Source organism: Aedes albopictus, chromosome 1, assembly GCF_035046485.1.
Source record: "Aedes albopictus strain Foshan chromosome 1, AalbF5, whole genome shotgun sequence".
Lineage (NCBI taxonomy): Eukaryota > Metazoa > Arthropoda > Insecta > Diptera > Culicidae > Aedes > Aedes albopictus.
The window spans coordinates 171,149,964-171,222,052 of NC_085136.1; the positions used below are offsets into that span (position 1 = coordinate 171,149,964).

The 72,089-nt window shown below is 40.0% G+C and overlaps 3 protein-coding genes and 1 long non-coding RNA gene across 4 annotated transcripts; 2 read left to right on the top strand and 2 right to left on the bottom strand.

Moving 5' to 3' along the window:
- Window positions 1-4,437: 4,437 nt before the first annotated feature.
- Window positions 4,438-14,533, bottom strand: LOC109405306 (flavin reductase (NADPH)). Its single transcript, XM_019678341.3, has 3 exons — window positions 14,244-14,533; window positions 13,801-14,187; window positions 4,438-4,717 (listed from the first exon to the last, which is right to left on the bottom strand). The coding sequence occupies exons 1-3, from the start codon at window positions 14,314-14,316 to the stop codon at window positions 4,560-4,562; spliced, it is 618 nt and encodes a 205-aa protein (XP_019533886.1). The 5' UTR covers window positions 14,317-14,533; the 3' UTR covers window positions 4,438-4,559.
- An 11,066-nt stretch (window positions 14,534-25,599) lies between these two features.
- LOC134285291 (uncharacterized) lies at window positions 25,600-30,594 on the top strand. The gene is made up of 3 exons (XM_062845838.1): window positions 25,600-28,604; window positions 28,670-29,034; window positions 29,661-30,594. The coding sequence occupies exons 1-3, from the start codon at window positions 28,443-28,445 to the stop codon at window positions 30,475-30,477; spliced, it is 1,344 nt and encodes a 447-aa protein (XP_062701822.1). The 5' UTR covers window positions 25,600-28,442; the 3' UTR covers window positions 30,478-30,594.
- Window positions 30,595-35,559: 4,965 nt separating this feature from the next.
- LOC134285292 (uncharacterized) lies at window positions 35,560-39,064 on the top strand. Its single transcript, XR_009996273.1, has 2 exons — window positions 35,560-37,263; window positions 37,338-39,064. It is a non-coding gene; the product is annotated as an uncharacterized LOC134285292 (long non-coding RNA).
- On the bottom strand, window positions 38,922-39,586 carry LOC109406360 (small ribosomal subunit protein uS14). Its single transcript, XM_019679460.3, has 3 exons — window positions 39,409-39,586; window positions 39,139-39,238; window positions 38,922-39,075 (listed from the first exon to the last, which is right to left on the bottom strand). The coding sequence occupies exons 1-3, from the start codon at window positions 39,468-39,470 to the stop codon at window positions 39,067-39,069; spliced, it is 171 nt and encodes a 56-aa protein (XP_019535005.1). The 5' UTR covers window positions 39,471-39,586; the 3' UTR covers window positions 38,922-39,066.
- Between the last annotated feature and the right edge of the window lie 32,503 nt (window positions 39,587-72,089).

Sequence of the window (72,089 nt, forward strand, 5' to 3'; positions counted from 1 at the left end):
CGACACCCTTGTGCCGAAGAATGACGTCACCAGTGCACAGTACTTTTCTTGGACCTCATATTTCGATGCGAGCAGATACACCGTCGTGAAGTGGCTATAATCGTCCATGAACGACACATAATAGCGCTTTTCGTTCCACGTGGTTGGAGTGAACGGCCCACACACATCGGAGTGAATAAGCTCCAACGGTCGGGAAGAACGGCGCTCCACAGCACTGTCGAACGGTTGTCTTGTTTGCTTACCTGCCAAGCACACCTCGCACAAACATCGATCTGGCCAGTCCCGAATCTTCGCTGCCGTCTCAATCATCCCATGCTTCCAGAGGTTCTTCAGGTTCGTGCCGCCAAGATGACCATACCTTCGATGCCACAGCTCAAAACTGTCATTGTTCGTTGTCATGGCACTCGCGCTCGCTGAATCCTCATCACCACGACGGTAGATGTCGTGGGCGTATAGTTGACCTGTCCGTTGGCCAACGCACACAGTGTGCCCGTCCTTCTGGATGGCCACTTTTCCTCCAGCAATCTTCACCGTCATTCCGATGTCTTCGAGCCTACGCACAGAGAACAAATTGCACTGCAACTCGGGCACGTACAAAACGTTTTTCACCACCGACGGATGCCTTCTGCCATCGATTACCATATCGACACGGATTGTGTCGGCAGATTCCGCCACGATGACTTGTCCTGACTTGGCCACCGAAATGGACACCTTTCGCTTGAGTGGATGCATCTCTTCAAACAGCAGCTTATCGCGGACCATGTGGTCCGTCGCACCCGAATCCAAAAACCACTCGATGCGCTCGATCGACATCGCAGTAGGCGCCGAAAGTGCGCCGTCGCCCGTGGTTGCAACGAACGAAATTTCATTTTCACGCGTGGTGTGTGCGCCGCTGCTTTTGAATTTTCGGTTCGTTTTCGCTGTCGGTTTGGTGCTTTTCTCGTGTCCCTTGCCACTTGCCGGACGGAAATCGGGGCATTCCGCACGTTTGTGCCCAAAGCGGCCACATTCAAAGCATTTTAACCCGCTTTTCTTCCCCGCAAAGGCCGACTCACCTGTGTGATCATCCGCGTGGCACGTTTGGTTCGCACGTTTTGCCGACTCATCCATCAGCCGTTTCTTGACGTACTCCAGAGTCAACTGGTCCAGTTGGATGGTTTCCAGCACCGTGATTAGCGCATCGTACGATTTCGGCAACGAAAGCAAAAGCTGGCATACGACGTCCTCCTCTTCGATTTTCACTCCGGCGGCCTTCATTTCTCGGAGCACTTTCTCGAACTGCAGCAGGTATGCCTTCACATTTTCGCCTTCTTTTAGCCGCAACTCCTGGAACTGCTTCTTCAGGAACAGCTTCCCGGCGATCCCGACGCGCTCGAATGCGTTCTTCAAGGCGTCCCACGCATCTTTCGCCGTCCGTTTGTCCTTGACATAATCCAGTTGGTCCTCTGCTATTCGGTGGATGAGCAAATTTTTGCACTTCCGGTCTCTGGCCATGCGCTCGTCGAGTTTCTTCTTCTTCTCCGCTCTGACAGCAGCTGTGTCCTCCGGGAGATCCTCCGCGTACTCCTCGTCCTCGATGGCGTTCTCCAGACAGTCGAGCAAATTTTTGTCCTCCATCAGAACCTCAATTCGGAATTTCCAGTTTCCGAAATTGGTTCCGTCGAACAGCCACAACTTTTCTTCACCCATTTCCGCGACCGCGTGCACTACTTTTCGGAACGAACTAGATTTTACTCCCGCGCTGGGCTCATAACCTAATAAAATAGGCAGAGCTACACGTGAACACGTCTTTACTGTGTGAGAACGTCGACAAAAGAGAAAGAATTTTTATTTGAAATTTCTTAGCCTACTTCGATTGATCTAATATATTCACAACTTATATCTAGTTAGGTTGCTAAGGGCAACGCGTGGTCGGTTGCACACTCAACATTAATCATGGGTAACTTTGTTTTAATTCGTGCTGGCAACTCTACGCGATTTTTAGTATCAACGTGACATACTTTTGATAATTAGTCATTGAAAACGAATTCCTACACAAAAACGATGTATGGACGAAATGTTCGTTACACAAAGGAGGAATAGCTAATTAATTTAGTCACGTAAAATAATGTAAAATTACATGACGTTTATATGTAAAATCGTAAAAATATCGTGTTTTTTCGTGATTTTTGAACGAAAATTTTTGAATAGCTTCGAAATAAGCAATTTAAACACCATAGTATCTTCGGCAAAGTTGTAGAGTGTTGTACTAACTATATCCTAACGGTATTTTCGGCACCCTTTCGGAGCAATTTTCTGGATTCATGAGTAAATTTCTGTGAAAATGGTAAAAAACACAAAATCGATTTGATACACCTTTAAATCTTTATCAATTTGGCTCAATTTTGGACTGAAGACTTGTTTTTGCATGTGGATTGATAATTTGATGTGTCACGGAGAATCGGAGAAAAAAAGTTTCAAAGTGAACAGGTCTAATATATATATAAGAAAAAATATTTAACTGACCGGGGTTGATCACCGTGAACGATTATTATGTGGTTTTATTGGCAATTATCGGTGAAACATATTTTTCACCGATAATTGCCAATAAAACCACATAATAAAATTATTTAACTCAAAAAGTATACAGGAACGAGATTTTTTTCACATACGATGGGGGTGGGGAATTGGGTGTAGCATTGATTATACGTCGTTTTCAAAATTTGTTACTGATTTGTAACGTTTTTTTTTTTTTTTGTATGAACACCCACTTTCTTATGGATCGTAACGCTATACTTGACAACCATGCATATAATATATATTATATATTTTTTTCTTTGTCCTTTTTCAGAATTGTGTCCGTAACAATCCTACAGCCACGACGAGCTATTTCTTTGTGCTGCCTATCCATGATAAGAATAAGTACTACAAGCAATGCAATCGACAACTGAATTGTGAGTGGGGACGTAAAAGAAAACGTGAGCTTAAAAAGCTGGAAGCCGTTAAGCCACTGCCATCCTACTTAATATTAGAGAGTGCCTACTCAGACAGAGTTCAAGTGATTGCATACTGTTCGCTATCGAAGATTCCATCGTGTGCTAAAAGATGTTTATTAGAAGTAATCGTTAGAGATGATCATTGTTACTATCTGAATATGGAAACTATCTTTGTTGTAACCAGAGATATACAAGTATTAGGTTTGAAGTTTTTGTATAGTTTCTACAAATCTGGTATAGAAATCAAGGAAAAGGAAATAAATTTAGAAGAATACGAGTACTACTACTATTATCAAAGGATGAAACCTCAAGAGATGGTGAAAAAATTTATAATTACCAGACATCCCCAAGATTGGATTGCAAAGGAACAGGATAAATTAAACGATGAATTATTGTTCCAGAGGCAAAGCTATTATTATTATTATTTTTACAATCAGGATGAAGATGATGACACGTACTATCAGCAACGGAGGGAACAACCTCGTCAAACGTATGATGTAAGTTGCTTTGCCATATATAACAAAATACGCTTCACTCATACACCCTAATTCTTGTTTTCGATCGAATCCACTATCGAACGTAAATGGTTCGCATTCCCGTTTACGCCAGCAAAATCAAATACGATACGGATTCGAACGAATCAAATTCGTTCGAAAGCCGATACGTCCGTAAACAAGAATGAGGGTGATAGTGTTGACGTTTACTTAGCTATGATAAGTCCGGCGTAAAGGCTATCAATATTTCAGCGAGCATTCAAAGTACATTTTTTTTTTGTTTTTAAGGGTCCACCGCCTCCGACTTCCAATGAACCATATGTCGTTGCTCCAATCCATCACCATCCGGGACTGAAAGAACAATGCGTTCGTTTAATCAATTCAGAATGGCCGAGATCTCGAATGGCTCGCTTCTGGAGTTTTGAATCATCTACGGATACTCTTCCTATTACGCTGGTTTTATTTCAGCTAATCAACGGAGAAAACGTTGTCCTAGGGCATGCAAAACTATCACCAGTGCCAGCCGATTTAGATGCTGCCTATTTAGAGTCAGTTGTCATAGACTATCGTTATCGTGGCCGAGGTATTGGTACACACCTAGTAACGGAAGCTGAGCTCTACTGCAGGAAAATACTCAACATAAATAACGTTTATTTGGCAACGGACGGCCAAGAAGTCTTTTACGCTAAGCTTGGATACATTTTCTGCAAGGCAATTAATCTTTTCGGAACTAACACTACTAGAAACACTTCGAGCAAAAAACATTGGATGAAAAAAGTTCTGTCAGATTGGGACGTAGATGGATCAGACGAGATTCAACACAACCATTCCTTGGCAGAAATAGCAGAACATTCAGGCAAACTGGACGATACAGTTGATAGTGGAGCAAGAGTGAATCGTCCCACATTGGATATTAATCAGATGATCAAAAAAATTAGAAATATTGTATACAATTGTAAGAAAGAAGATACGATTTGCGATTTATTGTTATCTATGCATTCTATTTAGTGTTCAATAAACGGCGGTACATGAAAGTAAATGTTTGGTCTGAATCAATATTTATAATGCACGCGAAATGTTTTCTCCTGGATTAACAAGCTGGCTTTGTACACATTCCAATAACTTTACCAGCATGCTGAGCATCAAACAATGATTCGATTAAAAACTTGCCTAAATCTAATTTGGAAATCGAACGCGTCAATCCTGGCGATTTGTCGTAAGCGATAACGTATTCCGAAGAAGGCTCATCTGAAATTGAAAAAGAAACGAAAAAATGATTTATGTAATTACTTTATCCATTGGGTCATTGATTTTCATTGTCTGTGTCAAAAATTGAGAGATAAAAAATATTTGACCCTGGTCTACTGGCAGGGATGGCATTCCGCACTTAAAATATGCATTGTGCAGCTCCTTTGTTATAATCAAACCGCGCACACTTGCACACAAACTGAGGAGCACGCCATCCCTGTTTACTGGTATCTAAACTGCAGCACAAAAAAAATGAGAAAATCACATTTCCAGAGTTAAGAGATGAAATACAATTAGTTTAAGTCGTAATCTCGTCGTCGTCGTTGTCAAGAACGTGCTGCTGCCGAGCAATGCCTTTAACCCTTTATAAGGCTGAGAAAACTAAACGAGGTGTCAACGCCAACTATTATGGAAATGATTATATGCATGATTACATGCACAAAACACAAAACCTTTTTTGTTTTAAAGAAACCGAGAAAGAAACACTCAAAAATTATATTGCCACTGTCCATTTAGCCCAAAAACACTGATGGCAACATAGTTGCCACTGACCGTTTAGGCCACCAGCGTTGGAGGCAATATTCTTGCCACTGCTACACCCACGTTGCTAAATACAGCTAATGTAAACCTGTAATTTGATTACTTCTTAATAGTTATTTATGCAACAAGTTGCAAAATTATGATTTTTTTCAGCACGAGTCGTACATTTTATCAAAAGAGGCTTGTCGAGTTGGACAAATAAGACGAGTACTGAAAAAATAGAGTTTTGCATACATTTTTTTTTGTAATTACTGAAAACTACCGTGAAGTTTATTATTTTTTTGCTACACAAGTACACAAGAGAAAGAGCATGTGATCGTCCAAGCCTATCATCGAAGCATTTTCAATCAAGAAGGCAGTACTGAGTAATGACTGACACATATTTAACCCTTATGTGGCCGACAAGGTACCCGGGTACCCAGCGCCCATTTAAAAAGCACGGTGTAGAAAAAAAAGCAAAAAGTTTGTCGGACACATAACGGTTAACCCTTCATAAGGCAGTGGCAACTATATTGCCACCTACTGTTTGTATTTTTTTTTCTGTTTTATAACAATTTATTTCGAACTTTTTTTTGGTTTACACAAAATTGGGATTACTAACAACGCCTGGTATTTTTTTGGTATTAAACAAAACTTTAACAACAATTTGGAAGCCATTTGCAGTGTCAAAAATGGCTAAATTTGACCACATGAAGAAAATTAGCTCAAACTTATTGTAAAAATATAGATTTGGTAAATATTTTAAGAAATAATCAAATTATGGGTTGACATGACGTAAACTGCCCCCACTCGCAAAACAGTCCCATATGAATAGGAAACCCAGCAAAGATGGGACTGTTATGCGAGTGGCGGCAGTAAACTACACAGTTTATATTATGGGTTAAGCCCTAATCCACTCTAAAATCTCTTTTCCGGCTTTTTGTCGAAGTCAAAAGAAGAAAAGTACCCTAAACGGGCAGTGGCAAGAATATTGCCACCAGCGCTGGTGGCCTAAACGGGCAGTGGCAACTATATTGCCACCTCAAAAACTCGTTTTTGGGGTAAACGGGCAGTGGCAACTATATTGCCACCTAGATTTTTGAGAGTTTCTTTCAAACAAAAATTGTTTTGTGCATGTAATTATGTATAGCGCATTTAGTTCACCACTGGACTATCGCACTAATTTTCACGAGTGCGAAAACGCTAATAAAAGTGCGCGATTGCATCAAATCAACTCGGTGTCTTCAGAGCACTTGTTCACCATAGATTGAAGAAATAGTGCGCCGAAGACATCAACCTGATTTGATGCAAACGCGCACTTTTATTTATGTTTTCGCACTTATGAAGTCGCAGTTCGCAGTCCAGTGGTGAACTAAATGCGGTATATATAGTTTATTGCATTGTTAACTGGACTGCGACAAAGTTCGGAATCTCAAATAAAAGTGCGATATTGCATCAAATCGTTCCGGTGTCTTCACCGAACTTATTCATCACGAGCTAATGAATAAGTGCGGTGAAGACACCGGAACGATCTGACGCAAAATCGCACTTTTATTTGAGATTCCGCACTTCATCGTCGCACTATAACACAATGCGCAATATTATCATTTCCATAATAGTATGCGTTGACAACTCTTCTAGTTTTCTCGGCCTTATATTGCAGACTACATCCCAAATTGGACTATCACACTTTTTTTGGTACGCCTAAAAAGTGTGATAAAAGTGCACATTTGCCTCGGATCGTCTCGACGTCTTCGGTGCACTTATTCCTCCATTTACAAGGAATAAGTGCACCGAAGACCTCAACTCGATCCGACGTGTCCCTGCGCTGCAATCACACTTTGAAGGTGTGTGCACACTATTGTGTCAGTCCAATTTGGGGTGCAGTCAGCAATAAAGGGTTAAGTTTTCAAGTGTCGTCATCATTTCCTTGTTGATGTTGATGAATAGAGGTAATAAACTATAGAGGGAGAATGTCGCTGGCGTCGCCGCCGCAACATCTCTTGCTGGCGAAGATAGGGAGGGATATAAGTGTCAAAGCGAAAAAGTATGCAGTTTGACAGACAGATACCCGGGATGTTTGCGAACGAGAACAAAGGGAACAGCAGCGACATTCGTCCTCTATAGTTTATTAACTCTATTTGTTGATGTACAATAATGTCTGATTTTATCAGGCCGAATCACTAAGAGCGGAAATATTGACAGTAAAAACAACCTGAAACAACTAAGCGGTTGAGATATTTTGACGTTTTCCGGGCAATCGGTCGGCGCCACCGAACGGACGGCATAGCGTGAAGAGGAATGGAAAAGCCTCGATTTCCTCCGTCTAAATCCTAACATTGCCACTCGCGAAGAGATGAATGCAACAATGTGATTTGAAATTTGACATTCGATAACGGTAGTAGTAGGTTGAGTTAGAATGGGCTACCACCGCTATAGAGGTAATCACGTTCAAATGTATGCGTGCCTTTTTTGTAGATGTAGTTCGAGGAAAATATTTGCACTCTTGCCCCGGACGTTAATTTTATCATTATTTACCCGTTTTACCCAATTCGATTGGGTAATATTTGCATATGCAATCTGAATAGCCTTTCAATCGGCGTGCACTTTTGTGTGAGGAAAAATTTGCGCTAGTGTTCGTGTGTTGAAATGTCACTTATCTCTATTACAATCAGGGACCACAAAGCACGTAGACTTCACAGGGGAGAGGGTCTAGCTAAAGTCTACGTGTTTTATAAACGACTCCTTCACAGCATCGGCAAATCCTTATATAACTGAAAAGTGTTGCATAATGTCAAAGAATAAAAATAGAAGGAATGCCCTCTTTTGTTTTTTTTTCTATGTAAACGTCAAGCTCTCTAAGCATTTCAAGGTGGAAGCTTTATATAACAGTGTTCGTGATTTGTCATAACCCTGATAAAAAATATCATAAAAATATGATAAATGTTATTGTTACAACACCATTTTTCGAAAATTATTCACCATTAAACGTATTGTAATTTGCACAGCACACTCACTATCACCCCTATTGTTCTATACCACTCGGCGAATGGTAAATGTCACTTTTACAATAAAAAAAATGGTGGTCGTTATGTATCTTAACCAGTGTTGGTAAAATCACACTCGAAGCAGACTCATGAACCGCTCTCACGTGAGCAAACTCGCGCGCGATTCTGTATCATTTTGTCACGCGCGAGATTTTCATGCAAAATCTCGCTCTCACGAGTCAAGCGCCGAAATCTCGTTCGCTTGTAAAACGAATCCAAACCAATTTGAAAGGCATTCAATGTTATTGTACGCTAGGTTTGCTTTTGTTCTATCATATAATCCTAAAAACTTCGATGTAAATAATATTTAACCTTCGAGGACGCGCGCCATCAAGCTACCGAAACTGCACCGCACTCGCGCTGTATATGAAGAGCGAGGTTTTTTGGTAGTGTTGTACTTTTTACAACAGCGCGCGCGCTGAAAGGTTAAGAACACCAAGAAATAAAGCAATGAGTGAAATCACGAGTCAACTCATGCATGATTTTTTCAGCGGTGAGTTTGGCGAGTCAAGAATCGCGCGTGAAACAACTCAACCATGAGATTTGAGAATTTGAGTTTTTACCAACACTGATCTTAACCATACAATTTTGAGAAAATTTTCATACATTTTTTCGCGAAAAACAGTACAATGTATTGTGTTTTTATGAGACATTTTTAGGGCATTTTTCAAAAGAAAACAATATATCCTAATGTTTTTTCATTGTTCTTACAATACAAATACAATAAATTGAATGACGTCAAATGAATCGTTGTTACAATCAAAATACAATAATATTTGTTGTTATTTGTAAGCACTTTTCGCTCTTGAAAACCCATAGAATTTATATTTCCCGCTAACATTTATATCCAGCATTTACGTGTACTAAAGGCCGCCAGAATGATATGCACACTTTATGATAAGAATCAAACACTCTTATGTCTGGTATGTATTGCTTGGCATCTGTTGATAAGATCTATCATCAATCTTTTCAAATAACTGCCAAATATCACAAGTCAGACCTCAGGTCATATGATCCATACCATAAATCGTTCACAATTCATAAGGCCATATGTAAATGCGGGAGAAAAATGTTACTGAGAAATATGAATTACATAGGCGCCAACTTAGGGGGGGGCAAGCATGGTTTTGCCCCCCCCAATATTTAACGATTTTTCGATTTTCCCATACAAGAAATCAGAAAAACCAGGCTTTGCCCCCCCAATAATTTGACCAAGTTGGCGCGTTTGATGAATTATATGGTTTTTCAAAGGCGAAATCTGTTACCATAAATAATAATAAATATTATTGCATGTTTATTTTAGCATCGGTTCAATAGAACCCATTAAACTAATTGTAGTTGTATTGTTATCAATGGTAGTTTCTATTTACTAGATTCATTTAATTTATTATTTATTATACATAAAAATCATTGTTCATATTTTTCTTCTCGTAACGTCCTCACTTTTGGATAAACCCTCTTTTCTGCAAGTGTTCTATAAGTACTTCCTCAGTTATTAATTGACAGCTTCCTCTGCCAACATCTACTGTACTCAAATTCAAAACGAAAACTAAAAAAAATATGTCGAGTGATTTTGTATTTGATTATACAGAGTAGAATAACATGATCCAAGCAACAATAATATGTATTGTTATTTATTTGTGACGAATTGTTTTTAAGTGTAATTAACCTTCCAGGACGCGCGCCATCAAGCAACCGAAACTGCACCGCGCTCGCGCTGTATACGAACAGTGAGGTTTTTTGGTGGTGTTGTACTTTTTACAACAGCGCGCGCGCTGAAGGGTTAAGAAATAAACTCTTTTTAATAAAAAGAAAGAATTTCAAATAACTCAACGTACATATGTACAGATGGGTAAATTATTGGTTAAAATTGGGAAAAAATCCACAGCTCAGGTGAGATTTGAACTCACGACCCTTATTCGCTAGACAAGTGCTTTACCAACTAAGCTACCGAGCCAATTAATGACCCGGCAACTTAGTTGTCATAAGGTTCAATTCTAATCTCATCGATCTATATCATCTTCCCCTAAACCGTAAATATAACCATCTTTATTGTACATATGTACGAAGAGCGAAAGCGATTTGTTTATTGTTTGAAACTGTTTGCCTATCGTACAGGCACCGCTTCCCCAACCACTTGTAGAGGAAGAACAATTGCTACCTGGAAGGCGATCAAACGCGTCGTTCGCATTCTGTTTGATACGACGCATATTGCGCAGTTCCCACCCAACTGGACCCCTTTCGCAGTTAGTATAAGTGCGGGATCGTGAGTAAAACTGCGATTTTGCATCGAATCGTTTCGGTGTCTTCTGCGCACTTATTCAGCACTTTGTAATGCATAAGTGCGCAGAAGACACCGACACGATTCGATGCAAAATCGCAGTTTTATTCACGATCCCGCACTTATACTAACTGCGAAAGGGGTCCAGTGGGGTGGGAAATGCGCAATAACTACTACCTCTACGTAGTGCTCGAAAACGACTCACTCAAAGTGCAAATTTTCGGTAATACACTTGTCTAGCGAATAAGGGTCGTGAGTTCAAATCTCACCTGAGCTGTGGATTTTTTTCCCAATTTTAACCAATAATTTACCCATCTGTACTATACACAGTTAGAAAAAATCACCGACTTCGGTAATGTTTTACCGAAATCTCAACCGTTAAGTTTGTTTTACAGGAAAAATTCGGTAAAGATAGCAACTTTTACCGAAGTTCGTTAGAGTTTGACAGATAAACGATAACATTTTACCGAAATTTGTTATTTTTTTACAGAATTTCGTTGAAAATCCATTACCGAACGCTCAGCGGTTGAGATTTCGGTAAAAATTACCGAACGCGATTAGCTGTGTAGACACTATAGATTCCATAGACTCGCGAAGGCAAAGACAACTGTAGCCAAACGAACTGTCAGTTCGTGTAGCCAAACGAGCATGACGTCACGATTTCAATAGCGACAATGGATTGCGTGACGTCATATTCGCTCGGTACACTCTAAATTCACGGAAAAACACACTAAAATCGTATTGCTCAACCATGTCTCCGCGAGTCTATGGAATCTATAGTGTCTATAATCTGTACATATGTACGTTGAGTTATTATTAATTCATAATTGACCACACGGATTGGTATAATCGAAAATTTGCACTTTGAGTGAGTCGTAACTTAATTTATTTTTTACTAATACATAGTTACTTTAAATTATTAAAAATAGATGGAAAAACAATCGAATTAATTAGTCACTAATAAAGCGAATGTTCACTTATTGTACGAACTATATCGGCTTGATTTCTATTGTAAAAAGTAACCATATCTACTGTGTGAACAATAAAACCAGTCATACATTAATAATATTTACCATGTAATGAATGGTCATTTTTTATCCGGGAAGAGAAGGTGGTGTGCGTTTGTTTTGGTATCCGCATACAATCAGTAACGCACACAACCGCATAAAAGTTGAACCGCAGATAGCGCTGCGATATTGTCCCCCCGAGCATCAGCGGAGTGGGCATTCTTGATATTTTTATTCTTTGATAACACAAGTTTACAAAATAAAACGAAAGTCGTGAACTTCTGTCAACGACCAAAATTTTTGAAGTATAATTTACCACTGATTTCGAAACCGTGCTTCAAAAAATTTTAAGTAGAGCAGTTTTTGAGTTTTAGCTCAATATTGAGTTTTACAACTTTTAAAAATATGAAATTTACCAAAATTCAAATATCTTGCGTTTTGTTCAACAAATTTCAAATCTTTTTCCATAAATTAAAACCTGAATACAATACCATTCGATCATCTGAAAGCAGGTTTTGCGTCAGATTGATGAAATTCAAGATATTGGCGAGCTTCAGGGGCGATCTCCTTAAATTTTAGCCAAATTTCCAAAAGTATATGTAGAAATGTATTTTTTTCAATAAGAAAAAAACAGGCTAAAAATTCTTTCTCAACGTTTATTTGACATATCATATGTAGGCGAGTTACAGTAAAAAATTCAGCTCAATCGGAGCATTGATTACGGAGAATGAGATGTGTGAAGTGAGCGACGTTGCTTAAAAATAGAACAAAAATCGATTTCAAATCATCAACCTTGTATGGAAAGTCGAAAAAGTTTCCGCTCTACTGTAATTTTTTTCCTTCGCGTTTTCGAACTCAGGGCATGATTCTACACCAAAAATGATCATCAGCTTACCGAGTTCAAAAATGCTGTAACCTAGTGTAATGTTCTACATTATGCAACACTTTTCTGCTGCATAATGAAAATAGGAAAAGTAGCCCGTTATGGCACACTATCACGTGGTGTAAATTAGCCTACAGTCAGGTTTTTTTTACGCGGTTTTCATTTACGCGGCCGCGTAAATGAAAACTCCATACAAAAAAAAAAAAAATTCATCGTCTTATTTTTGCATGATTCGTCGAGAAATGGTGAGACTTTTTTTACGCGGTTTTTCGGATTTTGAACTGAGTTTTTTTTACGCGGTACGTATCTCCCGCGTAAAAAAACCTGACTGTATTGCGATTGAGTAATGCAAAAAAAAATTAAATCATCGGTTTTACAGTAAGTTTGAGCTTATTTTCTTCAGACAGTCAAATTTTGCCATATTTCAGTTTGCAAACAGCTCCCAAATTGTGATTAAAGCTTAGTTCAGGGCCAAAAAAAAAACCCTAACAACACTGGGTAGGTAATCGCAGGTATGAGTGAACCAAAAAAGAATTGCGAAATATATTGCGACATTTGCACCCATTTAGAAATTCATTATCATCACAGTCGAATTTCGCACACGACTTCGCAGCGGCTGGCATACACAAGTTCGTTTGAGTTCATGACAGGGGCGTCGGATGCACAACAGGTAAGCAAAATATGTTTGATTAATGTGAAATTTCACTGGGAAATGATGATTCAGTGGATTCTCAAATTATCACAGTAGTCTAAACATTAATGAGAAACCCAATACTGTTATCACTACCTGACGGTAATGATCAAACTGCACCCAAAGCTCTCCAGCAGCAACAATGTCCGTTACGACCTAGGTCGATTATACTTTTAATTATACTTTTAATCATTCCAAAATTTGGGTACAACAATTGAGGGTTCTATAACATTCCCCCGAAAACCATTTTCCAGAATTCCATTCGTCAGGATGTACCATAGCCCAGATCGAACTAATTATAAGCATTCTTTTTTTTAATGTATGCATCCTTCTTCATTGAAAGTTTTCGAGGGAAAGGTTTTCTGGGGAATTGTAATTGTAATTGTAATTGTATCTTTATTAACGGTAGCCTGCTAGTTTACACTGTTTATCAGGTCAAGGAAAGTAAACATATAAAAATACAAAGGATTCTAATCGAAATTACTGAAACGGTACCTAATCCTAATATGTATTGCAGATAATGTTATGTGGTTTAGTGTCAAATTACATATGAATGATACATTCTGGGAAATGATACTGCCTGAATTAGAAAAATAGGTCTAGAATCGTTTGAAACTGTGGCTGTAATAAATATAAATAGTAAAATAAAACTTACCGGCGATATGGGGAGGAAGAATTGCACGATATTCCAGACCTGAAGCTTTCAGTACATCCAACATTCGCTTGTGATCAGCGTTCAGCTCAGTGAACATCTTTGGCACTTTGTCCGCATCGAAGAACAGGAACGATGACAAACATACAGATACGTTTTTGAGCTGTACCGCCTTCATTGCATCCACTATATTCTGCATTCCCGTTGACATCATAGTGGTCGGCTTCAAATCATTCCTGGTTCCCAATACAACGCAAACCAGCTCTTGGTCCTTGATAGCGTTGGCTACATCATCTGCGTTGACTACATCGCCTTTCACAAGCTCTACCTGATTTTTAAAGGATTCCGGAACTGTTGCTTCATTCCGTACCATTAGGCGAACTTTTAAACCTGCACGATGAATAATACTGTTTTTTGTCCCTTATTCGTAAAAAATGCATAATCACCCTTATCAAGCGCATACTGTACAGTACATTGACCGGTCATACCGGTACCTCCGAAAACGACAATTTTTTGCATTATCTGCTTTTTCCTTCTGCAACACCTGCTGCGAACACCTACTACAGCTAAAGTAAAAGTAAAACTGAACAAATAATTCAAGTAATGAAACTATTGCAGCTAATGAACAAGATACAGTCAATGACTCTTGTTAAATAATCACACTTCTAAACTATTATATATGATATTGCTACAGCTATCTATGCGTACAGCTGTCGTTATCACGAAGTACTTCTAGCGTTCAGAACCATATAGGCCAAATGCACTGATCACTGTTTTTAGTCGCTTTATTTTAATGTCGATGTCGAGAAAAGATACGCACTAAATTATGTTGCTTCGTTCAAACTAGCTGTTTTACCCAAGGAATTGGCATCCCTATCCCACCAATGCAATGTTTTCGTAGCCAGCATAACAGCGGCTCAAGCGTAGGGCTCAAGCTGACAACCTATCTTTCAACACAGCAGCATAATTTTTATGCTGGGTAAGAAAACAAGAAGACCATAACAGTCCCCTGGTTTTACCACAGGAAAACATGCTATAAACAAAACGGATAAGTAATTAGGCCCTCATGAGATACAACGCGAGTTTGTCATCCGCACACTGAACGAAAACTCCGCCGTTTAAAGAATGATTTTTCATTCAATACGATTGAAAATCGCAGAATCTGAATTTTGAATGATCACACAGCAGAGTGATTTTACAGCGTCCTACTGAATAAAAATCATCCTGTTATTGTACATAAATTGATACAATCAATGAATGGTTTTCTACTTAGAGTGTGTTGAAATGGTCCACTGCACGAATTTATGCTGGCCTGCTTACTCTCACGGAAAATTTGACGTTTGAGCGGTGCCAACACCTCTCAAACGTCAAATTTCGTGTGAGAGTAAGCAGGCCAGTATAAATTCGTGCAGTAATCCATTTATCATCGGAAAATTCCAGATTAAGTTTAAATAAGGGCGAAAGTAACATGAGAGTATTTATTTATTTATTCTCTTTATTTACATCAACAGACAATTTTGTCCTAATGATGGTTTAAACTATTTAATACTACCAACTATAACAACAGATTACACAAACACAAAATCACTATTCGTCAGCATTTGTACAAAATATCACAGAGCCGAGGGCCTGGGATCAAATCCCACTCCCGACAAACTCGCAAAATGTGAGTTCTTCCTTCGGAAGGGAAGTAAAGCGTGGGTCCCGAGATGAACTAGCCTAGGGCTAAAAATCTCGTTAATACAGATAAAAAAAAAAAAAAATATCACAGAAAAATTACGCCTGATTGTTGTACGAGACAAATTAAAATCGAAACCGGTTGCTGCCCTATTGAAGACTCGAAGAGCACCATGCCTAGCGATATTCTGGCCGTAGTCGGTTCGTTGGAGCGGTAATCTCAGCATAATCTAATTGTTTCGTAGCGCTCTTGGACGGACGTTCAAATCAACAGCCGCCAGAATTGCTGGGCAGGGGAAGATTCAAATATTACGTCCATCATTTTTTGGGATTTTTAGACCCCCCTCCCCCCTCTGTCACGCTGTTTTCCTATAAGCTATTTTACGAGACGTTCTACCGGTGGGCCGCTTATTGTTATTGTTTACATTTGATGTTTTTGTTTTCGCGAAAAATAGCATAACATGTGGGGAGCGTCAATCAGATTTTTGCTGACAGAGATGTTTTGGTTTCTAATGTGGCATGAATCAATCCCCCGAGCTGCGTGATGTCACTAGCAGATGGAAAAGCATCCCCACGGTCTACGGATATTGATTAAAGTGGGCGGATTAACGCATTTTTGCAGATAAATGAACCCCGTTTATTGGATGGGCCTGTATCACATGTTATGCTAGCGAAAATGTAAATAAATGGGCCCACCGGTTTGGAATTCAAAACTGGTAAACATTCAAAAAACAGCTGATTTGAAACGTCTCATAAAATGCCTTATACCTAATACACGTACTGTCACACTTTTCTAGAGCCCCCCCCCCCTCCCCCAAATGTTGGACGTAATTTTTGAACGTTCCCCAGGCTGTTCTTCCTTGAATTGTGTCAACCACAAACATAGCCCTGGCGATATTTCAGCACGCCTGGAGAGTTTCCAACTGGATCAAACGACATCTACTCTCTTCATCGACAGCATCAACATGTCTAAAGGGTCTAACTCGTTTTGTAAACAAACATTGTTTCTGTCGCTGTAGGGCTCATCTCGATCCACCCACGCATCTGGAGGCCGTTATCAGAAAGAGCGAAGTTTGATCTTTCTGATATCGGCCCCCAGATGCGTGGGTGGATCGAGATAGACCCTACAGCGACAGAAACAATGTTTGTTTACAAAACGAGTTAGACCCTTTAGACATGTTAATGCAGGACTCTCTCTTCTTCAAATTAAAGTGACAAGATGCAAGTAAGGTTCCACTTTTTGGTCATAAATCGCTAGGTTGTGATGCAATCTAGCGTCTAAGTGTAAAAAAGTTCGATTGAATTTGCATCTTGTCACTTTAATTTGCAGAAGAGAGAGTCGATGAAGAGAGTAGATGTCGTTTGATCAGTGCCATTTACACTTATCAATAAGTTGATTCAACCAAGAGGTTCAATCTTTCCTTCAACTTCATCAAGAAACACAATTTGATGGAAATATTGCTAAATGTATTGCATGCATTTTTATTGAGGAAAACATGGATGATAATGTTGAATCTTGATGTAAATACTGACCAACCTGCAAAAGCGAGGATTGAGGCTGGCGATAATATCCTCAATATTTCCCCTCCGAAAGATTGATCCAACCACCGCTATCATCCAGTTTGACCAAACCATCAAGATCATCCAAGTCCGTCAAACTTTCCCCTTGAGTTGTTTTATTCGACCAATCCAGAAGGGTAAAAGAGTCAGCAGATTGAGCGAAGACCATTCCATCAGTGAGGAAGAGATAGCAATTCACCAACATTCAGCGCGTGGTTTACGGCGTTCATGGTGGCCAGCTCAATTGAATTTTATGGAATGCTTTGGGAGCAAATTTTTAGAAATAAATAAAGTGTCACGTTTTTGCATTGTAAATAAAATAAAGACTTGATCATTATAAAAGCGCAAATTTCGATATTTCACTTGCTTATTCAATTCCATTAATGATTATGAAAAAATATTTTGATAATTTTGGTTATTTACCACGTCATATTCGATTTTTTGTAAGCATTCATAAACTCTTATTTATTGAACCCAATCTCTCAGATAAGTATGATGAATTGGTAAATAGTGGATCTATTTACTAATTCATCATGCTATTTTTCCTAATTTCTTGAGAAGGTTGATGTTTTTTAATTTCTAACACAAGTTATGAACTTCTACCAGTGAACCAAAATACTTCATACAAAATGGAGCTTAAACAATAAGTATTAACAGTTAGGTTCGAACTTCAACATGTAAATTTGGAAATCACTCAAAGGGGCTTTTCCCTCTTAAATTTAAAAATTTAAAGTTAAAAATAAATAAATAATAGTTAGGTTCGAACAAGCTTTGATTTTTGCTAATGTCATAGTAAATATGTAAAGCAGTAGAGGTTTGGAAAACAAAGGCTGATAAGAGGTTATTGCCATATTGATTTGTTTTTTTCGGCTATAATTGAAAATGTTTGCTTTATCCGTTATTAACAGGTTTATCTATAGCTAGATTGATTACTGAACTATTATATGCCACTAACTAATTATATGCCTTGAGAGTGACTTTGTGTATTATTGGCAGTGCTTCTCTCTTTGCCATAAGAGTTTTTTGTCGTCCAAATATCTTGAAACTTAGTTGTAAACAGTTTGATTGGCAAAGATGTGACGCCAACTTTCAGTTTATCAGACTTTAGATAACACCCCATGACGAAAAGAACAAAGCTGTCGAAAATATACTGAGTTTTCTAGCATTTTATACTAAAGGCACTAGAAAATCGCATATACGTTAGTGGAAATTAAAGATGTGATATAAAACATAATGAATCAATTTTAAATATTAAACATTATTCCTAAATAATCTAATGAAAATTTACGATGCGCAACTTGTGCTTGAAAATGTTTATTTGGCAGCGCTTTCTTGTTTCCTTTATTCCACCATTCCATCAATTATTTCTTTCTCAAGGATTATTGATGAAATCACGAGGATCAAACCAAGTATCAATCCAATATCTTCGACATTACCCCTTTCCAGAGAGATAGATCAAGCCGAGGCTCGAGCAGAGAGAAAATCTCCCGGTAGTATGAGAGAAGTTAATGCATGAGCCTCTGCACGAATCTGGCGTACTGCTCACTCCCACAGAAAATTAGAAAACATCTCGCACAGTAAAAGTCAAATGTGACTTTTACTGTTCGCGCTGTTTTCAAATTTTTTGTGGGAGTGAGCAGGACAGGGCAAATTTGTACAGAGGCTCATAAAGAGAAAAAAACAAGTATCCGTGCATGCTTATCGTACGTGCACAGCTAGCAAAGCAAAGCCTTTTATTGGGGACTACGAAGGTGATGATTTTGTTTGCGGTTTTCTGTGAGAAAGTGAAGGAGGGAAGATTTTTTGCTTTTTTTTCACTCATACTCCCATAAGAAACCCCGTAGGAAGAAAGAGTGTTTCCCAGCTCATCAACCTTCGTAGTCGCGAATTGAATCAATGCGTCGTCGGTGGGTGAGCGGTTGATTTTCTGTCCTACCAATCCCAAAGCCAATAATGCGGAAGATAATGTATACAATGCATTTCTGTCACATTTTTATTTGTTTTTTTTTTTTAAATGAATTTTCTATTCATATTAATTCTTCTTCTAACCATTTTTACATAATCAAACATTTTACATATTTTTTTATTACGAAAAGTTTTTGGACAGCCCATGGGATGGGACTCGAAACACCTTCAGTGCCGTCTTGCTGAATTACCTTTATATTTCGACATTACACAAAATTACTACTGAAGGGTGTTATTTGTCAGAAGGGGGTATTTCTAATTTATAGGTAACGCAGCTAAGCATGTTACCACCATAATGTGCAAATTATTAATTAACTGGTGTTAGAGACCGCCAGTGCACCAGTAATTTTTAGCAAAGTTCGGTGGGACACGAACCGAGTTAGAAGATTACACAAAAAAATGTTGTGAATTGTTTATTATCACTAATGCATTGTAATAGTTGAGTTCATTACATTTACCTCTGCATAAATTACTTTACATAAACTTTGCATAAATTTACTACATTACTTCTGCATAAATTGTTTTTTTTTTGTTCGATGATTTATTACATCTGAATTCAGTTTTTTTGTATAATATATTTCAATAGCTGTTTATTGAAATTTTAAAAAATACGGCAACACGGCAGAATGCTCTGCAATGATGATGCTCTCGTTCACGCGCTGCTGCTATGAAAGAATGATAGGTTGATCTGGAGGGGAAATATTGAACCAATCAATTGATCCATGGAATAATAGGCTCCTAAAGGCCTATCTCAATTTCTGCATAATTCGATCAGGCATTGATTAAAACGACATGTTTACTCATTTTTTAAGTATTCCTATTAGGTAAAGCCCATAAAATATATTTTCAAAAATTTTAATAATTTTTGCAACACTCCTTGTTTAGCACTAAATTTTGGGTAAATTTTGTTTACCGTGTATGTCAAACAGGAACATTTATTGTCAAAAGTGAGCCAATGTGGTGTCTTTTGCAACCCGCCGTTTCACTTTCGTTACGTCAAGGTTGACCTCGAATGTCAAACAAGACCTGCTCATCATTATTTTATTTTCAAGTTTATTAACTATTCTGTTATTGTTTAAGTTCGGAAAAATTACCATTGAGATCAGAAAAGCATGCTCTTTCGTGTTATGCAGCAAAACCGGGGAAATATTTTTCATTTTAGGACCCTATTTGACCCATGGTTTGAACAATCTTCGAGAGGATTGATGTAACAATTTTGAAGGTGGGGAAATATTGTAGAGAAAATTGAAGAAAAATGCGCTATGGAGGGGAAATATTGCTGTGTGGTTGATCAAACGGAAGATAGGGGAAAAGTTGAATGATTGATGTCAATCTATTTTTGAACAATATTATACATTCAATGTATCCATAAAACGGCCAACTATTGATCAATATATGCACCGTGTGACTGGCGCTATCCAGTTGGAAACTCTCCAGGCGCGCCGAAATATCGCCAGGGCTATGTTTGTGGCTGACACAATTCGAGGAAGAACAGACTGCCCAGCAATTCTGGCGGCAGTTGATTTGAACGTCCGTCCAAGAGCGCTACGAAACAATTATATGCTGAGATTACCGCTCCAACGAACCGACTACGGCCAGAATATCGCTATGCTCTCTCATGTTACTTTCGCCCTTATTTAAACTCAATCTAGTATTAACTGAAGAGACGGGCTTGGTGGTCTAGTGGCTACCGCTTCTGATTCGTATGCAGAAGGTCATGGGTTCAATCCCTGGCCCGTCCTTTTCATCCTACTTTGTATCTTTCTATCCACTTTCTCTCGCTCTTTCTTCTCTGCATATACAACTCATGTATATTCATATCTTCATAGCCATCGCTAGAACCAGAAACGAATTGAAAAAAGTCGTTTCCCTCCCTTCCAACTTCCACTCACAGCACAGTGTATATATAACGCCTATAAGTTATGCAACCAAAGCGTGCTGTGCCGCTTGACCTTATTCACCTTATTCACCACACAATCTATCACGAACACTATAAATAACCCTATCCATGGATCGCATCACCGACCCAACGGTGACTCCCAGATCTCCCATCCTTTCCGTCTAACAAATACCCCAGTCCGTGCGGGTTGTGGGACGCAGAGTGCTCTCGGTCTCTAGTAGCAACAACCAGTACACTCTAACATTCCTTTCCCTTCCCAGCTGACTATAAGGACTTGGCCGGCGCCGTTATTGAATCAAATATGCATGAGCTGCTAAAATTGCACTTTGAGAATAAGTGGAATGTCCCAGCCCCTTATTCAGTTGGATCACAGTGCAACTGGTACCAGTTCAGATCAATCACGGAGGAGCAACCATTGACATGTATAGTCAGAATTGATCGTTTTTTGATCGTTGATCGTTTTTTTTTAAACTCAATCTAGTATTAACTGAAGGCAGGGTTCCTGATTTCCACTTTTCATCTTCTTCCACATTCGAAGACAATCAGCAGCGAACAGTTGTCGCTTTAGTTTGTGTGTTTGCTTGTCAGCGGCGACTGCAAACTCCGGCGAACGGTGGGAAGCCATTGGGGACTACAAAGGTGATGATTTTGTTTGCGGTTTTCTGTGAGAAAGTGAAGGAGGGAAGATTTTTTGCTTTTTTTTCACTAATACTCCCATAAGAAACCCCGTACACTGAGCCAACTCTCCCGATCACAGTTATATGTCAATCATATATTACTGCACTATTGGAATATCATATGAATCTAATCTAAGGTTGAAAATGGGAAGTGGGACTGTGGGAGTTATGCAGGGGCCTACATCGTCGAAACCAAAACATGACGCTGAAAGCGAGCACCCATCAGCATCGGACGGACGCCGACGACGGGAACATTCACAACAACATCCAAGCGCTTCGCTTCATCCGTTCTTTTTGTCGCTTTCTTCGACGCAACGACGGGCGGCGGCTCATTTTCACATCGACTGGGCTTCAATTGAAATTTTCAAATTATCTAAAATGTTTGTTTGCTTAATTTTTTTATGGGTAATAGACTATTTCAGTAAAATATGCATAGCATACATCAACATTACACAGATTTGTCGGTTGTTACACTCATTAATTGAGTTACAACAGAGAAATTCATTTGATGTCGAACGAGCGTGCGTGAGCTTGTGAGTGCGAAACAAAGCGGCACCTGCGACGGCGCAGCACCGTCGGTTCATCGGTGACGATGACAGTCGGACTGGGCGACGACGACGGCGCCTTGCTTCCATTGACGATTGAAAACATTGTTTACAAACTTCGCCTGAAAATTTCAATTGAAATTGAAAATGTAGGGCCCTGGTTATATGCGACGCATGTGGTATTCCCGGCTCATCAACCTTCGTAGTCCCTACCCGGATAAAAACTAACCATAAAGTATTTGGTGAAAACCATTCCTGTACCATACAGTGTACCAGCTACAATATAGTGTATTGTAATGGAATGGTTCGCTAAAAGCTGTGCACATTGTAGCTACTATGTATACATTTACATCCGATCATGTAACAATATATTATACTGTTTTTCTTACGTTTGAACCATTAAGGGAACGTTCAAAAATTACGTCCAACATTTGGGGGAGGGGGGGGGGGATCTAGAAAAAGGTGACAGTACGTGTATTAGGTATAGGAAAATAGCGTGACAGAGGGGGGAGGGGGGTCTAGAAATCCCAAAAAATTATGGACGTAATATTTGAATCTTCCCTAACTATTCCGAAACAATCTTTTTCCGTGCATTTTTAATTATTTATTCAGTTTTAGATTTTTCCGTGCTTTGTTTTTTTGATGTTCGTAACTTTTTCGTTGCAATGGAAATGAAAAAGAAAAAAGTGATTAAGTTGAAACATCTATTTAAAGTCAATAAAATGTTTAAATAAGTGGTAAACCAGGTGTCCTAACCCGGTCAACCATTTCACAAATTTCGTTAAAGTTCTTAACCAAAATATAAAGAATAACGTCGACTATTCTTTACTGATTATTACTTTACATATATTTAAACAACTTCATCTATCGATAACGAAACTTGAAAAATGTCCTTTATCGGTCAAAGGATAAAAATCTTTACCGAAACGTAACTTAATTTCGTTAAATTTCATGCTTTCGCTTGAACTTTGGCTTTCTTCATGAATATTTATCGGAACATATTGTAGGGCCGCCACCAAACCGGACTTCGCACAATCAAGTCGCGACGCGACCCAACTCGCGACGTTTTTTAATCATGTCAAAAGTAGTGCGCATCCTTCCCGTTGTTGTCAGCAACACAGCGCACTAGATGCGAAACAGTTGCAACACTTGTGGACCAAGAAATTTGCAATTTTTGTTTGAATGTCGGTCTTGATTCCAACTGGATAGACAATATTCAATTTCCGATATCAACGTAACTTCGCAGATTGATATTGTCGGGCCGCCACCAAACCGGACTGGCGGCCCGACAATATCGAAGAACAAAGATTAGTCACGACACTCCGTTCTGTTCGGTATCGTTGGGTGAAGCTGAGTAAAGGTGTTTTGATATCTCATATGACAGGAGCAATATTTTAGTTTTGCTCGAACTAGAAAAAAATAAAATGAAACCAAGGATAAATCAAGACGGTTACTCCTTAGATTTCTCCGAGCACGAAAATTCCTTGGAAAATGCTTCCTAGGTCCGGAATAGGCCACAGCTCACCGGATTGCTCCCCGGGACAGCAACATCAGCAAAAATGCATATTGGTAGGTATTCTGGACATTTTATTGGCAGTAGGAAGCCACCGCCGTGTTGCGTTATTTCCGTTCACCGGCAAAACTCACTCCGCTCGGGAACCCTGTGAAAGATCCGAACTTTATTTGATTGATTATGTTTTATTTGATTAATTATGGTTTCTCAATATGATGTTTATTCAGTTCGTCAAAGCCGGATACATTTTTTAATAATTCTGATGTGGCTTCGGAAACTGCTAAAGGCTAGTAATTTGTTGGATATTTGAATGCCTTTGGCCACCCATAATCTTTTTTTTTTTTGCTAGGTTTCTAGCTGCACTCTGAACAGAGTTGAAACCTCTACACTAGACCCGAAGATAGAAGAGAGTACGTAATCTTTCAGAAGCAGTTTGGCTGGCAAACTACGCGGAAAATGATATCCATTAAGACACTGTTGCCTACTGACTCAGAAAGTTACGGTAGAAGGTTGGAAAGTTTTCAATTGGTCAGTCAGTCAGCATTTGCCTATGTAGTGTTATGGTCACACGGTTTGTGTCTGTCTTCTTGTTTGGTTTTGTGGTATGGTTCAATATGTTTTTCTTCTCGTTAAGTCAGTTGTCGTATTTTTTTCATCGAATCAATCGAACCCTGTATGTTAAAATATAGTCGATCCTGTGTCAAATTGTTTTCTTGATTTCGCTAATCGTTTTCTACTTCTATGTGTTTATCTCTTGTGTCCTTAAATTGTCATCGGTCCAAAACCCAAAGAAACATGTAACTGAACTTCTAATATTTTTCTGTTGGTGTCATAATACCATCTAAGAGATAAACAAAAAAAAAACGCCAAGTTGGTTAGTTGATTTCAATAAAATTTTAAAATAATAAAGATTGTCGACTATTATGTATTCATCCCCCTACAAATACTATGAAATATATTCAAATTCGTTCAATTGTCCTATCGGTCCTACGTGAACCATGTCATTTTCTCAAGCGTAGCCTAGAAATGTCAACCTAGTCATACACAAGTAACGCTGTTCAATAAATAAAAAGCAGTCAGTTTTTGTCCAAAATGTCACGTCGAACGCATTGACGTCAACAATGAGTTTAAGTGTTCGCACGTTAGCTTCGAATCTATCAGCACAACTAAGTGCGGCAGATCTCCTTCCCACATTTCCCCATTCCCCACTTAAAGAAAATATGAACAACTAACATTGTAAAAATTCGAAAAAGCGACTATGACATTAATAAATTACTAATTAAAATCAACCGAGAAACGTGGGAAATAAAGCCCAAACAACATTTTGAAGTCAGCTGGCTTTAAAAGGTTCCAAAACCTGTCACAAATCCTAGAATACTTTTATTAGGATTTGAAACGATCATCAAAACCTTCTCAAATCTAACCGACTTGAAACTATTGCTTGGGAATAGACTCTACTGAGCCCCGGCGGTTCCTCCGTGTTTATCGAGCATGTCTGATGCATATGATCATCCATACTCCATCTGCAGCAGCCGGTTCGTGATGAACCGTTGGAGGCATGAACAGGAAGAGTGGGTGGTGGGTGAGGTGGCTGTTTTTTTTAGCTTTTTTAAATGATTATGACAGGTCTTAGTAGAGTCCACTATTTTTAATATCGATGTGTCGTCAAAAATATTTATCAATCGATATCGAAGTAACTTGGTTGTTATTGAGCTTTGCAAGGATTTCGCGACGATCGTGCAAATGTTCAATCTTTGACAGCACAATGTTCACACATCCAACAACAAAGGAAACAGTGCATAAACAAACCGATTAGTCGAAACATCACCCCAAAATAACGCTCCGTTACTCGAAAACTGTAGCGGCGACATCAACCAATGTATGCTGAAACCGGTGTGCATATTTTGTGGTAGGACAATTTTGTTTGCCTGTGCGTCGTATTTGGCGCAAGATCGTCAATATTTAAATTTCTTTATGAAACGATGTCGATCGCTATCGATTTTCGGTATGAACGTCTTTAAAGGCCGTTATAAAGAAATGTAAAGATTTTTAAAGAAATGGTTGACCGGGAAGGACTGCAGATCCAAGAGATATGGCGGGCTAGGTATGTAGAGTGCGATGAGAGGAATACGAATGTAGGTCAACCCGGAAAGACTCAGGCCAGATTACCGTAAATCAGTGGATGAGTTCAACACTATTCTGTCTGTATTTGCATTTAGGGGAGTTTTCTCCCCTTCTCTCATGTGCCTCATGTTGCCTTGTACCACAAACGAAATAAAAGCGATTTATCTTTGACGTAGAGCCATTTTTAACATATGGACTGAACTGGAAACTGAAACGACTTGTGATATAGGTTCTTCGCTTTTTAACCTAGCTTGTAATAGTTGAATCGAACTTGACAGTTTTTTCATGAGTTGTTATGTACATATTTTATAGTTCAGTCAAACTGGAGCCTCAATATTGCAATAAGGCTATCCATGAGACAGATGCGATCAGCTGATTTCTTTTGTTTACCATGTGATTTTGACATCCGATGATCGGAGTGACAGTTGACCACAAAAGAATTTGTTAAGCATCGATAACACTTAACGAAACTTTGTTAAGTTGTATTTACACTGTGTTTACATTTTTAGCTGTCACCCCCATCGCGGTAAGTCGCTATGGATAGCCTTATAACGGTTAAGCACGCTGTAACGATACTTATGTACACTCAGGAAAATTGCCTCATACTTAATGGCAAATATCCATGTGCCAAACCACATCCAAAGTATATGCAACCAATACCCGATTACGCAGGCAAATTAGCACATGAAAAGTATGTGCTCTAAATTGTATGAGTCGCTACTGTATGGTGCCTCATCAAAAGTATGAGTCGCACTAATGGAAAACATTTGTTTAGGGGTCATTCAAATATTACGTAACGCAATGAGGGGTGGGAGGGGGTCTAGCACTGTGTTACGCTTCATACAAAATTTCAAAATCTTCCATACAAAAGTTGTTACGTGGGGGAGGGAGGGGGTCTAAAATTGTAATATTTTGCGTTACGTAATATTTGAATGAACCCTTACCCCCATTGCAAAAATCCATGTCCCGGACACATAGAAGGAATGAAGATTTTTTTCCCAGTGTACCTCGTCACCCACTTCATGCAACTACATTAGTGGTCTAATAACATTTACCGCGCTCGGCATAGTTCCATTATGCCGCTCAAAATGTTGCCACAAATAATGCTTAGTTTGCAAAACCCAGTTATCTGGCTGGTGGGACATGGAAGCCTAAGCTTCAACTGTTCATACAATCAGAGGCTTGGACGAGTTTAGGTTAATTTGGCTATAACTGCCATTAACGAAGGAACATGACGAGATAATATAACATTATATCACGGAGACAAATTTCGTTCGTTTGAAACCAAAATATTCATGTTTATTCGGTAAACTGATAAAATATTTAAAACTAAAATATTAATTTTTAAAACAAACTCAATTACATATTGATTTTTACAATACTCATTGAAGAGCCCCCCGTTCCGCCGTTGAGAACATTAACAAAACTCTCAAGTTCCAGCTGCATCACCAAACAAGATTTCCTCTTGCAAAAAAGGCAAGTTTCACCAAAAGTTTCCACGAAATCCCATTGATTTCGGTAGCGTATGTTATCTACATGATGTTGGCATTGAAAGTGCCATGCAGGAAGTGGATTTTCCTAGAGAAGGAAATAATTTTGTAAATTTAATTGGAAAACAAATATTTCCGTAGGGCCGACCTGCCACAAAAAAAAACAAAAAAAAATACATTTGTTTCTAACATAACCAGTCAGAAGATACATGTTTGTTTCAAAAATGGATTGAATTTGCTTCAAATGTGACGTTCGATTTGTTCCAAACAGTTTTATTTTTGTTGCCAGAACAAATTGACAATTAATTTGAGTTTACCTGAAATATTTTTGATTTTACCATGCTTTTTTCTGCGTGATGGTTTATCTAATGTAAAACAATAAGGCAATCCATGAGACAGATGCGATCAGCTGATTTTTTTGTTTACCATGTATTTTTGACATCCGATTATCGGGGTGACAGTTGAATACAAAGGAATTTGTTAAGCACCGACCACACTTGACGAAACTTTGTTAAGTTGCACTCACACTATGTTTACAGTTTTGGCTGTCACCCCCATCGCGAGAAGTCGTCATGGATTGCCTTATACAACATAACAAAAGAGAACATTTCCTAAACCTTTTGATTAAATGTATAGCCAGTAGTGAAATTAATTAAAAACAATATATTTACGGTACATTTTATTGTTTGAAACTATACATGTACCCTCGCATGTACCATACAATATACGGTATATTAAAGCCCACGTATCAGTATTTCGAACAATTCATTTACAATAAAATGTATGGTTTTGCAAAAATATATATGTATATGGAGAAAAATATTTTTTGTATTGTTACGATACTTAACAACCTGTATAATATATTGTAAAAATCTTATTTACAATTCACTGTGTGCTGAGTAAAAAATAAAAGCTGTTTAGCCAAATTTGAGTTTTTCAAACTTATTCCCAAGGTTAAAATATTTTTCAGTGTAAGGCAATCCATGACGACATAATAACGCGATGCAAGTATAGACACTATAGATTCCATAGACTCGCGGAGGTTCAAAAAGTTTTTTTGGCAACCATGGAAAACCAATATTTTTGCTGGCATCCCTGAAAAAGGTTCATGCCTCCAAATAAATTTGTTTTTGTTGTCAACTAGTCGGGTTGTTTTGATGTGAAACTTCGTGCGCGTAAACAAAAAGTTAAAAAATGAAGTGCAAAGCTAAATACTGTAATAATGAATCAAGAAGCGGTGTACATAATGTGTCATTCTTCCGCTTCCCACGTAATAATAAAGAGTGCGATGAGTGGAAACGATTTTGCGGTCTTCCAGCAGATTTCACCCCCACCGGCCAACATCGTATTTGCAGCGTAAGTTTTTCACATTAAATTCGCAACATGGATCTGTTGAGGGTCTAATAATACGAATACTTCAGCTGCACTTCCGCGAGGAGGACATCTATATGGACGTGCACGGGAAGCTGCACAGGATGTCAAAATCGGTTCCGGTGTTTGAGACAGTCGCTCAAGTGGGCGAAACAACGCGGCGCAGCAAGTTGTCTCTGAGTTATGAGTCGGATGCGGAGAACACACCACCGAACACACTGCCATCTCAAAATGTGTGTGAACCATCAGAAAAACCACAGGAATACATGGAGTATGAATTTCTCGATGAGGCGTTTGTTCATCCCGAGGGATTAGGTTTTGGATCCAGTGTAAACTGTGCTTCCAATGCTAACGAAACACACAGCAGTTGTGCCAATTGCGTGACATCGGCTCAGAAACGGGAAAAGGACAGAAGGTATTTTCTAGATTACCCTTTGAAGCAAGATGAACTTCAGCTTTCCTTCATTAAATCCCAGACGTACTTCCGTTTATGTTTCCAAAACAGGCAGAAGGCAGTAAGCTGTAATGCCTATAGTTTCCGCTACTGTGCAAAAAGATAGGACAAGTGATTGGCCAGGAGATTCCGCTCTCGAAACTACTTGAGCAGTTTGCGAATGATAAGCAAGAGAATGTCCAAAAATTACATCACACATTGTCTCTTTTCAACCTTCCTCCTCCTTATGCCACATTTTTTTATCAGACCTCTGGATGTTTTGTGTAGGTTGCCACACTTTGCTGAATAATCTTTTTTTTTTTCTAAAAGTTTGAAGTAATTTATGGACGTTCCCCAAGGGAATGTCTTGTGCAAATTATTCAAAACATTCAAAAGGAGCAATCACCATTCCGTGCGGACAGCTGACGTCACCTGATCATTACTTTCCCTATCGTTTTGCACAGTATACGAAGTGTAAACAAACCATAACAGTTTGCTTGAAAAAACGCCTTAGATTTAAAGAGAAAGAGGTTTGCAAAAAATAATCATTTCATGCGCCTCGTAATGTATTAACGGTATTAACCTGTTCAAAACATATTTGATTACAGACTCATAAAGCGTGTCCAGAATGCGAATGCCGCACTCAAACGGAAGCTTGAATCCTTCGAGAACAACCCGGAGACCGAAAAGATTCGTAAGGAACTGGGAGATGATCAGTACAAGTTGATTACGTCCGGGTTGATCAGAATTGGCAAATGGTCCAATGAAAGCATAATGGAAGGTCTAAGGACTAGATTTGCGTGTGGATCAAAGGCTTACGAAATTGAACGAAGGAAACGGAGGCTTCCCAGTTCCAGGACTTTATGCGAAAGATTGCAAAGCCTGAGGTTCGACAGCGGCTGTTTGGACGAAATTTTTGATATCCTGAGCCTGAAAATCAAGCAGCTACCGGATGACGACAAGGATTGCGTCTTACTCTTTGATGAGATGGCGATACAATCAGGAACCGACTATTGTCCTAACTTGAAAAAGTTTGTTGGAAATGTCACACTCCCAGAGCACACAGGTATTGCAAACCATGCACTTGTGTTTATGCTCGCAGGTGTCAAAACACACTGGAAGCAGGTTATAGGATACCATTTCACAGGGGATTCCATCAATAATGGATGTCTCAAGGACATAATTTTTGAGCTGATCCGAAAAGCTGAAGGAATTGGGTTTCGCGTACACGCTGTGGTTTGTGACTGTGGGGGTAAGCAATCTTGTCAGATGATCTCGTATTTCACATTTTCATTAGAAACAATTCGATTTGAATATGTTGCTAGTTTGCTGAAAATCAGGGACAAATACGACCTTAGAGCACATCTAGGAGCAGTTAAATACAAATATATTGCGCTCCGTACTACTGTTTTCATATTGAAATAATAGTTTTAATTACTGGAGGTAAATGCAAAATATGATGAAGCCACAGCCTGAACTTTCAAGAGCACAAATCTGAAAAACCAAATGCCGGTTTGCGCTGAAAAGTTGATCAATTGGTTACCCGGTGGTAGTGACCAATCGATCAACTTTTAAGAGCAAACCGTCCTGGTGTTCTTCAGATTTGTGCTCTTGAATATTCAGGCTGAGGCTTCGTCATATTCACCTTAATTGCATTTAAACAATAGGCTTCGTGGTCGTGCGGCTAAGGTCACCAAGCCTTTAGTCGCATCGTGCTAAGGAGCGCGGGTTCGATTCCCGCCGCAGCTGTCAGGAAAAGTTTTTGGCTGTGCCACTGGGCGTTGCATGCTAGTCCGTTGTCTAGTGCCGTGCTTCCTTCAAAGAGCAAATAGCTCACTAAAAGCATTAAACGTGTCTATGTCTTTTAATAGTTCTAGAGCATCAAGAATGATTAAATTTTGAATGATAAAATTGAACATTACATCTACAATTGGTCAGCGTTCAGTCAGAGTGGACTGCGCGATTTTTCGGGCAGATAAAGATAAGCTGAGGAATTCAGTAAACCTGAACTTTTCGACTTTATTTTGATGCAGATGTGTCATTACATAAAAGCGTAATAGTATTTCTGAAAATAACGGCAGAGATTTTTAATTTCAAGCGCTTGCAGGAGATTTTCTCAAAATCATTAAAAAGCAAATGGTCCGGTCTGACTTAACGCCGACCAATTACGGGAATGGAATGTCTCACTTTTTTTTAAAATTATATTTCACTGATTATATTGATTACAGGAAACAACAAACGACTTTGGAATGACATTGGCGTACAACATTCACAGTATGCGGTCATGACTAATAAGCCGGTGCAACATCCTTGCGATGGCAATCGTAAATTAGAAGTCGTTCCGGATGTAGTCCATGTGTGTAAGAGCATGGTCCACGGATGGATTGCCAACAGGACCATTACTCTTCCAGCTAAAATTGTTCAACAGAATCGACTAAGCACGCCGGTAGCTGATATACATCATCTATGCGACCTGGTTGCTTTCGAAGAACAGTGTGATCTAAAAATGGCTTCTGGATTGACTAAGGACGACGTAAACTTTGCGAAAACTGTATCAAATTTCGAAAAGATGAAAGTCAAAAATGCAACAAAATATATCAGTCACACAGTTGCAGCTGCACTAAAGCTTTATGCAAAAGAAAGCGGTAGAGCCGAAGTACTGACTACCGCCTACGTGATCGAATGTATGGCAAAATGGTTTGCGCTTATGACTTCCCGTACAAGGGCACTAGGATTAAGTTTGACAGATGGTAAGGCTTATGAAAAAGCTGTTCAAGAGCTTCAAGAGTTTTGCTCACTTGTTTTCGCATTTAAAGTTGGATATAAGGGCAGCTGGAAGCCATGGCAATCAGCTGTGATACTATCTACTGGCAGTTTTCTAAGATTGAGCGCATATTTCTTGAAAGTGAGAAACTACTCCTTCATATTAGGTAGTAGATTCACCCAAGATTGCCTTGAGAACATTTTCTCTCAAATCAGACGACGACAGTTGCGCCCTTCAGCTCTGCAATTTAAAGATAATTTAAGATTGCTCACCGTCTCACAGTATATGGAAGATATCAGCAACAGCTCCTACAATTGGGATTCACGAGAATGGCTTCTCAAGTTTCCAGAGTACTTAAATAACCTAAAAGACACTTCTGAAGACGTTAAAAACACGATAGCTGCTTTGCCGGATGAGCCTAAATTTGGAAACTTTGTGAAGCAAGATCTAGTTGCGACCGAAGACGAAAATGCATGTATAGAAGAATGCAGTAATTTATGCAATCGGCTCTCGGAACAGAACGCATTATACTACATAGCTGGTATGGTGATGTCTCAAATTCGTCGTAGATATGATGTTTGCCCTCAATGTATCGATAGTTGCATCGCACACGATATGCCTTCCATCGATGTCATATTTTTTACTCAGTTAAAGGATTTCACCGGAAGCGCTCTGGTTTATGTAAATTTATCCACGTATAACTTTTTTCTAGAATTGGAGGAGATTTTCAAAAGAAATATCGAAATGCTTAAAATATTGAATCAGGACTTGGAAAACGTGCTTTTTTCATTAATGTCGGGTGTACCCGCAGCCCACATGCCCGATTGTCATAATATCAAAATAAAAATCATAAAAAGGTTTATTCAGTTCCGTCTCAAAGTCAGTCGAGAAAAACAACAGCGAGAAAGGCGACATGATAGTAAGTCAATGGCAATATAATTATCAATGAAGGCGATATCAGTTATTCATCCTGAAATCAAAATTATTTGTTGTTGGACATGTATCTCAATATTTTATTATTTTTCGTAATAAAAAGCTTTTTTTTGTTAAACAGCATTAGTTTGTTTTATTTTAAAAAGAAATGCTTTCATAAACAACAATAAAAACCAGTTGTATATTTATCGATATTTACCATTGAAAAAACGAAAACTTTATTCCTTTTTCAATTTCTAAAATTACAATACTTCCCACAAAAAATATACCATGATGACGTCATGCTCGTTTGGCTACACGAACTGACAGTTCGTTTGGCTACAGTTGTCTTCGTCTCCGCGAGTCTATGGAATCTATAGTGTCTATAGATGCAAGTCGCGATGGGGGTGACAGCTGAAATTGTAAACACAGTGTATGTATAGCTTACCAAATTTTCGTCGAGTGTTCGGTGCTTAACAAATTCCTTTGTGTTCAACTGTCACCTGAGATGAAATTTGTACAGAGTTAGATATTGACCGTCCAGTTCCAAACTGTTCACGACCATTTGAAACAGTCGACGTTTCAAACGGTCGGTTAACGGTTGCTGACGGATTTGACAGCAAAAATGAGCGTGAAAGATTTCGCGCGCAAACGCGTATTTAAAAACATTCAATTGGTGAAACAAGGACAGCTGACCGGGCGCCAACTGATTCCTTGATCAGCTGTTGCCGGCAGCCAAGCCGCCAGCTTTTTGGCGCGGACGTCAGGGGTGTTCAGATGCAATGTTTATCAATTAATAAATTTATGAGGATATTTTTTCCACGATAAATGTTTTGCATTTTCTAAAATAAGGTGTAATAAAGGCAATTTACATAAGAACCAAGATAATTACCTATGTTTGAAGTTCTTGAAGACCTGAATGTTTGGAATAATGGTGTGCTCGAAATCAATTTGCTGATTGATCGATTTCTATAGAATACATCGAGAACCCCCTCGATATTCGACGACTGTTCTGAACAGTTTCACAAACAGTCGGGATAATCCAACTTTGAACTGAATACACAATACTGAACGTACCTAACTCTATACACAATTTCAAATCAATCGGTTTAAATTGACTTAGGTATAGCAGCAAGCTTCCAAGATGTTAGGCTTCATCTTCCGCGTGGCTAAAAGTTTTAAAAATGTACAGTGTCTAAAATCTCTTTATTGCTCAGCTCACTAGTTAGGTCAGTTATAGAATATTCAGCAGTTGTTTGGGCACCGTACTACCAAAATAGTATTTGTCGTCTCGAGGCGATTCAACGTAAATTTGTGCGCTTCGCCTTACGTGTCATCTCCCGTGGAGCTTGAGAGATGAACTTACCAAACTACGAAGATCGTTGTAGACTTATTGGGTTAGAACTCCTCCGTGTACGGCGCGAAGTTTAAAAATCAATGTTTATTTCTTATCTTCTACAATCAAGAATTGATTGCCCGCCGTTGCTTTCGCAGTTGCCTTTGAATGTTCCACACCGTCGACTTCGGAATAATTCTTTTCTTTTTCTTCGAGGTGCTGGTACAAATTATGGGCATAACGAACCGTTCCTGGCAATGTGTCGCACCTTTAAACGCTGCTTTTCCGAGTTCGATTTTCATCTCTCTCGGGGTACTCCCCGAAAAAAATACTACCAGATACTTGCCTCCCCTTCGCCTTAAAATCGGCCTCTAGTTTCGTTAGTTAGGATAGTTTAAGTAATAATAAGCTTTCTGTGATGTTAGATTTAAACAACATTGCGACACTGATTTTTCATTTGGGCCTAACTGACATTTTCGAATTCTCTTAATCGATCCGCTCTTTATGTTATCACAGAATGTGTATTGAGTTTTCCAAAGATTTTTTGGTTGAAATGTGAAGAAGACGACTACATGTTGCTATAGAAATAAAAATAATAATGATTTTGTTTGTTTTGATCAAGTAATTAGCGAAAGAGAGAGTCGACGAAGAGCAATCGATCAAGTCAGTTAGGCCCTTATGAAAAATCATTGTCGAATTGTATCATTGGGAATCCATGTATTATTCTGTTGGTACGAAAAGACGAGGAGGTTTTGCGCCCATTTGAGAAAGGACTACTCAAACGGGCTTTTCCCTGCTCCAAATAAAGATAAACATAAAATAGGTACTCCAGTCCAAATGGTACAAGACCCTATCTAAAAAAACACGGACGCGTTTAGTACTTCCAGTGAGCAGTTCGCTCTTTGAAGGAAGCACGACACTAGACAACGGACTAGCATGCAACGCCCAGTGGCACAGCCGAAAACTTTTCCTGACAGCTGCGGCGGGCATCGAACCCGCGCTCCTTAGAACGATGCGACTAAGTGCTTGGTGACACTAGCTGCACGACCACGAACCCACACGGTTTATATGGTAAAATACAAAAAAATGGAAAAACTCAAGCACCTGTATACTGAGTTCCACATTGGTCCCATATCAACAGTGCAAAATTTCAGATCGATCGGATAAACTATATTTTAGCGCCCGCCATTCTTAGTTTTTCATACGATTTACTATAGGGAAATTTTACCAGGATGCGACCATTCATTTGCAAAGATTTACGTTCACTTGCTATTATCTCAGTTCAGAAGCATGCTATCGAAAAACAATGTTAATGTATGGATGAATTTAACCTTGTAGTTTTATCTGAAAGTTTGCCGAATAACATTGGGGTCGCACACGCATACCAAAGTCGTGAGCAAGCTGTGAAGGCAACTCTTCACAGCGTGAATGTAATTTACATTCACCGCGTGGAGAGTTGCCTTCACAGCTCGCTCACAACTTTGGTATACGTTTGCGACCCCAATGTTATTCGGCAAACTTTCAGATAAAACTACACTCAGCGAAGTAAACTACCGAAATTCATCAAAATACCTTATGAAATTTAGCCATAACTGTTAAGTATGGATGCCATAAGAATACCTTATGAAAATTGAACATGCTTATTATGACCTAATTACATAAGATAAACTTATGAAAAGAGCAGAAAAATCACAAAATGATGCAAATTGGAATCGATCCATGAACGTCGAGATCACTGAGCTCGTGCCCAACCCACGCGGCTATCGACGCTTGAGAATGTCGTGTTGCTAAAATGTGTATAAAAGCCAAACTGTGAGTCGATGCTGCGTCATAGATCGACCTTATGAAAATCGTTCTAGCCGTTATGAATTGTTTAAAGGCCATTTCATAAGTTAGACCTTATGATAATGTTAGTTTTATTTGCCTGGGTGTACAAGGTTAAATTCATCCATACATTGTTTTTCGATAGCATGCGTCTGAACTGAGATAATACCGTCAGTGTACCACTAGCCGCTCATGACCCAATAGCCGCTCACTGTTGCAAAAATCAAGTTTACACGCATAAATACACTCTTTTCGGTGCTGATATTCTTGGACAATATAAATTAGACGAGAGCAAAGCCATTTTATGGAATATTTACCGGATAACATAAATTTTAAAAACAAAACAATGAAATTTTTTGAGCGGCCATTGGGCCCAAAAAAAGCTGTAGCTAATTCCATGTGTTCCAATAACCGCTCACGCAAAAAAATACGTCAAAATCGTAAAAAATAATTGTAAAAACATAGAGTTGCAAAAATAATGCACTTTTCCGCAAAAGTCTATTTAAAAGATGGCATAAATTTGTTCGTGAGCGGAATTAGGACCACTTTGGTCTCACACCAAATGTAATAAAATCATACTTTTATGAAAAGTTTTACATAAGTCTTGATTTGTATCTGATTGCACTTAGATTGAACTAACATAAAATGGAAAAACATTACAAATTGGCTTAACAGTCATTCAACAGATGATGTTTTTCTGCGAAACTGGCCTTAGATGAGCGGAATCTGGTACCCTGATGGTTGCAAGTGAATGTAAGTCTTTGCAACTGAATGGTCGCACCCTTGAATTTTACTCCTGCAAAGAAAAATCGATACACGGAGAATAATGGGTCCGGTTTGAAACAACAAACAGGTTTGTTATTTTTTAAACTAGAAAAATAGTAGTTTTTAAACAAAATTTTGTTGTTCCAAACCAAACATTTTGATTAGAAACAACCACCGGTTCCAGTTGTTTCTACTTACAGCAGTAAAACGTAAACAAAATCGATAACAGTAGTTTCATACTATCACGTTTGTTGTATCCCAACAAAACATTAGTTTGTTTTTACTAATATCTGGTTTGTTAATTCTGGTGATGATTGCAAGAATCAAACCAAACAATTAGTTATTTCAAACCAAAGCAGTCGGTCGAAACAAACTAATATTTCGTTTGAAGAAATTACAACTAATATCTTAGTTCAAAGCAAACCAATATTTTAGTTTGTTCAACTTTTTTCGTTCATCGCCAGTTTTGGTCTGCTGACTGATTTTGTGCAACAATCACATTCCACGGTGCATGTAACTGAAGTTTGTGTTGCCATCATTTTCGGTTTGCGCTCTGGCCTAGAGAAGGGTTTCTACCTTGGAAGAGAAGCGCAAAGTTATCATTCAACATGTAAGTAAACTTTACATTTCAGATTCATCGTAAATTTAATATTTACTAGCACATCTTTTTGTTACATATTTCAGAGGTCTTAGAGGGCACCAATTCTTGTATTCTACGGCCATTTATATTACGCATTGATCCCAGCACACTTTCGGAGGATAACCTGAATGAAATGGCCGGCTACACTATAGTGTAAGTGTAGTATAAGTGTAGTAAGTGTAGTATAAGCACATACAGGAAAACAACCTCGATGGAGATCCAGATTGAATTGTGATTCTAAGTGATGTGTGTGCCCATTTAAAAACATATTTATAATGGTTTTTCAAATAAACGAACAATAATACAACATGTTTATTTTCCATTGAAATGCGAATAAAAGGAAGGTGGAATGAAGAAGAAGATTGAGGAAAGGGAGGATGAAGAAGAAGAAGTAAAAATACATAATAAGTAACTTCAACAAACATGTTGTTTGATTCGAACGACGGCGTTTGTTATTTTGAACTATATATTAGTAGAATTAAACTAAGCCGTATTGGCTGGTTCAACTACCATTTCGGTTTGTTTACGAAACTGTCAAAATTGAACAACGTACAGAATGGTAAAATCAAACTAACGTTTGTTGAATTTGCTAGCAATATTTTTACTGATATGTTGGTTTATTTCAACCGACGTGGGTAGTTAAAATAACTAATATTTTGTTTGTGCCAAATTTAAACTGGCATTCCGGTTGAATCAAACTAATAATTGTTTGTCTTTACTAATTATTTTTCTCCGTGTAGGAGTCACCCCTACCTAGATCCCTAAAAATAAATCGATGAATGATTTCTGTAGAAAACTTCACTAGGTATTAGACACATATGTGTATTAGACCTCCGAAGACTGCAAACCGATGCGACGTTCGTGGAAAAAGTTATTTTAGGCCTCATCCGATCGATAAAATGATGGGATTTTATAACCTGTGGCGATTTTCTTTAAAAAAGTGATTTTCCCCATACTAAATCGTATGAGAACTTGAAATGGCTGGTGCTAAAATATAGTAGTTTCTCCGATCGAGCTGAAATTTTGCACAGTTGATATGGGGCCAAAATGGAACTCAAAAAGTGTACAGGGGTATGTAAAATGCCTTTTTGTGTCCCACGCTAATCCATATACGGGAGAACAAAAATGTTTACAAAGTTCTTACAGTTTTTTATGCACGGGAAATTTGAACACAAATCACTACCACAGAGGCTTTTGAATTGGTCAATACTTTCCTTGACCTGATAAACAGTGTAAACTAGCAGGCTACCGTTAATAAAGTTACAATTACAATTACATAAAAAATACAAAACAAAAAAAATCAAATGGAATGAATTGAAATGGTTATAGCATAGCAGCAAGTGCCCAAAGTAGGTGCATCCGCCCAAGATCCTAAATACAATAGTCCATTTTACGAGCCGATTTTATGAATGAATTTTGGCAGGAGGTAGCGTCCGTGAAAATCAATATCATCTTCAACATTGTTGTCACTTCGTAAAATGGCTCATTACTCCTACCTGTTCTGATCAGAACAGAAGCATCGAAATCACTTCCAAAACAATGAAAGATGAAAGCGAAGCAAATTTACCGGATCTTTGGGGAGAGTATGGCGGCGGATATTTCGGATGGAACAAATTGATCGTGGGTACTTACAGTATTTGCCAGTTATTTTTTTTATTCATCAACTATGGCGCCAAATGGCCACCGGAATATCAACAAAATGGTCATTCCCTCAATCCAGATGCGTAGAGATGATGAATAAAACGAACCGCAAAAGGAAACATCCGGGGCATTTTAATCCAGCTAGAAACAACACAAACAATTGAGGTTAGGGTCAGTTTCTGTATTTACAACTTTCTAACAAACCTTCCGGAAGCCGATGTCCTTGGCGTATTCCCTGAAACATTGACGGCAAATGTTCAAGCCGTATTTGCGGATCATACCGTGGTTGTTGGAACAGGCCCGACTGTAAAATAAAAAAAAAAAAGGAAACTGTTACTTTCGAGACTTACCAACGTCATGGCGTCGAGTACACATGTGCTGAATGTATTCGTCGATTCAAAGCCAATTTGGCACCTTTCTTTTAAAAAATCCAGCACACCATAATTAAACACTAAATTTCACACCAATATTTACCAGAATCGGGAGCCCTGTCCGTATTTTCGGGGATGCGAATACCAGAGATCAGCGAAACCCATTTTGTCTGCTCGGAATTTTTAGCAAGAAAGAACTTTTTGACGTTTTACACCGCGATGGTGATAAAAATGAAAATTCAAAGCTGCCAACCTAAACAAAGCAAAAAATGTAGTCGAACATTTGAAAATATTTATCAATAAATGACAGTTCACATCACACTGAAAATAAATCTCAGAATATTTGCGCATTTCCCACCCCACCGGCAGGGTTGCCACACATACAGATTAATCTGTATTTTACAGATTTTACGGAAATTTTCCGATACAGAATCTGTATAATATACATATATATTATACAGAATTACAGATTTTTTGAAAACTTAGAAATTATTCAGATTTTACAGATATGTTTACAGATTTTCTGAAAAAAAAAGATTCATACAGATTTTTGAGCTAAAGTTAAAATACAAATTTTGGATATTGCTGTCAACAAAAAATCAGCGTGACAATCCCAGTTAGAGTTATAAATACTTGAATTTTCTTTGTTTCTTAGTCGATTTTTTGCCTTTTTTTTCAATAATTATTGATACAGATTGAAAATACAGATTTTTTGCTTTGAAATACAGATATACGGATCTTTTACGAAAAATCTGGAGCTCGATTTCAAAAGGTCGTATGTACTTTTGTCGATTGAAAATTCGATCAGTTGGATTCGCTTATTATAGCAAAAACCGTTGGAATTGAAAAAAGTTGATACATACAGCAGAATCATCACAAAACAGGCTTTCCGTTCCATCATTTAAAGTCTCTAACATATCTTCCATATTGCTACAATAACTAAAATAAACTGATCGAATTTTATATCGACAAATGTACATACGACCTATTCAAATCGAGCTCCAGAAATATACAGATTTAAATGTGGCAACCCTGCCCACCGGACCTATTTCGCAGTTAGTTGTCGCGCTTATCTTAGATTCTCAGCAAGCTGCGTTCGAAACGCGCAGCCTCAGATCGCGCCAGACCGCGCACATAAATATGATTTGTACACGGTGTGTACCTTGGCTAAAACTGTTTTGCAGCCGCCGAGTGGAGCTGTCAGCCGCCGCGTACAAATCAAACGGGCGCAATCATATGGCGGCTGACTCAGATCAGCAGGATCTAAGTGATTAAGCTAGGATGCACAATAGGGCACTGCATTGTTTTGAATTTGTATGGGATTTTGACGTTTCTTGGCCTTGTTGTTTACAAAATTTCTGTAAGAGTGAAAGAGAAGGAAAGAACTTTGTGCAGTGCCCTATATTGTCTACCGTCTGCCCCCGTTGGTTTGACCGCATCTAATCTTTTTAATTTGACATGAATTTAATCTAACACTTTTTAATTTGACCCCCGTTAATCTGCATATCGTTCAAACTAAAAATAGTTCTGGTCTTGGAACGGGGTGAAACGGAACGCAGAATCAAAACAAAACAGCAAAAAGAGTTACCATCAGTGTGTTTTTCGATGCCAACAGGGTTACTAGAAGTTCAAATTAAAAAATGAACCCCGGTGGTTTGCATGAGGTGTCGTTCAAACCAACGGGGGTAGACAGTATTGTGATTTTACTTCGAAGATGAATTCCAAGGGAATTGCTTGAGCTGGTTGAGAATCGCCGTTTAATTTCAAGGAGCGTTTCAATGCGTTCTTGTAAAATTATAGACTTTTATGTTAATGCTCGTATTATTGTCCAGCTTATCTTTTATTAGAGTCCAGCGGCGGTCGTACGCTTGCAAGGCATACCGCCGCATGACAGTCGCAAGGCAAAACAAAAGAAAAAGTGTTCCCGCCAAAAACAAAAGCACGTGGGTTTCGCGAAGTGACAGATGTTTTTGAATGTGTTTGTGATGAACGGCAAGAGTGAGGTGACTCAGTCGAATGAGTGTTCTTGCTGTCAAACCCCATATAATGCAATTATATCCACTTATCCACGAGCGGCAATGGCGGCGGTAGGCATAACCAATCGGTTCGGATTTTGACGTTTCTTGGGGGAAAGTCAAAACAGTTTCATTCTCCTCCTCACCCCTTTACCCACCGTTCGATGGCGCCAACCGATTACGATCCCCAAGAAACGTCAAAATTCAAATCGGTTATTTGTGCCCGCCGCCGCCATTATCGCTCGCGGATAAGTGGATACTTTTAAATCTGGTGACGCTGTTATGATTAGTGACTGTCGCGCTAATATCAGAAGCTAGAGGCAGATAATCGCCATATTCTGATTTTTCTTGAGAGGCATAATACGTTAAACGACCTCTAGACTGCCCAAGTAAGCATTAAGCCGTAAAGTCTAGTATGCACCTGGTAAGAAAAGCACTCCAGAAAAAAACCCTCTTATTACCAAAGGAATTTTGACAACTGATTAGTATGGGATAAAATGTCACTTTTCCTTGAGGAATAATTGAACGGAATATTTTTCCGCAAGGAAAAGTGACAGCTCCATTTGATTTGCCCGGCAAGCGTTACGAGCATTACACAATTTTCATTTTTCAGCTGCGGACCGCTCAAGAAATTTTGACAACGACATCATTTCTTGACCGTTTCTTGTCCTATCATTTTCCACAGTACTTTTGAGGTGCGTACTACACTTAAAAATGGCATTAAGTCGGCTCTATAGTCGAATGTAGAACCTGGCTAACAGAGCTAATTGGTTCTATATCCTCTTATAGAGCTGCTCAAAAGCCACTTTTGGCGAATTATTCGGCTGATATACGGCCAACTTTAAAATATCGTACTAAGTCTCTGGAGCGAAAGTTGTCAAAAGTGAGACAAAGAAAAAAGAAAAAAAAATGTTTATCTTCTGTTCTTTTCTAACTTTCTTCGCTTCCATTGAAGTTGCTTTTTTGCTACTTCATCCAGATTCTAGCTGTTGTCCTCCGAGTTCCTGATCAAGTTCAAGTCCGTTGCCTTTCTCATCTGCTCCACCAATGCACCATGGGAATGTTGTGATCAAACTAGTATTTAAACCATGAAAAACAAAATAGTTTGGGCATTTCGAGGGTTGAAAATGATATGGGATGAGGATGATTCAGTGGTAAGGTTGGTGGTGACGAACGCAGGAATTGATGCAGGAGAAGCAATGTTTATATAAAAGGTCGGGAAACGTTTCACAAGAAGAAGGAAACGAGCTGGAGTTTGTCTTGATAGAAAAAAATGGAATATTCAAGATAACCAAATTCCATTATCTATTTAACAACACCATTCCGATAAACATGCCAACAACAAAAATAATCCCGTTTCGCCAATCCCGTCCGACATGGATGTTTAAAATGTATCACTCAGAAATAAAAGTATCACGGAGAGAATTCACACTAGTTTCATACAACCAAAATTTTGGTTGACGTTCAAAGTCTGAATTTGGTAGTTCAAAGGTAAACACTTATTTGTTCCTATGTCGAGGTTTTGATCGGAACAAATTATTTTTTCAAGTACTTTTTGCCCACATCATTTGGTTCTTCCAAAGTAATACATACTTAGATACAAACCATGATTACAATTTAAATCAATCGCTGCCTTGTTTATTTTTACCAAATATTAGGTTGATGAAAATAATCCATGACTGAGAAATACAAAGTAGAGCTTAGATTGGATGGATCTAATAAAAGCAATAAAAATAAACTAAAAAATTGGTTGGACGAATTCCAATCTAAAAACAAATTCGAAGCAAACTATAATATTTGTTTGTCCCCACACCACCGTTAGTTGCGTCGCGTCAGCCGCACTCTTTGCCATTTCATTGTTGTCATCGTGTCTACGTAATTTCGATTGGCGGCGAGCTGGTCGAGTGTGTGCGGCCATTTCAGGATTGCCGTACCTCCGGTAAACGGCATCAGAATCATCATCACCGTACAGGTAAGTTTTATTTATTAGTTCACCTGTTTCTCTAATCTACAATGTACTTTCTACAGATTGGTGTGCGTTGTGACAAGGAAGACGCAAGCAACCCATGACCGAAAAAATCATGGCTCCGGGCAGCAGTAATCCAAAGATCCGACCGGCTTACTTCGGTACAATTAGGGAAATCCGATGGTTTTCATAGGATGAAGGCTATGATCCTCCCTGACGAATGTTTCCGAAGTGGAAGTGAAAATGCAAGGTGAAATGTGAACCAAATGGGGTGAACAATACTTTATATTTTCCTGAAAATAAACAAAAAGTTGACTCAAATTCATTGTTTTATTTCTACATTATTTCCAAAAACAACGGATAAGATGGAAGGGGGGGGGGGGGTCTAAGGAAGTGTAAACATAGTAATGTCAACAATGTTTTTGTTCAATTTGAGGTGCAGTATTTGCTTGTTTCAAATTAATTCTTGGTAGCTTGAAAGTAAATAATTTGGCTGAAACAACAAATGTTTTAGTTTGTTTCGGGAGCTGTCAAAATATAACTACCAATATAATGGTAAATTTGAACAAAATTTAGTTGAATTAAGGTATTGGACCCTCAAAACAGTTACCTAATAATATGGTTTGCTTCGGTTTGCTTTAACCAACGCCGTTAGTTGAAGGGAGCAAGATTTTGTTTGTGCAAATATCAACCTTGAAATTTGGTTGAATGTTTGCTAAATTTTAGTTGCATTTACCAAATATTTTTCTCCTTTCTTCCGCACGGACCTGGACTGTAGAAAACTAGTCCGTCCAAACGCGGGTCACTTCAGAGGTCCTTGACCTCTGCCTTCGTCCATCGACCTTTCTTCAACGGTGGAACAAAAACACTCGCGTTGTGGGCACTAGACTTTATTGCCGGACCGGACCGGACCGAATACACAACGCGTGTTATACGTTTGACGAATGGGTGCATACTAATTTATTAAAACTTCGTACAAAGTGATCTTGCCCGACTTCGGGGTTGCTCTCGAGAAGCGAGAGGTATTACTCTTCTCATGAGTTAGATGAAAGCGATCTAAAGAGACCAGAACCAGTGGTTCACAATCTCGGACCGAACACAGTCGGTGAGGCAGAAAGTCATCGAATTTTACACAAAGAAGTAGCTATTTTTAGACATTGCATTATACGTGGCCCTTGGTATAGAAAGGATTTAATAGATTAATAGATAATAGATAATGTGTTCGTACGGGGGATGAGTTCAGGAAAAAACACTCGTAAGATTTGTTGGAACATCCGACGGGCAGGCTATGCGGCGGACCAGGGTCAAGACCGGGAAGACACGGGAAACTCGGAATAAATGCACATAAACCGGGACACTACATTTACAAGGTGTATTGATAATGGAAGATGGTCGGTTAATAAAAAAAAGGTAAACAATACTCATCTGACGGAGCATCACTCTCTCGCGCTCAGGGATCATTGATGATGACTGTTGACAGTGGCGGCGGGTGAAAACATCGCCCCCACCAACACTCCTCCTCGATGTTTGAACCTCGAGCAGGTTCCATAGTCTTTTCCTCGAACGTATGATCCTAACATACGCACATCTACTTTCGATCGCACCGGCACTTATGCCATGTTACCTCCCAAAAGGTCCCATACTTTTTGTAAATATTTTTGTGTACATATTTTCTTTAATTTCCTTACTTTAGTATTTCATTATTATTATTCTTTTAAACTTTTAAATTATTATTTCAATTACTTTAATGGCAGAAAAAAAAACTGAAATTAAATTTGAATAAGGAATAGAAAATTGAATTAGAAAAAAAAACATCGATAAATTTTGTCCTACCTGAGCACCCCTATTTCCACCTAAATTGCACCTCAAAAGACAGCAGCCGTTACTCCATCGCAACAATCCACCTCGCGACACCCCACATCGCGAGCCGTCTGTCAGTACGATAGTATTGGTACGATGTAGACTCCCGACGCCAACGAAGGAATAAAACTGCTCGTCATCGTGGAGCAGGGATCAATAGGTGAACGGCCATTGTCACTGCAACAGTGCGCGTTTTAATCCGTATATTTTTTTTCTCTTGTACATACAGTGAACGCCTAGTATGGCTTTGTGACACCAGTCCAGCTTGGTTGAACCAGCACGTGCAAGAGAAGCCGCCGGTGTGCCAGATTCCTGTTGGCCCGGCAGACACGGAGAAATCTTGCGGAGTGAAACGGATGGATTGCCGGTGTGCCAGATTCTACTTGGCCCGGCCACCCGCAGAAGTGCAAGTTGTGTAATAAAACGCCAAGAAGAACAGAAGAAGCCAGTGTCTCGATTTAGGCGTGGTAGTGAAGTGATCGGAGGAATTACCGGCGCGCCAGACCCAATTTGGCCCGGTCGTCCGTACCAACAACATCCAGACGGGAATCTCCGGTGTGCCAGACCCTACTTGGCTCGGTTGTCCGTTCCGACAGTCCGACGAAGAAGCCGCAGTGTACCCGTACCAGCATCCAAACGGGAATCCCCGGTGTGCCAGACCCTACTTGGCCCGGTCGCCCGTTCCGACAACCCGACGAAGAAGCCGCAGTGTACCCTTTCAGTATGGCGTTGGACCCGAGTGAACGGCTGAAGGCACTCGCTGGTCATTCCGGCGAGCCCAGGATCTAAACCGTCGGGACGACTCTCACCGACTAGTTTTGAAGGTCACCTGAAGGACGAGAGAGGCCCCATGTTCGAACCAGGATCGAGCAGCCTTTGGTCGGTAATGTGCATTATTTCCTTACTTTTCCCATATCCTTCATTGAACTTTTGATTTGAATCTAACGAGCATGAATATAAACCCGAAATGTTAAATTAACTAGCCTGCAGTGTTGGAAATTATTATATAACCGCTGAGCCCTAAAATCAACCATCTTTCGTGTCTAGTCTACCTTGCCAGTTTTTTTAGGGGAAGATTGTCCGTAATCCATCCAATTTCCTCGTCGGAGCCATAGTGAACGACCCTGAGGCCCAGGAAAAAGCCTGGGTGGCCACAATAGGGTGGCCCAACAAAAAGATTTTCTAACAATTGGCGCCCAACGCAAAATAAAGGAAAAGGTTTCCATTTTAACCTTAAAGTGGAACCCTTTTCAGAGTAGCTCCGGGAGGAATTGGAATCCTTTATATTCCAATTGTTCTTTTTATGAATAGTGAAGTGAATTGTATCGAAATAGTATTGTGCTAAACGGAATACTTTTGTTCTTTTGGAATCGTTCGGATGATGAGAACTACTGCTGTGAATCGTTCTTTTCCTTTCGATTCGTCTTTATAAATTAGCCGCTTCTTTTTATAACAGAAAAAGTGAATTAGTCTATTAGTAGAGTTTAATGAATTATTTGTGAAATTTTGCTTCCTTTTATACACAATGCCTCTAATTTAAAATTCTTTTGTAAATATTTTCTTTTTTCATTTTTATACTTTCTAGTGTCTAGTTTAGCATAATATATGCTGGATTAGTTTATTCATTTTTCTTTATCTTTTTTTGTATTTTTTTTTCCTAATTTAATAGAAATAAGCTATTATTTAAGCCACTTCTTCGTTTTTTTGGGCGAAAAGTAGCTGTACTGTTTTTTGTAGGTTTAGCTTATTTTGTTTATTTTTTTGGTTTCATTTCTTATTTTTAATTTTACATTCTCATTTGAGAAATGGCGGAGGCATTTGAAACACAATTCGCACACGCCGTTGAGAAGATTCGGGAGTGGTACCACGGCTTAAGGGTGGACCATTTGTCTCCAGAGGAGTTGGACTTCGAAACCAATATTCGATCGATCGTCATTCGGGATGATCCCACCTACTCACGAAGGCGAAGGTGGCTCCGTGAGCATATGAAAACTGAGAAGCAGAATGATACTATTATTGAAGAGGTAGTTTTAGAGGGGAATGGTGAGGAAGTTGTACAGTTCTGTCGACGCAACTTCGACGAACTTTTTGCAGGGTTGCAGCAGAGCGATAAGAATTCAAGGGTAAGGGGCAAAGCAAAATTGCTACATTTCGGTCACCGGCTTATCCTTTATATAAAGCACTTTAGAGATTCGGAGGAAACAGAAAGTTTCCTCAAGTCAATGCTTGTTGATGTGGTGGATCTGTTGGACCAGTATTTCTACACTAAAACCTCTGCATCTGAACAGCACAATCAGGAGGGACTGGAGGAACAAGCTCTGATCGACTTGTTTCGTTCAGAGAATGTTTCGGCAGTTCCACCTCTTCGAAATGCAGATCCAGGTGCAGACGTTTCAGTGAGTACTACTGCTTCAGGAATTCCTGCAGTAGCTAACCAGTTTGAAGGCAGTGACTGTGTACGCTCTTTACTAGCTCGCATTAATGAGTTGGAAGCGAAAATGGCCAGGATGGGAACACCGTGTGAGGAAGAAGCTCAGCACAATGAAACGGAGCTTCCGAGTAGAAGTTCACAGCCACTGGTGGGTGCGCCAACAGTTCTTCAAGTTTCTTCAGCTCCTCATTCCTATTTCACACCTTTTCCGGGATTCTCAAGCTCCTCGCAAGGGTTGAGCTCTTCAGTAGCTGCCAATCCTTCTAGGCCGATTACTAGTGTAACTTTTTCGTTACCGCAAAGTCATCCTACTGCACAGCCGCAGCCACCTTCATCGTGGCACAGCTACCTTCAGAACCAGCAACAACCGTTTCAACCTCCGATCACCAACCCATGGTTAGGATTCCCTGGTGCCTCAACCGTACCATCACTGAATCCTGTTCCGGGGTCCGCGGCTATGAGCCTTGGACATCCTGGGAATCCATGGCTTGGAAATCCCACTTTTACTACTCCGTCGGTCAATCCGTGGGCTGGAACCTCAGTTCCGATATCAACCCCATTCGCTCATCCTTCGCTCGCTTCGTTGAGTTCATTGCCTCTGAGCAACCCGGCGCGGCATACTTTGCCTGTGTCCAAGTGGACAGTTACGAAATACGATGGCGAAGATCAAGGGTTGAAATTAAACCAATTTCTTGGAATGGTTCACGCCATGGCCGTCGCAGAACATGCTTCGGAAGCTGAACTATTTGATTCGGCGATCCACCTTTTCAAAGGGCCAGCATTGCAGTGGTATATGACCATGCGTGCCACAGGTCGTCTGGTGAACTGGCAGCATTTGGTTCTAGAGCTCAGGAGGACTTTCATGCACCCTGATCTAGACACGCTGATCAAAATGAAGGTGTATCAGCGACACCAGTCACGAAACGAGACCTTCCTACAGTTCTATCACGGTATGGAGGAGCTTTTCGGGACAATGAGTGTTCCCTTGCCGGAACACGAGAAAGTCCAAATCCTTCTTCAGAACATGAGGATTGATTACAAAAAGCAACTCAATTTCCTCCCTATTGCTGATCTTCCGACACTTGTGTCTGCTGGTCAGAAGATCGATGCCGTGAACTTCTCAGTCTACAACAAGGTTTTTGGACCTGAGAAGTCGGTTAACGTAATAGAGTACTCGGAACCGAAGAAATGCTTATCCCAGGATAAGCCCAATAAATCCTCTACTCCACATCAACAAGCATCGTCGAGAAATACGAAGGCCCACTCTCCTCCACAGACCAATCAGAATCGGAAGGGTTCCGAAACCGGAACCGATACTCCTCGCGGACCAGCTCGAGCACCAACCACTTTGGAAGACATGATCAAGTCTCATAAACCCCTATCCAGCCGCCATTGTTTCAACTGCGGCTTATTTGGGCATCGGATGGACCAGTGCAGGCTTCCTAGGGGAGTCCTGTGCGAAAACTGCGGTTTTAGAGGCTATCCGACAAATAATTGTCCATATTGCGTAAAAAACGCCTTAGCAGCGAGCCAAAACCGCCGCCCGCTGAACCCAAACTACTAAGCGTCAATCCCCCTCCATTTTTCGAAGTGGCCTCCGAGAACCTTTATCCGGAAACGCCTGCTTCCTACACCATCTCATATCCACATGCCAATGACAACCGTCCATACATTTCGGTTGACATTTTTGGGATTACTGTTTCTGCCTTACTTGACAGCGGGAGTAATCTCACGTTGATCAACGATGCAGTGTACAACATGGTGAAACCTAAGCGCTTATTTCCTCTCCGTGATCCACCCGTCTTGCGTACCGCAAGCGGAGAAGCGCTCGAGGTCCGTGGTAAAGTTTATTTACCTTTTTCATGGAACGGCACCGTCAGGGTTGTTCCGACATTAGTCATCCCGAATCTGGCAATAAACTGCGTTTGCGGGATGGATTTCTGGAAGAAATTCCAAATTCAACCCACAATCGTAGGCTGCGCTATGGTTGAATATACGGGAGAAAACCCTACCCCGACTCCGTTGCTTTCATCTTCTGTTTTGACTGCTTCAGAACAGCAGACAATCGATCAGATCAAAACCCTTTTCATACCTGCCCGTCCGGGAAGGCTAACAACTACTCCACTGGCGGAGCATTCAATTGAACTCGCCGAAGAATGGCGGAAAAAACCGCCGGTCAGGCAGTTCCCCTACGTAATGTCTCCCAAAACGCAAGGTTTGGTGTCCGTGGAGCTGCAACGTTTGCTCGACGCTGGCATAATCGAACCCAGCCATTCTGATTGGTCGCTGAACTGTGTACCCGTTATCAAGCCTCATAAGGTTCGGCTCTGTTTGGATGCGCGCAAGATCAATGAACGAACTGTTCGTGATGCTTACCCCTTGCCGCACCCATGTCGAATTCTTGGCCAACTTCCCAAGGCGAAATACCTTTCAACAATTGACTTGTCGGAGGCTTTCCTGCAAGTTCCGCTGGAGAAGTCTTCAAGGAAGTATACGGCCTTTAGCGTGCAAGGTAAGGGGTTGTTTCAGTACACCAGAATGCCTTTTGGTCTTGTAAATAGTCCAGCTACGTTGGCAAGACTAATGGACCGAGTTCTAGGCCATGGTGTACTGGAACCTTATGTCTTCGTTTACCTCGACGATATCGTCGTAGTAACGGAGACATTTGAGCATCACGTACAGCTCCTTCGTGAAATTGCGCGCAGATTAAACGGAGCCAACCTTATGATAAACCTGGAGAAGTCTCAGTTTGGGGTGCCGGAAATTCCCTTCCTAGGGTATCTCTTGAGTTCGGAAGGCCTTCGTGGGAATCCCGATAAGATTCGACCGATCGTCGAATATGAAAGGCCAACCACTATTACCAAACTCAGGAGATTCCTTGGGATGGCGAATTATTATCGCCGGTTCATCCCAAACTTTAGTGAGACTTGTGGGCCTCTGTCGGATCTCCTGAAGTCAAAAACCAAGGTCATCGGTTGGAACGAAGCCGCGGAGAGAGCTTTCTGCAAAATCAAGGAGCAGCTTATCAGCACTCCTATCCTGGGGAGCCCGGATTTTTCTCGGGAATTCGTCATCCAAACGGATGCCAGCGACGAAGCCGTCGCTGGAGTTCTAACTCAGCAGCAGGAAGATGGTGAGAGAGTCATCTCATACTTCTCCCGGAAGCTCACCACTCCGCAGAAGAACTATCACGCTGCTGAGAAGGAAGCTCTCGCCGCTCTTCTCTCAATCGAGGCGTTTCGGGGGTACATTGAAGGCTACCATTTCACCCTCGTGACGGATTCCTCCGCACTCACCCACATTCTAAAGACGAAGTGGAAGGTGGGATCCCGATGCAGTCGGTGGAGCTTGGACTTCCAGCAATTCGACATGACAGTAGTACACCGTAAAGGCAAAGAAAATGTGGTTCCGGATGCTCTGTCGCGTAGCATTGCTGTAGTCCAAGATTCACCGGCCTCAACGTGGTACTCTTCTTTAATGGAGAAGGTCACCAGTCGCCCAGACGACTTTGTCGACTTTAAGGTCGAGAACGGCAAACTTTTTAAGTTCGTTACAGCCAAAAATGTACCCTTTGACTCTCGATTTGAGTGGAAGGAGCTTGTTCCAACTGATGACGTCCCCCGGGTGCTACTAAACGCACATGATAATAACTTTCACCCGGGGTTTGACAAAACGCTATCTCGTGTCCAACAACGTTACTATTGGCCCAAAATGGCCAAGGATATAAGGGCGTATGTACAGGCTTGCTCAACCTGTAAGGAAGTCAAACCTTCCTATGTCCAAACTGCCCCCGAGATGGGCAAAATGCGTTGCGCGTCCCGACCATGGCAGATCATTTCTATGGATTTCGTTGGTCCGTTGCCACGTAGTCGAAAGGGAAATCAGCATATTTTAGTAATATGCGACTACTTTTCCAAGTGGGTAATGATTCACCCGGTGAAGAAGCTGGATAGTTCAGCCGTGTGTGTGATTTTGAAAAATCAGTGGTTCTATAGGAATTCTGTCCCTGAAACCATTATCACCGATAACGGCAGCTCTTTCGTTTCGAAGGAGTTCAAAGAACTATTAGACCACTTCAAAATCACACACTGGCTGAACTCCCGCTATCATTCCCAGTCGAACCCCGTGGAGCGAGTGAACCGAACAATTAACGCGGCCATCCGCACTTACGTCCAAGAGGACCAAAGGATCTGGGACACCAAGATCCCGGAGATCGAGCTGATGCTCAATACCAGCGTTCACTCCTCCACTGGGTTCACTCCGTATTTCATTACCCACGGACACGAGATAGCGGAACAGGGATCCGACCATCGTCTTTCTCGACACGACGAGGAACTTCCTGCGGAAGAAAAGGAGGAAAGGCGTAAGCAGGCGTTCGCCAAAATCCACGAGATCGTTCGCAAAAACCTCGAAAAGTCTCACGAGGTCTCTCGGGACCGGTACAACTTGCGAAACCGTACTTTCGCGAAATCTTTTACGGTGGGACAGCTGGTCTACCGCCGCAACATGAAACAGTCCTCGGCGGCTGAACATTATAACGCCAAGCTAGGGCGTCAATATCTTCCCTGCAAAGTGAAGGGCAAGATAGGCTCGTCTTCCTACGAATTGGAGGACTTAAGCGGGAAAAATTTGGGAATCTGGCCAGCTGTTCACCTTAAACCCGGATGATAACATCCACGTAAGTACCAGAGATCCTGCTTCGCTTTCCTCCTGCCGATTCTCCGAATTCCCTAAAAAAGGACTTCACGGCCGGTAACATAGACCGAATACTTACCTGCTGCATCCTGTTTTCCTTTTCATTCATGCCTGTTCGTCGATGTCGTCAGAGCTATTATGTTTTTATTTATACTCCTCTTCGCCTCATTCGCAACACCATCTGCTTCTCTTCTATTTTGTTTTGTTCTCTTTGTTCTTCCTTAAACAGGGTCGAACTAAGGAGATTGTTTACATTTTGCGTAACGCCTCCCAGGTGGCGAATTTTGATCGTAGTTTTATGGTCCAACCGAGGGGTCTAGAGCGTTGTTGCTAGGCCTCCTCATATTTTTAGTAATAGGGTGCCCTAGAATCTTAGTTTAAAGAATATTAGCGTGTGAATGAATTGTGTGTTGTCCTGGTGTGTCAAGTTTTGATCCAGACAACCGTGTGAATGAGTTGAATGAATGAATGTAATTGTATGAATGGTGGGGGGAATGACTGTGTATGAGTGTATGCGTATATTTTCTGTTTCCGAACGAAGTATTCGGTGAAAAACAAGGAAGGAGCAGATTTCGCAAAAGTTTATTTTCTCTCCTAAGTAGAAACAAAAAAAAAAGTTTTTTTAATAGAGTTATAAAAAAAAACAAATACAATTACAATCATAATTAAAATAAAAGTTGAATTTATGAAGATTTGATGGTGAGAGGATGGATAAGAACGCTTTTTTTCTGACGAACATTTTTCTGGAAGGCTGTTTTTCAATTTCATATACTATTTCGATACAAATCAATCATCGACCTCATAGCTGAGCAGCCAAAAGAGAGCTTCTTCGCTGAACTCCTCAATCGTCCCTTCCTGGTGGACAGTCTCTATTATTAAGTGTTATGTGATTATGTGGGAAAGAGTTCCTCTACATGGACAAAATCATTCCACATAATCAGCTAACACTTAACAAGAGGAGGGCCACATTTTCAAGACTTTTCCCGAGTGGACAGTCTCTATTATTAAGTGTTATGTGATTATGTGGGAAAGAGTTCCTCTACATGGACAAAATCATTCCACATAATCAGCTAACACTTAACAAGAGGAGGGCCACATTTTTATGACTTTTCCCGAGTGGACAGTCTCTATTATTGAGGGTTGAGTGATTATGTGGGAAAGAGTTCCTCTACATGGACAAAATCATTCCACATAATCTAACTAACGTTCAACAAGAGGAGGGCCACAATCTCCCGGTGGACAGTCTCTATTATTGATTGTTACGTGATTTTGTGGGAAAGAGTTCCTCTACATGGACAAAATCATTCCACAAAATCAGCTTAACAATTAACAAGAGGAGGGCCACAATTCCCAGAGGACAGTCTCTATTATTAAGTGTTATGTGATTATGTGGGAAAGAGTTCCTCTGCATGGACAAAATCATTCCACATAATCAGCTAACACTTAACAAGAGGAGGGCCACTAAAACAAATCCAATTCCCCTTCGTCCCCTTAAAAAAAAAACAAGGTTTTTTTTTAACTGGAGTGAGGGATGAATGTTACCTCCCAAAAGGTCCCATACTTTTTGTAAATATTTTTGTGTACATATTTTCTTTAATTTCCTTACTTTAGTATTTCATTATTATTATTCTTTTAAACTTTTAAATTATTATTTCAATTACTTTAATGGCAGAAAAAAAAAACTGAAATTAAATTTGAATAAGGAATAGAAAATTGAATTAGAAAAAAAAACATCGATAAATTTTGTCCTACCTGAGCACCCCTATTTCCACCTAAATTGCACCTCAAAAGACAGCAGCCGTTACTCCATCGCAACAATCCACCTCGCGACACCCCACATCGCGAGCCGTCTGTCAGTACGATAGTATTGGTACGATGTAGACTCCCGACGCCAACGAAGGAATAAAACTGCTCGTCATCGTGGAGCAGGGATCAATAGGTGAACGGCCATTGTCACTGCAACAGTGCGCGTTTTAATCCGTATATTTTTTTTCTCTTGTACATACAGTGAACGCCTAGTATGGCTTTGTGACACCAGTCCAGCTTGGTTGAACCAGCACGTGCAAGAGAAGCCGCCGGTGTGCCAGATTCCTGTTGGCCCGGCAGACACGGAGAAATCTTGCGGAGTGAAACGGATGGATTGCCGGTGTGCCAGATTCTACTTGGCCCGGCCACCCGCAGAAGTGCAAGTTGTGTAATAAAACGCCAAGAAGAACAGAAGAAGCCAGTGTCTCGATTTAGGCGTGGTAGTGAAGTGATCGGAGGAATTACCGGCGCGCCAGACCCAATTTGGCCCGGTCGTCCGTACCAACAACATCCAGACGGGAATCTCCGGTGTGCCAGACCCTACTTGGCTCGGTTGTCCGTTCCGACAGTCCGACGAAGAAGCCGCAGTGTACCCGTACCAGCATCCAAACGGGAATCCCCGGTGTGCCAGACCCTACTTGGCCCGGTCGCCCGTTCCGACAACCCGACGAAGAAGCCGCAGTGTACCCTTTCAGTATGGCGTTGGACCCGAGTGAACGGCTGAAGGCACTCGCTGGTCATTCCGGCGAGCCCAGGATCTAAACCGTCGGGACGACTCTCACCGACTAGTTTTGAAGGTCACCTGAAGGACGAGAGAGGCCCCATGTTCGAACCAGGATCGAGCAGCCTTTGGTCGGTAATGTGCATTATTTCCTTACTTTTCCCATATCCTTCATTGAACTTTTGATTTGAATCTAACGAGCATGAATATAAACCCGAAATGTTAAATTAACTAGCCTGCAGTGTTGGAAATTATTATATAACCGCTGAGCCCTAAAATCAACCATCTTTCGTGTCTAGTCTACCTTGCCAGTTTTTTTAGGGGAAGATTGTCCGTAATCCATCCAATTTCCTCGTCGGAGCCATAGTGAACGACCCTGAGGCCCAGGAAAAAGCCTGGGTGGCCACAATAGGGTGGCCCAACAAAAAGATTTTCTAACAGCCAGCACCGCTGCTTCACGTCCTTGATCGGTCGCAGCTCACTTCGCTTCGTCAGCTAACGCCTGTCAGCCAGCACACTGTTACGCACTTGATTCCGAAACTCCTCCTGAAGGTGGCGCCCGTCGTGTCCCAACGACTGCACCCGATTGCCCTTTCTTGCTGCACTGCTTCTTGGTTCACCGCCTTCACACTCTCTTCGTCTTCAGCTCGTACAGGTTGTCACTGACTTCGCCGACGGCCACTACATTTCCTCCTGTACTGATGATGTCGCACTTCGCAGCTTCAAATTGCACTCGGAATCCTTTCTGTGTCAATTTTCGAACGGATAGCAATCCGCTGCAGAGTTCGGGTACGTACATCACTTCCTTGACACGAATCTCTCTTGGCTTCCCGTCGCTGCCGTAACACTTCACTAGTCCTTCTCCGGTTCCTGCTGACTTTGACCGAGACCCGTCTGCCAGCATCACATCAACCTTTGCAGTCTCGTCCAGCTTGTCGAAAAAACTCCTGTCGTTCGTCATATGGTTGGAGCATCCGCTGTCCACAAGCCAGCGACCCCTACACTGACGACTTCCAACTGTGAAGCAGATCGGATTGTCCGCTTCCGCAACCTGCTTGGCTCTGGCATCACGATCGTCTTCTTCCTTCTCGCCTTGCTCCTTCTTGAACAGCCGACAGTTCCGCTTGAAATGGCCTGGCTTCCTGCAGTAGTAGCAGACCTTCTCCTCCTGCCGCTTGACGTACATCCTCATCGCCCGCTCATCTGTTTTGGCGGAACTCCCGAACCGTTCCGATCGTCGCTGCCACTCGTCCACAAGCTTCTGCTTCACCAGTTCGATGCTCAAGTCTTCGTCTTTCCGGCTTTCAAGGGCTGTCACCAATCCGGAGTACGAATCCGGGACGCTACGAAGAATCAGCGCAATCTGCAACGACGTGTCCATCTGCTGACCAGCGCACTGCAGCCGGTTGAAAAGCTCCTCTAACTCAAAAAGATGTTTCTCCATTTCTTGGTCCTCCGTCATGTTCAGATTGCAGATCCGTTTGAGCAATGAAACCCGTGACGTCATCGTCGCCGACTCGTGGTGCGCCTTCAATTTCACCCACGCATCCTTAGCCGACGTCACATTCTTCACTAGCTGCATCTGGTTATCCGACAAACCCAACACAATAGTCGCCAGCGCCTTCTGGATTGCTTGCTTCCAGCTGGTGGAGACCGGCTCCGGTTTCGGCTCGTCAATCGCAAACCAGTAATCGTCACGTATTAACAGCATCTGCATTCTCACCTTCCATGTCGAGTAGTTACTGTTGTTCAACAACGGAAAAGAAACTTTCTCAGACATTTTCAATACTTTCGACTTTTCACAACCGTACCGACAATTTTGCGACGCACTGTACAGTCAACAATCCCATTCACAACAAAGTCCGGCAGTGAGGAAACGAACAACAACAACACTTCTCACTGCCCTCGGGATACAAAACGAACTACCACAAACTCAAACACGTACGGGAATGCACTTTTCACAGAATCAACATTTGTCCATTATTGTCCAATCTTCAGCCGGCAAAATTCTTCCTTTCTTCCTCCGGACGGGAAACAATCACTTCATCCAAAGCGCCGAACGGGTATCACAAAGCCTAACACGGCCTACTGCTCCATCTTTTCTTCCGGACTCACACTGGAACTTTCGCACCCGGCGGGGACATTTACCACACTCGCGTCACTGGTTCCCATAACCTGTTGGAACATCCGACGGGCAGGCTATGCGGCGGACCAGGGTCAAGACCGGGAAGACACGGGAAACTCGGAATAAATGCACATAAACCGGGACACTACATTTACAAGGTGTATTGATAATGGAAGATGGTCGGTTAATAAAAAAAAGGTAAACAATACTCATCTGACGGAGCATCACTCTCTCGCGCTCAGGGATCATTGATGATGACTGTTGACAGTGGCGGCGGGTGAAAACATCGCCCCCACCAACAAGATTGTTAGGAATCCCGACGGGGGAATTTTTACCGCAAATAAATAATAGCTGAGCTGAGTTGATTGGTATATGAGACTCGGGCCTGCAGGCTTCGGATCGAAAGTCGGTTTTTGAGTGATTTTTATACCCTTATGGGTGTAAGAAGGGTAAAAAGCTTTGTTCCGGGTTGATTCGATTGAACTTTAATTTTTTCATACAACGTTGACCCACTCTACTGACCATTGATGCATGTATTGTTATTTTATTTTCAGATGCAGCAGTGGAAGCAACACCGAAACATACTTTTTCGATCAAATAGCATCAATGAAGGTCGACATATCATGTGATGAAGCCGGCACGAGGGCGTTCCTAAAGTGTCCTTTCTGTGAAACAATTGTGACGATTCGCATGGAAAAATCTGGCAGCTGGAAAATATCTAACTTTTCTTCACATGTTCGAGTTAAGCATGCCGAATACGATATTCCCGGTGATATTATCTCACAGCAGCCCAAGAAGCGTCCATGTGACAGCCATCTGGAAACCACTCCGGAAGATACTCCATGGACGGCAATGGAAACACCTGAAGCTTATGAAACCGAATACCTGGAAATTAGTCAGCGATCATGTCACAGAGAACAGACATCCAAGTCCAGTTCCGAAACTGTGTAAGGAATTAAACGGCCATTTGAAATCGGCAACACAGGTGGCAATAGCGTGGCGCTGCAATCGGTTAATTTCCCATACTTATTTAATTCACCACTTGAAATGTTTCAATTAACCACTGACTGTGGCAATACGGTGTTTGGTGGCGTAAGTGTTGTCATCGTGTATTGGTTTGCAACCTTACTCAAGTAAAGATTCAAATCCTTACACAACTTTCCGAATGAAATTTGTTCTAGCCTTGATGTCTGTTCTCTGTGATCATGTTCTCAAACCTCGACGGTCGCTGCAGTACTGACAAACGAGAACGATCGGGAAGTGAGGCGTACTTGTGAGGATGGACCTTCGACCTACGTATTACAGCATCTAGTTGTAAAGCGGATGAAGTATGAGGACAGCGATCCACTTACCGATAATGAAGGCAATCAGTGTAGCTCTAACGGCAGTGATAATCGATCAAACTGAGTGGGCGCTGCAATAAGGCCGATTGCAGTGTCCGACGTGAAACGGCCGGCACCTCTCGAGTGTTGCAGGAGAAGTATGAGCTTAACTCTACCATCAACAGCCAAGCAACCAGAAGCAGGCGGTACACCGAAAAGAAAAAAGATTTCTTCACGTTTAAATATGTACAGGGCGGAAAGGCAGCATATGAGTTTGACCACGAGAACTCTTTTTCGCCATCTATCAGGACATGCCAACGGCATTTGAATCGCTTAAATCGAGGAATTGAACCGGATTGTCTGAGACTACAAGATTTTTTGAAATTCCTGGAGACAAACAATTTACCAAAGGTGTTTGTATTAAGCGAGGATGCAACTCGAATAACCGGAGGCATTGGCTACGATGCGCGGAGAGATCAAGTGTATGGTTTAGTATCACCGATCGGCCCAGATGGCATGCCAATGAAGTCCTTTTTTCCGGCCTCGTCACCAATGAAGGTTATAAAATACATACAAAAGTATCCCATCGGACGGAATCTCTACGTCACACTCCTCTGCAAGCCGTCGTCAGAAGCAGACCACACGAGAAAATTGGCAAGCCAAACGTCAAGTGAAGTGAAGCTTTTGAAAACGCGTGCGAATTTTTCTTTTCATTCCTAATTAATCTATATCGGTTTTAATTTTCGTTCAATTAATAGTATTATTTTGGTGATAAGTTTTTAATTTATAAGTAAAGAGTAAAAATCCGTAATAAAGTGCTAGTGTATAAGTTGTAAATAGTAATTAAAAAGAGAAAAATCAGTAGTCATTAGTTAAAGCTAGGTTAAGTGAAAAAAAAAGCCAAGAGGGAAGCCAAGCGAATGCTTGGTTGACTCCAAAATGGCTGCCGCATATACAGACGACCCCAAAATTCCACCGGACAAAGGTAAGGATTGGATGGAGGTTTCTTTACCGCATACAGACGAGGATGATCCATTTGATGGTTTCTCCGAATACGAACAATCACAAAACGAATACCAACAACGCAAACGACGAGAATTAATCCCACCCCAAGAAAAGCAAAGCAAAGTACTCAAAACATCTCAAACACAACACAATACAAGATCACAAACACAAAAACAAACAAAAAGCACAAACGGAAACCAAACACCAACCCAAAACAAGAACACCACAACCGAAAAAAATCTACAATCAAACAACCACAAAAATACGAACAAAACCGATCAAACAGCATGGGTCCAAAACAACCAACATAATGTACTCTTTATCGAACCAATTTCGATCAAAGAAGGTGAGAAGCTACTCGAACCTATGGAGGTAGGAAAATTCCTACACGAAGTAGAGCTAGATCAGTTCAATGAACTAAGACGAGCAGGACAATATCGATACAAACTAATTTACAAAAACCCAAAAGACGCTGAAAAATCCTAAACTCAACACATATTCTCAAACAAAACAACTACAAAGCATTCATTCCACGAATGTTGCTTGAAACCACAGGAATCATCAAACAAGTACCCACTACACTAACAGAGAAAGAAATATTTCAAAACACAATTTCAGAAAAAAAGATTTTACGAATTGAAAGAATTAAAAAACGAAGCGACCCAAAAGACCCGAAATCCCAACTAACCGACACACGTACTATAAAAATCACTTTCGAAGGCGCTGAACTTTCCAGAACAGTCTCAATCTACGGAGTAATTAAAGTCCCGGAAATGTACATCTACCCAGTACGAATTTGTACAAAATGCTGGAGGTTAGGTCACAAAGACATAGCCTGCAAAAGCAAAAAAACCTGTATTAAATGTGGGGAATACGAAACAGAAAATCACACACACGAGGACGAACAGAAGAAAAAATGTCGAAATTGCGGGGGGGACCACCTTCCTACTAACAAAAATTGCCCAGAACGTATCAGAACAGAACACATAAACATCGCAATGACAGTTAACAAAATGACCTACAAAGAAGCTGAAGAACTTTATCCCAAATCCAACATAAGAACATCAAACAAGTTTGCATTGCTTGAGTCTACCGTTGAATTCCCACAGTTGGAACAACCCAGTAGAACAAACTCACAATTCAGACACATTAATCACACTAACCAGTCGAAAATCGATTACAGAACAATTGTTAATAAAATTAAGAACAACACACAAGATCAACAAAAAAAGCCCAAACCAACAATACACAGAAATACATTCCCAACTACAGAGATTTATCCCGAACAAGTTCGAGTGATTGAAAATAATCCACACAAAGTAACAGAAACAGAAAAACTACAAACTGAACAAGAAAAACTAACAAAACAACTAAAATACATTTTTGAAAAAATTACAGATAATAACACAGAAAATAAAATCGAATCAGACGTACTGCTCATCGAAATAGCTTCGATGATACAAAACTTGATACAATTAACAAATTCTCATCATAAAACATGATAAACATCCATAACTGCGACAATTATGGACAATTGCTTTAAACAAGACCTAAATATAGCCCAACTAAATATCCATAGCATAAGACCCATACATAAAAGAGAAACAATCAAAACTTACTTAAAAACCAAAAACATTCACATCTTTCTAATTCAAGAAACTTGGCTCAAGCCAGACGAGAAATACAAATTTCTCAATTACAAATTCGCCAAAAACTGTAGACCTGATGGCTACGGTGGTACAGGAATACTCATTCACCCAACACTGATATATGAAGATATAAATCTCACAGACATAGACTTAGAACTAACAGCAATAAAAATAAAAAACACGAAACAGCCAATAATTTTCATATCAACATATATTCCACCTGATACACCGATATCGGAGATCAAAGAACCGCTTGAAAAACTATTTCACTTCATTTCTAACAGCAACACACCAGTTTTCCTGGGTGGTGACTTAAATGCTCATCACCCAACCTGGGATAACGTCTCAAAAAGAACAGACGGAAGAGGAGAATTAATAAGTGAACTAATAGACAACAACAACGTAGTTATTTTAAATACAGGAGTAGCAACAAGATGGGAAGACTTAAATTGCAATCCATCTGCGATAGATTTAACCTTCACCACACCAGACATAGCACCGCACATACACTGGGACACAAGTACAGAAGATTTAGGATCAGATCACAAGCTCATAGAATGTCACATAACATCTTACAACAAATTTAACAACATCTCGGCAAGAACGATAATAAGCAAACAAAAAGCTATACAAAACCTTAATCAAATAAATCCAAACTCAATAACAAATGCAGAAAATCTAAACGAAAAAATAAACAATGCATTAAACAATGCAACATACACCATATTTTCTAACAGCAAAAAACAAATTAAACCATACTGGAACGATAACATCAAAAAATTATATGAGATAAAAAATAAAAAACATATTGAATTCAGAAATAACCTATCCTTAGAAAATAAACATGAATTCAAAAAAGCAGAAAGAAATTTCAAAAAAGCCTTAAAAAATGAAGTTTTTAATTACAGGAACAAAATGATAGAAGAAATAAACGAACAGACTAGTGTAAACCAAATGTGGAAAATCGTCAGATGTATTAGTGGTAACTTCAAAAACAAAGATAACACAGAAATAACAAACAATAAAGAATTAGCAACTAAATTCATCGATCTCAATTTCAAAGAAATTAATAACATCGAGCCAATAGTACATACCAACTTCGATGTAACAGAAGAAAAATATTTAGCTCCATTAAACATAAAACAAATGATTGAAAAAATCAGACAGAAAAAAGACTCATCAGCAGCAGGGCAAAACAAACTTTCTTACTTTCATCTAAAAAATATCAATACTAATCTTCTAATCAAAATTCTTGAAATAACAAATAAAGTATGGAAAGACGAAATAATACCCGAAGAATGGCTATTAGTCAAAATAATACCCATTTTAAAACCAGGAAAAGACAAACTTAAAGAATCGTCATACAGACCAATAGCACTAATAAACGTAAATTTAAAAATTATTAACAACGAAGTAAAACAAAGACTAAACCTATTTATTGAACAACATGAACTACTACCTAGCTTATCATACGGTTTTAGAGCAGGCTACTCAGCCATAAACTGTGTAAACCATATAACCTCAATAATAACAGAAGCAAAACGACAAAAACAAAAAGTAGCAACAATATTCTTAGATCTAACAAAAGCATTTGACTCAGTAGATGTTAACATCTTACTCAAAAAACTAGATAATATAAAAACACCGAACAAAATCATCAGTTGGTTAGAATTGTATCTTAAAAACAGGAAAATAATAATGCAAACATCGCAGGGAGATTTTACACAAAACACTAACAAAGGACTACCGCAAGGGTGTCCTCTATCACCGACCTTATTTAATATTTATACTAAAGATCTACACGAAATAACCACAGATAAAGTCATTCTGGTGCAATTTGCAGATGATTTTTCGATAACGATTATAGGGGACTCGTTAGAAGAAATAGAAATGACATCTAACATAATCCTGAGAAAAATAAGTGAACAACTAACAACACTAAAAATTAATATAAATCCGGACAAATCAGCCGTAATATTATTCAACTCAAAAACCAATGACAAAATCAACATCCAAATAAATAACATCCAAATAGAACAAAAAGAACAACATAAATACTTGGGATACATTTTAGACGAAAAACTATCACATAAAGCACACATAAACCATGTTAACAATAAAGTTAAAAAAAGACTAAATGTATTGAAAATGATTTGTAAAAAGAACAAAGGTGCTCACCCCAAAACAGCACTAAAAATAAATAAAGCTATTATCAGATCACAAATAGACTACGGGCTAACATTATACGGAGGAACAGCAAAATCTAACTTATTGAAATTAAACTCATCATTTAATACTTCACTTAGAACCTGTTTACGTTTACTTAAATCGACACCAATAAACGTGCTTTATTCAGAAGCCGGCGAAATTCCAATTTACATACGAGCGAAATGGCTAGCTAAAAAAGAAGTAATAAACACCTTTGCAAACAATAAACCAATAACGCAAATTGTATCAAAATTTTTAGAGATTAATAACCTTCCCAAACACTACACATTCTTAGAACTAATAATATTTGAAAACAACTATCTAATAGTATTAACAAGCAACTCCACCAAACAAAAAGAAAATATAACAATTAATCTAAAAAATATGATAACAGAAGAAATAACAGATATAAATACGACTAATATGAACAATAAAACAATTAAATATATAACCAGTCATTATATTAAGGAACACTACTCAGATTTCAACAAAATTTATACCGATGGATCCAAAACATCAGAAGCCTGTGGAATAGGAATATGGTGTGAAGAAAATAACGAAAAAATAAAATGCCAAGTAAACAAAGCCATGTCTATCATGAACGTAGAACTAATGGCTATTAACATAGCTATAGATGTAATCGAAACAAAAGAGAAAGAAAAATTTGTAATATGTTCAGACTCTAAATCCGCTCTTTCAAGTATAAAAAACGAAAACAGCAAAGACAATTTCATAATTTACAACATAATAAACAAACTTAATAAAACAAATAAAACAATAAAACTACAATGGGTGCCAGGTCACAAGGGAATAACAGGAAATGAAAATGCAGATATCCTATCTAAAGAAGGTTGCACAAGTGAACAAATTATACACACTAGAATCCCACTAAATGATACACTAAACCTAGCAAAAACAGAAGCCCTTCAAGACTGGATACAAGAATACACATCAATATCTACCGAGAAAGGTACGAAACATTACAATCTAATGAAAACACCCACATTCAAACCATGGTTCGAAAAATTAGAACTAAACACACAACAAATAGTAACGATCGGACGACTTAGATCATTCCACACTGCAACAAAAGATAAACTATACATATGGAAACTAATACAAGATGATAAATGTGATCAATGTGGGGTAAAGGAAGACTCCAACCATATCCTACTCATATGCCCAAAATATGCACATACAAGAGCCAAATACAAAATACTTACATTACACAACAACATAGAAACGTTACTGAGCCAAGCTGCCACTAAAGACTACGAAGATATTTCAGAATTTGTTAAAATTAACAACATTACGATTTAACCTAGCACAAAAAAACGGTTTTTTACTCTATCTAAACTAATTACAGTAATAACTGACTAAAAAGATCAGTTCCACTATTAATTGCTTGACAAAAAAGATCAATATAGAACGCGACCGATATTAAATACAAGGGTGATGGAGATGCCCTTAACACGCTTCATGATACTTGACAACCCTTGGCAGTATAGACTACATCAGTCTGGCCACCCCTGAGGAGTAGAAGAAGAAGAAGAATCTCTACGTCACTATGGCCCAACCCTTAAAACATGGCGCAGCGTCCTTTTGTATTATGTTTTCCTGCAGCGACAATAAGTTCCTATCTGACGATGTGCTTCGACGATGGAATCATACAGAGCAACAGTGCTCAAATGCTGGCCTGAATCTAATTTGCCGAGCTTCGGATGGGGATCCAAGGTTGATTTCCGCTATGCTGAGAAAGATGTCGCTTCCTTGTGGTGATCAAAACCCATTCGGACCGTGGTATGTGGCAAAATTTTCCGTGGAAAACATTTGCATCCAGGACCCGATACATTTGATTAACAAAATGAGAACAAGGCTAATGAAGACAGGCAAACGTTTGATATTAGGTAAAGCAATAACTCCAGTATTGATAACATCGCACTAACAATTTGTATTTACAACAGGCAAATCTACTATATCTGGCGTTCATCTACACGAACTACTTACTCTGTCCAGAGATCAGCACGGACTGTTTCCATCCGATCTGAGTGCTACAGATAAAATGAAGTTTAAGCCTGTCGAAAAGATGATGCAGCCGAGAGTAGCCAATGCTCTGCGACAACATGTTCCTGACGCTGAAGAGACGGCCATATACTTAGAACTGATGAACAAAATGAAAGAATCATTCATGGAGTCGACGGCTACTCCCGAGGAAAGGTTGTTCAATGTTTGGTAAGTGTATATTGAACTTATTTCACTTTTCGACACGGCGATCACCCATTTGACAAGCTAAGTATCGGTATTTTCATGGCAGCACATGCTCAAATTCTGTTTGAATTTTCTTTATTCAGTCCATCCTATTGTGGCTATTCAGGATTTGTTCTGACCCTCAGGCTCGAACTGATGCATTGGCTCCACGAAGCCGACAACCCCGTCCTGGTTCTCTATTGAATATAATTTTAGCTTGTTGTTCCTCGTTCCTCCGGCATACGAGCTACGTGCCCAGCCCACCGCTTCACTGTATCCACCCTTTTTATATACTTGGCTTTATACTTGGTACAAATCGTATAGTGTGTGTGTGTGTGTGTGTGTGTGTGTGTGTGTGTGTGTGTGTGTGTGTGTGTGTGTGTGTGTGTGTGTGTGTGTGTGTTGCTGTGTTCTCAGCCGTCTGATATCCGATTTGGATTCTCTTAGCTCCAAATGAAAGCTATAACATCCTAGTAGAACCCTCTTAAATTTTATTTCGATTGAACATTTGGTTACAGAGATATCTTTTGAAGTTATACAACTAAACTTTTGAGATTTTTGACCAAATGTATCATTGTAAATATCTCAGCCGTCTGTCAACCGATTTGGGTTCTCTTGACACCAAATGAAAGCTACAACATCCTAATAGAACGCTCTGAAATTTTGTTTCGATTGGACATTTAGGGTTAGTCTAGTGGTTAAAGCTATGGATCGCCAATCCGGAGACGGCGGGTTCGATTCCCGTTCCAGTCGAGAAAATTTTCTTCGACTCCTTGGGCATAGAGTATCATTGTGCTTGCCTCGGTACTTGCCTCACAATATACAAAATCATGCAATGGCAGGCAAAGAAAGCCCTTCAATTAATAACTGTGTAAGTGCTCAAAGAACACTAAGTTGAAGCGAGGCAGGCCAAGTCCCAGTGTGGACGTAGAGCCATTAATAAGAGTAAGAAGATTTGGTTACTGAGATATCTTTCGAAAAATGTGCCCGTGCACCCGCCTGTGGTAACCATACTGCCTGTTGTTCAGACTGACAGTTGTTTGCCACAACCACCTCCGTTTTGTGGTGCGCGAGTGCCAACTGTCTGACCTGATCCAGTTCCCCACTATGCCAATTGCGTGCGTTACTGTCAGTTCCATTTCCTCTATTGACTCGCCGTATACCACGAGCATACGCGCCAACTTCTGCTTTGAGCTAAATAAAGTTGAAAATTGTCCAATCTTGGAGAGCTTCTCGATGGCGGCCCAGCTGAGGCTGTTGAACGCATAGGTCTGTATGCCGACGGGTCGCCAGGTGGCTTCCCGGGTTTGGGCAGTAGAACCAATTTATGCCTTTTCGACTTTGCTTTGGCCGGTTTGGCAAATCTGGTTTTTAATTTTCAGCTATGGTTAAACGGGTTAAAGCCAAGCTTAAAAGCATGCACTTAAGAACGAGCATTTCCACAGTTCAGGCTCGTTCTTGGACCTTAGGGGACCCTTTACGTTCGAGTTTACGTTAACCTTCATCCAGCCAACGTACATTTTCCACCTTCGGAAAAGCACAAAAATGGACATAACTATTTTGTTTTTCGATGGATTTTGATGAAATTTTCACAACTTCCCGAAAAACACTTCTAGTTTATGATGCCGGGGACATGGGTGCCTGGTCCACACGGTTCCGGAGTTATTCCGGATTGTCTTGGGGTACCAAAATTGGCCACATACTTTGCGCAACGTATATCTCAAGATCCCGATGAGGTAGAAGTATAGTGTCTTCGGCGAATTTGTTCAGCAGGTTAAGAACTAACTGGCAACGGCAACTTTGGTTCGCGATTCAGCCGCTAGGCGGCGCCAGTGTCAAAAATGTTCAAATCCTCATGTCTCAGAAACCTGATAAGATAGAATGATGCTGTCTTCGGCAAAATTCTGGCAGAGCTATCTGATAGTAAAGTCTTTGGTTTGGGATTTATCCGCTAGGTGGCGCATTGTGTCTGAAAAATTCAAACTCGTATATCTCGATACCCTAATGAGATACAAGCATGCCGTTTTCAGCAAAGTTGTTCAGCAGGCTAAGAACTATCTGGCAATGGCGTCTTTGGTTCGAGAATCGTCCACTAGGTGGCACCAGGGTAAAAAATCTTCAAATTTCTATATCTCAGAATCCTGATAAGGTAGAATGATGCCGTCTTCAACAAAGTTCTTCAGCAAGCTAAAACTGTCTGATAGTTGAGTCTTTGATTCGTGATTTATTCGCTAGGTGGCACCTTATGTATAATATTTAAACACGTGTATCTCGTTATTGTAATAAGCTAAAAGCATGGCGTTTTCTATAAAACTTTTCGGCAGGTTGAGATCTATCCGGCAATGGCGACGCTAGGTGACACCAGCAATCAAAAATTCAAAAAAAATTATCTCAAAAAGCGGAAAACGTGCAGCAAATTGTTCCGAAAGTTAAGAGGAAGTAAGATGTATCTGGTTGTTCAGCAAGCTAAGAACCATTTGGCAGGATAGTAGACGGTCGAGTACGGTGGTACAAGAGGCAATGCTTTAACACCGTCTTTGAACCCCTGCCGACAAGTTTTGTTGCACTACAATATTGCTTTTTTTGTTCCGTTTTTTTTTCTTCCGGGAATGTCTCCGGGAATTTCTACAGGAACTCGTCCGGGATTTTTCCAGGAATTTCTCGGGAATTCCACTGGGAGTTTATCCAAGAATTGCGCTGGGAATTCCTCTAGAACTTCTTCCAGTAATTTCTTCAGGAAATCTTCCAGAAATTCTTCTAGGAGACATCCTCCAGAAGTTCCTCTAGGAAATCCTCCAGGAATTCCTCCGGCGATTCCTCGGGAAATTTCCCCAGGATTTCATCTGAGACTCCTATCAGGAACTCCTTCAGGAGTTCCTTCGGCAATTTCTGCAGAAATTCTTCTGGGATTTTTTCCAGGAATTCCACCAGACTTTTTTCCAAGATTTCCTCCGGAAATTTCACTGAGAATTTCTCCAGGAATTCGTCCATGAGTGCCTCCGGGAATTTTTCCAGGAATTCCTCCGGGATGTTCTATAGGAATTCTTCCAAGAATTTCTCTAGGAATTTCTTTGGGAATTTTTCCAGGAGTTTCTCCAGGAATATATCTGGGAGTTTTCTAAGGAAAACTGTCGTTTTTTTGTTCAAGAAAAACCTCTAGGAATTTCTCCAGGAATCTTTTCAGGAAGTCTTCCGTGATTTTTTTTTTCACAAAACCCTCGAGAATTTCTCCCGGAATTCCTCTAGGACTTCCTTTACGAATACCTCCGGGAATTTACCCTTTAGTTCCTCTGGGAATTGCTCCAAGAATTCCTCCGAGAATTTCTCCAGGAATTTCTCCAGGAAATCCTTCAGAAATGGTTTTGGGAATTTTTTCTTGAAATCTTCCGGGAATTCTTTCAGGAATTCCTCCGGAGGCTCTTCTGAAATTCCACCGGGAATTTTTAAAGGAAATCTACGGGATTTTCTCAGGAATTGTCATTCCCAGAATCCTCTGGGAATTTCACCAAGTATTCCTCTGAGAATACATCTAGGATTTCCTCAGGAAATTTCTCTAAGTATTCCTCCGGTAATTTCTCCAGCAATTCCTCTGGAAAATTCTTCAGGGAATCCTCCTTCCTGGGTGATTCCCCGAAGGAAATTTCTGGAAGAATCTCAGGAGGAATCCCCTGAGGGAATCCCTGGAGGAATCCCGAGATAATTCCTGGAGAAATACCCGAAAGAATTCCTGGAAATAATCTGGAGAAATTGCTGAAGGAATCAGTGGAGAAATTGCTGATGGGAGTCTTAAAAGAATTCCCGGAGAAATTTACTTTAAGGAGTCGTAAAGAATTTCCTAGTGGAATTCCAGGAAAATTTTTGAAAGGATTTCCTGAAGAAATTCCTAGTGGAATTTCTGTAGAAATTCCAGGGACTATTTCCAGAGACATTCCCGAAGGAATTCCCGGAGAAATTCCCGGTGAAATTCCTGGAGAAAACAAAAAAGGAAGTCCTAGAGAAATTCCCAGAGGAATTCCTGGAGAAATTCCCAGAGGAAATGCTGGATAAATTCTCAGAGGATTTTCTTTAAAAAAAATCACGGAAGACTTCCTGAAGGAACACTTCCTAGAAAAAATCTGAGTGGATTTTTTTTAAACCGGAATTTTTACTGAAGAAATTTCCGAAGGAATTTCTGGGGGAAATCCCGGAGGAATTCCTGGAAGAGTTTCTGGAGGATTTCCCGGACAATTTCGTGAAGAAATTTCCGAAGCAATTCCTGGCGGATTTTCTGAAGAAATTCCCGAAGGAATTCCCGGAGATATTCCTGGAGGAACTAATAGAAAAATTCTCGGAGAAATCCATCCTGGAGAAATTCTTGAAAGAATTCCTGAGGTAAATCCCGGAGCAATTCATGGAGTAATTCCCGGAGGAACTCATGGAGGTATTCCTGGGGAAATTGTCTGAGGAAATCCGGAGGAATTCCAGGAGAACTCCTGGAGAAATTCCCAGAAGAATTCCTGGGGATATTACCAAAGGAATTCCTGAAGGAATCTTAGCAGGAGTTCCTGATGTTGGTCCTAGAGGAAATCCTGGAAAAAAATCCGGAAGAATTTCCGGAGACATTTCCAAAGGGATTCATAGAGAAATTCCCGGAGAAATTCCTGGAAAAAATTCTGGAAGAGTTCTAGTAGAAATTCCCGGAGACATTCCCGGAAGAAAAAACGGAGTAATATTGTGGTGTGACAAAATTTGTCTGCAGGGGGTCAAAGACGGTGTAGCGAATAACCTAGCGCATAAATCACGAATCAAAGACTCAGACAGTTTTTAGCTTGCTGAAGAACTTTGTTGAAGACGGCATCATTCTATCTTATCAGGATTCTGAGAAATAGATGTTTGAAGATTTTTTACCCTGGCGTCACCTGGTGGATTCTCGAACCAAAGACTTTACTATCAGATAGTTCTGAGTTTGAAGAATTTTGCCGAAGACAGCATCATTCTATCTCATCAGGATTCTGAGATATGAGAATTTGAACATTTTTGTCACTGGCGCCGCCTAGCGGCCGAATCGCAAACCAAAGCCGCCGTTGCCAGATAGTTCTTAGCCTGCTGAATAACTTTGCTGAAAACGGCATGCTTGTACCTCATTAGGGTATCGAGATATACGTGTTTGAATTTTTCAGACACAATGCGCCACCTAGCGGATAAATCTCAAACCAAAGACTTTACTATCAGATAGTTCTGAGCTTGCTGAAGAATTTTGCCGAAGACAGCATCATTCTATCTTATCAGGTTTCTGAGATATGACGATTTGAACATTTTTGACACTGGCGCCGCCTAGCGGCCGAATCACGAACCAAAGTCGCCGTTGCCAGTTAGTTCTTAACCTGCTGAACAAATTCGCCGAAGACACTATACTTCTACCTCATCGGGATCTTGAGATTTACGTTGCGCAAAGTATGTGGCCAATTCTGGTACCCCAAGACAATCCGGAATAACTCCGGAACCACGTGGACCAGGCACCCATGTCCCCGGCATCATAAACTAGAAGAGTTTTTCGGGAAGTTGTGAAAATTTCATCAAAATCCATCGAAAAACAAAAAAAGTTATGACCATTTTTGTGCTTTTCCGAAGGTGGAAAATGTACGTTGGCTGGATGAAGGTTACCCGGATAAAAAATTACCATTCATCACATGGTAAATATTATTAACAAATGACTGGTTTTATTGTTCACAATAAAACACATAGTAGATATATTGTTACTTTTTACAATAGAAATCAAGCCCATATAGTTCGTACAATAAGTGAACATTAGCTTTATTAGTGACTGATTGATTCGATTGTTTTTCAATAGTTCTATAATAATTTAAAGTTACTATCAGTAAAAATTAATTTAAGTTGTTTTTAAATAGTTGCAAAATTGCCTGCAAAGTTCTCATGGACTTTTTATTAAAAAAGAGTTTATTTCTCAATTACACTTAAAAACAATTTGTAACAAATAAATAACAATAAGTATTATTGTTGCTTGGATCATGTTTGTATAATCAAATACAAAATCACTTGACATATTTTTTATAGTTTTCGTTTTAAATTTGAGTACAGTAGATGTTTCGGTTATCGAATGTTATTCGCTAAAACTGACAGACGTCAAGCCGTGTTGGCAGAGGAAGCTCTCAATGAATAACTGAGGAAGTACTCATAGAAAACTAGCTGAAAAGCAGGTTTAGCCAAGTGAGGATGTTAAGACAAGAAAAAGATGAACAATGATTTTTCTAATATTTTCCATTAAATTGAAGGAATCTAGTAAATAGTAAACTACCATTGATAACAATACAAATACAATTAGTTTAATGGGGTCAATTGAACCGATGTTAAAATAAACATGCAATAATATTTGTTGTTATGTAAACAGATTTCGCCTTTGAAAAACCAAAGAATTCATATTTCTCGGTAACATTTTTCTCCAGCATTTACAGATACTAATGGCCACATGAATTGTGAACGATTTATGGTATGGATCATACGACCTGAGGTCTGACTTGTGATATTTGGCAGTTATTTGAAAAAATTGAAGATAGATCTTATCAACAGCTGCCAAGCAATACATACCAGACAGACATTAGAGTGTTTGATTCTTATCATAAAATGTGCATATCATTCTGGCGAACGTTAGTGCTCGTAAATGCTGGATGTAAATGTTAGCGGGAAATATAAATTCTATGGATTTTCAAAAGCGAAAACTGCTTACAAATAACAAA

Excerpts from the sequence above, each read along its gene's own strand:
- LOC109405306 (XM_019678341.3), bottom strand. The coding sequence starts at position 14,316 with ATGCAAAAAATTGTCGTTTTCGGAGGTACCGGTATGACCGGTCAATGT. Across the intron at positions 14,188-14,243 it reads ACAGTATGCGCTTGATAAGG|GTTTAAAAGTTCGCCTAATG; the intron begins GTGATTATGCAT and ends TTCATCGTGCAG. Across the intron at positions 4,718-13,800 it reads TCTTCCTCCCCATATCGCCG|ATGAGCCTTCTTCGGAATAC; the intron begins GTAAGTTTTATT and ends TTTCAATTTCAG.
- LOC134285291 (XM_062845838.1), top strand. The coding sequence starts at position 28,443 with ATGAAGTGCAAAGCTAAATACTGTAATAATGAATCAAGAAGCGGTGTA. Across the intron at positions 28,605-28,669 it reads GCCAACATCGTATTTGCAGC|CTGCACTTCCGCGAGGAGGA; the intron begins GTAAGTTTTTCA and ends CGAATACTTCAG. Across the intron at positions 29,035-29,660 it reads AAACGGGAAAAGGACAGAAG|ACTCATAAAGCGTGTCCAGA; the intron begins GTATTTTCTAGA and ends ATTTGATTACAG.
- LOC109406360 (XM_019679460.3), bottom strand. The coding sequence starts at position 39,470 with ATGGGTTTCGCTGATCTCTGGTATTCGCATCCCCGAAAATACGGACAG. Across the intron at positions 39,239-39,408 it reads GGACAGGGCTCCCGATTCTG|TCGGGCCTGTTCCAACAACC; the intron begins GTAAATATTGGT and ends TTTATTTTACAG.